The 67,471-nt window shown below is 37.1% G+C and overlaps 4 protein-coding genes and 1 non-coding gene across 5 annotated transcripts; 1 reads left to right on the top strand and 4 right to left on the bottom strand.

Annotated features, from left to right (window-relative positions):
• Positions 1-7,206: 7,206 nt before the first annotated feature.
• Positions 7,207-20,060, bottom strand: LOC141720373 (PHD finger protein EHD3-like). Its single transcript, XM_074522750.1, has 6 exons — positions 19,919-20,060; positions 19,264-19,531; positions 18,814-19,044; positions 18,420-18,707; positions 15,658-15,747; positions 7,207-8,970 (listed from the first exon to the last, which is right to left on the bottom strand). The coding sequence occupies exons 2-6, from the start codon at positions 19,513-19,515 to the stop codon at positions 8,218-8,220; spliced, it is 1,614 nt and encodes a 537-aa protein (XP_074378851.1). The 5' UTR covers positions 19,516-19,531; positions 19,919-20,060; the 3' UTR covers positions 7,207-8,217.
• Positions 20,061-37,951: 17,891 nt separating this feature from the next.
• Positions 37,952-38,058, bottom strand: LOC141723154 (small nucleolar RNA R71). Its single transcript, XR_012576144.1, has one exon. It is a non-coding gene; the product is annotated as a small nucleolar RNA R71 (small nucleolar RNA).
• Positions 38,059-54,313: 16,255 nt separating this feature from the next.
• On the bottom strand, positions 54,314-55,161 carry LOC141716935 (citrate-binding protein-like). Its single transcript, XM_074519087.1, has 2 exons — positions 54,847-55,161; positions 54,314-54,735 (listed from the first exon to the last, which is right to left on the bottom strand). The coding sequence occupies exons 1-2, from the start codon at positions 55,099-55,101 to the stop codon at positions 54,352-54,354; spliced, it is 639 nt and encodes a 212-aa protein (XP_074375188.1). The 5' UTR covers positions 55,102-55,161; the 3' UTR covers positions 54,314-54,351.
• Positions 55,162-57,816: 2,655 nt separating this feature from the next.
• On the bottom strand, positions 57,817-58,613 carry LOC141720372 (uncharacterized). Its single transcript, XM_074522749.1, has one exon. It carries the CDS (start codon positions 58,476-58,478, stop codon positions 57,906-57,908), a length of 573 nt encoding a protein of 190 aa, XP_074378850.1. The 5' UTR covers positions 58,479-58,613; the 3' UTR covers positions 57,817-57,905.
• A 1,717-nt stretch (positions 58,614-60,330) lies between these two features.
• Positions 60,331-61,331, top strand: LOC141719089 (uncharacterized). Its single transcript, XM_074521470.1, has 3 exons — positions 60,331-60,529; positions 60,572-60,701; positions 60,758-61,331. The coding sequence occupies exons 1-3, from the start codon at positions 60,331-60,333 to the stop codon at positions 61,329-61,331; spliced, it is 903 nt and encodes a 300-aa protein (XP_074377571.1).
• The last annotated feature ends 6,140 nt before the right edge of the window (positions 61,332-67,471 follow it).

The raw sequence follows: 67,471 nt of genomic DNA, 5'->3' as shown, positions 1-67,471 counted from the left end.
TGTCGTGACTCTACAAGTAGTCCTGTAGGCCCATAATATTGGAAGTATCTCATCTACCCAATTATTTCTTGACTTCTCGATCCTCTTCTTTAGTCCATCCAGGATTATCCGATTTGCTACCTCCGCTTGCCCATTGGCTTGCGGGTGAGCCACAGAGGTGAATCGTAACTCAATTTCATTTTCTTCACAATACTTCTTGAATTCCTCATTGTTGAATTGTGTTCCATTGTCAGTGACGAGGATACGGGGAATTCCATATCGGCACATAATGTTTTCCCACAGGAATTGTGCAACCTGCTTAGTTGTGATTTTGGCCAAGGGTTTGGCTTCGATCCACTTGGTGAAATAATCAATGGCTACAATCAGTTCCTTTGTGCCGTGGCCATAGGAAAAGGCCCTAGAATATCCATCCCCCACATGGCAAAGGGAATAGGCGAGTTGATAGAGGTCAGCATCTCGGGGGGTTGTCTAACAACTGGTGCATGCTTCTGACAGCGATCACACTTCTTCACATATTCTTTGGCATCAGCCATCATTTCTGGCCAATAGAAGCCTAAACGGGTTATTTTATGAGCCAAGGCCCTGCCCCCCAGGTGTTGTCCACAAATACCTTCATGCACTTCTTCAAGAGCCAAGCGTGCCTCATCGGGCCTGAGACACCTCAGGTAAGGAACCACGAAAGATCTTTTATATAGAATCCCATCTATCAAAGAGTACCTTAGTGCTCGAACAGTTAACTTCCGTGCCTCAATTGCATCGCTTGGCAACCAACCGGTCTGAATGTGAGCCTTGATGGGATCAATCCATGACGTCCCCAAGCCTACGGGAGCCACAAGCTTAACATCTATGCTTCGTGTCTTCAAAACACGGAAGTACACACTTCCTGAACTTTCTTCAATCTCAGATGAAGCAAACTTTGATAGCGCATCTGCTTTAGCATTTTCTTCCCTTGGAATGTGTTCAACATGGCATTCATTAAATTGGGTCATCACAGCCCTTACTAGGCGAACATACTTAGCCATCGTATCATCCCTTGCCTCAAATTCTCCCTTTACCTGGGATATGATCAACTTCGAGTCTCCACGGACCTTTAAGTTTTTGACTCTAAGTGTCCCAGCTAGACCAAGGCCAGCAATCAGGGCTTCATACTCTGCCTCATTGTTTGTTGTTGGGAAGTCTAGCTTCATGGCATACTCAATTAAGAATCCATCAGGGCTTTGCAAAACCAACCCTGCTCCACTGGAATTTGTTTTTGATGCTCCATCAAAATAGAGAACCCAATATTCTTTCTCCTTGTCCCCATTGTCGACTCCCTTGTCTTGAGGTATGGTATCTTCCTGCCCCCCGACTTCTTGGTTGGGTATGGTACATTCCACCAGGAAGTCAGCTAGTGCCTGGGCTTTTATGGCCGTACGTGGCTTATACTTGAGATCGAACTCTCCCAACTCTATTGCCCACTTAATCAGTCTCCCACTTGCCTTGGGACTGTGAATGATATTTCTCAGTGGCTGATTTGTTAGCACTTCAATTTGGTGAGCTTGAAAATAAGGACGCAGCTTTCTTGAAGCCATTACCAAGGCTAAAGCGAATTTCTCAATGGCTGAATAATTCAACTCAGCACCGTGCAAAATTTTGCTGACATAGTATACGGGTTTCTGGACTTTCAGTTCCTCCTTAACCAACACGGCGCTCAAGGCGCTCTCTGAAACAGCCAAGTACAAAAATAAAACTTCATTCAGAACTGGCTTGGCCAACAACGGGGCCTGGCCCATATACTTCTTTAACTCTTCAAATGCCTTCTGATTTTCCTCATTCCATACAAAGTCTTTGATATTCTTCAGTGACTTGAAAAATGACAAGCACTTGTCTCCTGACTTGGAGATGAATCGTCCTAACGCAGCAACCCTTTCTGTGAGCTTCTGAACATCCTTGACAGTTTTGGGGGGTTCCATGTCCAGGATCGCCTTTATTTTATCGGGATTTGCCTCAATTCCCCTCTTCGAGACCATCAATCCCAAGAATTTTCCAGATCCTACGCCGAAAGCACACTTCGTCGGATTCAACATCATCTTGTGGTACCTCAGGACCTCAAAAGCTTCCCTTAAATGGGCTATATGATCAGTCTTTACTAGACTCTTGACTAACATGTCATCAACATAGACTTCCATAGTCTTACCAATAAGATCCTTAAAAATTCTATTCACCAACCTTTGATAGGTGGCTCCTGCATTCTTGAGACCAAACGCCATAACAAGATAACAATAAACACCAAAGTCAGTGATAAATGATACCTTTGGAATGTCATCCTTATGCATTTTGATCTGGTTGTATCCGCTAAACCCATCCATGAAACTCAGCATCTCATGTCCAGCGGTAGCATCAATCAAAGTATCAATTCTAGGCAGCGGAAAACAGTCTTTGGGGCATGCATCATTCAGATCGGTGAAGTCTATACACATCCTCCACTTTCCATTAGCCTTCTTCACCATTACAGGGTTTGCTAACCACTCCGGAAATTGAATCTCCTCAATGAAACCAGCCTCTAAGAGCTTTTCCACTTCCTGCTTTATAGCCTCTTGTCTTTCCGGGGCAAAATTTCTTTTCTTTTGTTTCACTGTCTTCCGGCTTGGATCCACGTTTAACTTGTGAGTAATTAACTCCGGGTCTATGCCTGGCATATCAGCTGCTGACCATGCAAACACATCTCTATTTTCTTGCAAAAATTTTACTAACTTCCCTCTAAGGGGCTCCTCTAATGTGGCTCCAATGAAAGTCATCCTCTCAGGATTCTTGGGATCTAAAGGAACCGAAACCAATTCTTCTGCTGGCCTTCCTCTATTCTCATCATTTTCTCGAACATCCATATCTTCAATAGGAAGAACCTGCCCCCCGACTCCATCTGCCCTCAAAGAGGCCACATAACAGCTTCTAGCCATTTTTTGATCTCCTCTCTCTTCTCCAATCCCGTTTCGGGTGGGAAACTTCATGACTGAATGGTAGGAAGAGGGGACTGCCTTGAAGGCATGTATCCCTGTTCTCCCCATGATAGCATTATAAGTTGAACTAGCCTTTACCACCACAAAATCCAGCATCTGCGTTGCTTGCCTTGGCTCCATACCTATGGTGGTTGGCAATTTAATTATCCCTTCCACAGGACATTCTACTCCAGCAAATCCATATATCGGCATGTCGGTTGGTGTCAACTGGGAGTCGTTATACCCCATCCTTAGAAAGGTGTCATGGAGCAAGATATCCACAGAAGCACCATTATCCACAAGGACCCTCTTAACCGGGCTATTTCCTATTATCGGCGTTATGACCAGCGGGTCGTCATGGGGAAACTTCACACCCTCTAGGTCGGAATCATCAAAAGCCAATGTTACTTCTGTCCTGGCCCTCTTCGGGGCTTCTCCAATAATATGCATAACCTCTCTAGTATATGCCTTTCTGGAATTTTTGGACAATCCAGCAGCAGTTGGACCTCCAAAGATCGTGTTTATCACAGGCCCTCGAGGTCTCGGCCCTCCATAAATGGTGTTTATAACTGGTCCTCTAGGTTGGGGATTCCGCCCCTGATCATCTTGGTCCCTCCTACGATCTTCAAAGTTCTTCCTTCCATTACTATTTCTGTCTCCTCCATCTCCAGTATACTTGTTCAATCTTCCTTTTCGAATCAAAAACTCAATTTCATCTTTCAACTGCCTACACTCATCGGTGTCATGGCCAACATCTTTGTGAAACCTGCAATACTTGCCCTTATCTAGCTTGGCGGGATCAGCCTTCAAGGGCTTAGGCCAGCGAATATCTCTGTCTTTCTCAATCTCCATCAAAATCTGACTTCTGGGAGCATTCAGCTTAGCGTATTCAGTGAACTTTTGCCCAGGTCCTCCCTTCTTGGGGGTTGAATCAGGGTTTTGTTCAGTTCTAGGATATTTATCCTTAGCGATATACTCCAAATCAGTTTTTCGTTTCTTGCCTCCAGTGGGCTCATTACTTACTACGGTCTTCCTCATACTTTCCTCAACCTTGATATACTTCCCTGCCCTCTCTTGGAGCTGCAACATGCTCTCAGGGGGTCGTTTGGCCAAAGACATCTTGAAAAACTCATCCCTAGTTCCTTGTTGCAGTGCTATCATGGCTACCTTATCATCAAGGTCTGGGACTTTTAAAGCCTCCTTTGTAAAACGATTCAGGTAATCTCTTAAGGATTCCTTAGCTCCCTGCACAAGACTCATAAGAGATGCTGAACTTTTCTCATGGACTCTTCCACTGATGAATTGCTTAATAAAAGCCTGACTTAATTCTCTGAATGATCCAATAGAATTTGGGGGTAGGCGACTGTACCATCTTTGAGCCATACCCGACAGGGTTTGAGGAAAGGCCCGACATTTTATAGCATCGTTCACGGGTTGCAGCAGCAGTGCATTAGAGAATGTCCTAACATGATTAGCGGGGTCTCCCGTGCCATCATAGGCTTTGATAGTGGGCATCTTGAATTTCCTTGAGATATGGGCATTCATTATCTCTTCTGTGAAGGGTGGAGTTGGATCATCAGGATCTCCAAGGGGAAGGAGATTGCTTGGATCAGTTCTTGGGACAGCAGCCCTTCTTCTTACCGGACCATCCAGGTCTATGATGGGAGGAGGATTTCTCCCCCTAGGAGGTATGTGGGCTCTGGTGGCTTGGTGAGCCTCCAAGTCCCGCCTCAGCCTTTGGATTTCAGCCTCATGAGCCCTGATCTTTTCCTGCACTTCTTGGGGATTCGCCCCTGGGGTGCTTTGGGGGCGTTGCCTTCCATCGGCCATTGGCTCTTTTCCAGGACGCCTCCTTCTCGGGGCCACTTCATCATCCGAAGATTCGGAGTCTCTCTCAGTGTATGGACCAGAAAATTCCCGATCCTCAGGGATAGGATCCAAACCTCGTATATAGGGGGGCGACCGCCCTCGTGCTTCGCTTCGCCCAGCATATCCGCTTCCTCCAACCTCAGGATGAAGGGGCATCCCATAAGGGGGGTTAGTAGTAACAATAGTTGAATATTCATACCTGACGGGTCGAGAATTCACAGGTATATGTATTTGTTGAACTTGAGGATTCGTACCTTGAATAGTCGGGGGAGTTGTCCCTTGTGGCTGAGGATGAGTTGCCCCTGTCTGGGCTTCCCCCTGAGTAGATGCATAAGTTGAATGGGGAGGAACCTCCACGGTTGATGAAATCACCTGGGTTGCCTCTAATGGTGTTCCTTCCTCTAGAGCTCCAATTGTTCTCCGTGTTCTCGCCATGGTTGTTGTTGTTTTCCCACAGACGGCGCCAAATGTTATGGATAAAAAGCTAAGGTTATTACTTGCTGTATTTATTACTAAGATTCGGGAGCTCAAGGCCTTTAATGGCTGCTCTCGTGTTTCGTGACTCAATCTGCCTTTACGAGATGCCTACGTATCTCTGTGAATTAGAGAATCAAGCCAAAAAACGTAGTTCTGATTGGTGGGGGTGAGACCCCTTATATAGATGTTGGGAGTCCTTGAATTGGACTTGGTATAGGAGACTTGGTGGGCAAGTCTCATAGTTAGAATGGACTTTGGAGTCCTAGATAGTAGGAAATTGATTCCTTATCCTTTTAGGTCCCATTGAGGCTAATCTCCAAGGATTTATATTCTTATCGGGACTCTTTTCAACATCTGTTTTGTCCCTTATTAATTAATTACGAAATTAATTAATAATCAGGGCTTTTGGGCCTTTTTTATTCCATCAGGCCTGATCTGGTCCATCAGGCTTAACCTTTCTGGTCTGAGTATCATATATCTTTTATTGGGTCTAGCAGCCCACAAATTGTACAATTAATGCAGTATTTAATAATACAATCATAATTTATTTATCCCTATCAAGTGTAGGCCTCAATTTAGAGCTGCACTATTTATTAACCTAAATTGGAACAGAGCAATAAATTACTGTTAATTAAATTTTGACGCTGTTAGCAAAAATATGTCCCCATATTTTTGAAAAAGCTGCTCATGAAGTAGTTATCAGTATCACCAATGAACCTTCTCGAAATTATTATTTTTATATATTATATCTCAAAATATGTCTAAATTAAAAAAGATATCAAACAGACATCTAATTTTATTGACAGCATTTTTTCCACTGGCATTTTTTTCTCGCAACACTCCCAAAAGGAGCCTTAGATAGAGATGGCCTAAGCACTCTTAACCGCTGCTAGTGAGCATTTCCGGACAATCAAAATAACCATGTTGTTTTATATTTATTTCAATTGCCATGTTACAAAAATAATTCGACTGTAATCAAGTACATCTAGGGAACTTTATAGAGATTTTGCTAAAGAAAATGCAGCTGTTAAAAAGCAATGATAAAATTCAGATGGAGCAAAGTGATAAGAACTATTATAGTATCTGTGATGATGATTCCTGAATCTAACATTGTAGATGTTTTTGCAAAGTAGAAGTACAACTCATACACACCGCCAGAATCCCCTTTTTCTCTAAACCATCCGATTCATTCTCCGAATCATTTTTTCCATATACAACGAACTAGTGCCTTTCTCTGCTACTACTTTACAACTAGTGCCCCCTTCTTTCCAAACATCATTATCTATATATTTACCTGTAATGCATATAGATTATATCACAGATTCACAGTAACCTACAAGTTCGGTTCGTTTAGATGATCGGACAAGAAACGTTGTTCAAACTCGAGTTCGGTGAACTTATCGGACGAGCTTATCAAACTCCAACACAAACGAGCTGGACGAGTTTAAGGAACAGCTTTTACAGCCCTACATATATAGATTAGATCACAGATTCACACTAACCTACAATTTTCATTAAACTAATTATTGGTTTTTTAAATAAACAACGGAACCATCACAAACATATATATACATATAAGTAAAATTAATTTATCGTAGAAAATGTTAATAAGAGATTTGTGCGGTGCTTAAACTTTTGTCAGTATTGCAAGAGGTCAAGAATTTAACTTCCGGTAAGTATATAATTAATTAGCAAAAAAAATTATCAGTGACAATATATATAGTATATAGTAGGCTACTTGTGGAAGATTCGAGGGCATAGACAGAGATTTAAAAAAAAACAATCAACTTTTGGAGTGTATCTGTTCCAAAGAAACTAATTCCACCAACTCTGAAGCAATGGAGGGAGGAGAAAGTTTACAACTTTATAGACATGGACAGAAAGAAAAGTAAAGGATGCCTCAAAGGCACAAGACAATTATGTAATACAAAGAAATACAAAATCTTTACATTCGTAAGTCTTCCTCGTCTCATCATTTTTATTTTTTTGACTAGAAACCCCAATACTCCAAGTTCGTAATTGATTCATGGGCTTCGGGGACTGTATAAACTGCTAATTGTAGACCCAATCTTATGTACAAGAGGCCGCTTCAGATGTAGCCTCTTCCTCATTCAGAATGCAGGCTTGATCTAATCCAAATCTGCCTCTTCCTCCTCCAGCTTGAGGTCCATAATAAGGGCCTCTACATGAGTAGATTTACCTATTTCTCCCATAACAAATATATGGTTCAAATCTTCACTCTACTTTCCCTCGTACGCTTAAAAATTACATAAATATCAAAAAGGAGATGAAGGAAGACTGTAAACTCTCTAAGATATGACGAAAATATATATAATTCTTGCAAACCACTATTACACTTCAAGACAGATAACACGTTCTTAATTTCTACAGTTTAAAGACTATTGGTACACCAATATCCCCTCTAAATGTTGCATTTCGCAAGGTACAATTTACAACATCAAGCTTGTGATTTGTAATTATCCTAAACAAATGCATCTACATATTACAAACCCCCCCGCAGATTTCACACATCATTTACAGTTCAAAACTTGATGTGTGTTTCCGGTGATACAAAGTCCAAAATGCAGCCAAGTATACAGCGTATTCTCAGTTGCAGCCATTGTATACACCCTATTCATACTCTCCGTTAGGCATTTGATATTAGGATACATCTTCCAAAACTATGCTAAACATGCATCATAAATTACACTTTTCTTAGCAAAGATATTAAGGCCTAGCTCCTTCCTTCCCATTCTATTATCTATTAACTACTTGTATTCCTCCAAATGCATATTCTATTCTTTTAGGTCCAATTTTTTTCTGCAGTTAGTAGCATGTCAGTGCCACCAGTTTATCTAACATATTTTTATCTACGTCTTTCTTGACAGTACAAAGGTTATGTTTCTTCTTGCCTGGCAGATATCTCTCTCGATTTATATTCCACATTCAAGTATGCCCTTTTCACCTTCTGCAAACGCTGGAGTCCATCATCACATTTTGCGCAGAACCATTTTCCTCTGGGGATCGTATCACGAGGTGCTTGCATGCAATATATATGTAAAGCTTCATCACAGCCGTCACATATTACGATCTTGTCATTATCTTGATCAAGTAGGCAGTTTTGGCACAAACAAGTAGGGCAATACCAGCAAGAACCGAATGAGTTACGCTGTTTAACTGTGAGGCACCTCTCATGGTAGTATTTGCTGATGCACAAAGAATGACCACATACTTTATAATTATCATTCTTTACATTGTTCCCACAGATTTTGCAGTTGAGAATCTCAGCTCCATTTTCTATCACATCTTCCTCAGTACCATTTGAGCTCTTCTCAAGCTCCAGTTCTTCATCACCGACTCCAGTACTCAAAGATTTGGGTGCATTCATACTCTCACACAGTACACAATTTTCATGGGGAGAACCAATGCCTTTTTCTGTACAGCTGGTACAGTACCAACTCTTTAGTGGAATCTCTTTTAGAGCAGGTTTAATGCAAAACATATGGTAACTATCCTCACAGTAATCACAGACCAGGCAATTTTGACCCTCTGCTTTCTCTTTACACTGCCTGCAACTTGAAGCTCTCAGCTGAAAAGTGCCTTCTGCTTGCTCAACTCCAGGATGCACACTAGATTCTAGCATAAAACCCTGCACAAGAACGAAATGTAGCAAATTACTTCACTGAACCAATATAACAATTTTAGTAGTTTAAATACAACAAGAAATTTTAAAAAGCCATCGACTAACTAAAGATAGTTTTCATACTGCTTACTCGTAACTATTTAAAAAAAATCTGAGAGAACATCTTGATAAAGAACAAAGCACAGATTACAGTGACGTTCATAGGAGTAAGATTTTAGTTTAAACATATTAAATGTATGTACGGAGTAAACAAAAAGATTCAACTTGCAACGTTTATTTAGATTGTTAATTCCTATACATACTCACAATTAGCATATCTCACACAAATGAAAGCAGATCATGTAAGAAGAAAGCAAAAGAATAAAGAACAATAGAAGAAGAAAAAAAGAAGGTAGGGAGAAGGAAAAATAGAGAAAGCAACATACCAGCTATTGCAACAGCTAGATGATGCATCAACCAATTGATTAGGGCTTTATTAGTATATTCACTCCTTTTTTACTTTGAAATTTTTCCGTTCTTTAGCAAAATAGGTCAAAGTAGGTTCACATAGCCTGCCGCGTCCCTCAACAGGTGAGGCATACGTCCTAGCGCAAAGTGAGGCGAGTTTAGCATGCCTCGCTGCACCTTGTGCCAACATTAGATGGACAAGGGTTTTGATCAATGCCAAATCTATCACATCCTTCTTTTAAAGAATTTTAATCTTATGTACCTTTCATCTATACTCTCCGGACCAAATAACAAATTGAGTATCTTAAATATACAGCGTCTAACCTCTTATCTCACTTTGATCTCCTGATTGCACAAATTATTGCTTTCCGAACAACACGCCATTGTTCAACCAAGAATTTACAAAATTGAAAAACATAACAATGTGTTCCGTATAAAAGATGAAGTTTAGCTTTCCAATTTGAGAACTTTTTCCAATATCTAAACATTAGAGCATTTCAGGTATACAATATCGAAGATTTGATCTTAAATCTCTTAATAAGTGTGTAACATCCACAGAAGTTGGTCTATACCGGGTGAATGATTACTCTATTGTTGTTTTGGCGTCGGGCGCAGGGCACAGGGAAACCAAATTAGCCAAATGGCATTATGATGTACAAAAATCACAAGACATTCAGCTTCCCTCAGGTACATGCTCTTAGGCATTCATCACGAAGGTCCTGGTCATTCATCACAAAGGCCACTAGAAGTCAAATGACTTCACAGGACATCAAAAAAAAAAGAAGAGAAAGAGACTGAACTGAATCCGACCCAAAAGTTTACGAGTTAACGATCAATAAAGCCATTTCGTTTTGCAACATTAACTTATTATGTTTTAAAAACTAATAAATTACTTATGACTTGCTAGCTATAGACATAAGTAATTATATCATAAGTAATTTATTAGTTTTTAAAACATAATAAATTTGAGTCTATGCGCCACTCGTTGACAGATTCTCATGGAAGGGCAGAATCGAGTCTCCACTAGTTTGGGGGCCAATATTGAAGCACTAGCTGAGCGAATGGAAGGGAGAATTAGTAGGAGTCGTGAGTATCATGAGTCTCTGATTAACTCCGTGAGGAACGAGCAAATCAAGTTTCAAACAGAGGTAAAGAGCACAATAACAGAGATGCAGTCTCTTAAGGTTCCAACTCAGGACAAGCTTGATACAAGTGTGAATCATATGGGAATGGGTTCTTAGGGCATACTCACCCCTGTACCAGGTATGGATGAGATGGGTAAAGGAATTGGGGTTAAAAATATGGAAGGGTTTGGGGGACGGAGATTTAGATGGATACGGGTACGGAGGAACCGGGTCGGGAGGAGGACCCGGATATTGGCGTTACCGGAAGTTAGATATGCCGGTGTTTGATGGCAGTGATCCCGATGGATGGATTTTACGCGTTGAACGCTATTTTACATTTTATCATTCAACGGAGGATGAGATGCTCGAAGCGGTAGCGATAGCCATGGAAGGTGATGCTTTAGGGTGGTATCAATGGGAAAATAAACGACATCCTATTCGAAGGTGGTCGGATTTGAAGACGTTTGTGTTAAGGCAGTTCCGATCAGTGAGTGGGGGTCCTTGTATGAACAATGGCTCTCAACAGCCCAAACCACCACTGTGAACGAATATAGATGAAAGTTTATTGAGACCGTAGCACCTTTGGATCCAATTTTGGAGGAGATTCTCATGGGTCAGTTTATTAACGGGCTGAAGGAAGATATTAAGGCTGACGTGAGGATGTTGCATCCAGTAAGCTTAGAGCAAGCTATGGAATTAGACATTCGCATAGAGGATAAAAACTCTATTATAGGCGACAAGAAAACAGGGTTTGGGGCAAGTAAGAGTGGGTCAAGTGCAAGTTATAGCAGAGGCCTAACATCAGTGGCAAGTTATCAATATGGGCCTCCAACTAGTCCGCCCGTGTCTAGAAATTGGAGTACGGGGTCGACTGAATCACAAGCATCTGTTCAATCTCCAAAATCCATATCTGCTAACTCTCACAATGCAGGGGAGATCAGGCGTCTAACTGAGAAAGAATTGCAGGAAAAAAGGGCCAAGGGTCTATGCTATAGGTGTGACGCCAAGTAGGCAGCAGGGCATAGGTGCAGGAAGGAGTTGAGTGTTTTGCTAATTGAAGAAGAAGAAGGCACGGACGGGGAATATAGTGAAGCACCTCCATTACCAACTGAAGAAGTACTTACCGAGGTATCCCTTAATTCTGTTACAAGAATTTCAAATCCGAAAACGATGAAACTTGAAGGTTCGATTGCTGATTATGAAGTAATTGTTATGATAGACCCTGGGGCAACCCAATAATTTTATTTCGTTGGAAATAGTTAAGGTGTTGGGGTTGTCCATTGATGATTCGGGCATTTTTGGAGTATCGTTAGGTAATGGGGAGGCCATTCGGGGAGAAGGATTAGGGAGGAAGTAGAATTGCCTGAGGATTTTTTGCCTTTAAATTTGGGAAGCTCATATATAATATTAGGGATGCAATGGCTGGAGAAGCTAGGGGTAGTGATGACAAATTGAAAAACACAGGTAATGGAATATGAAGTTGCAGCCCAGTGACCTTGAAAGGTGATCCCACTATAGTTCGTTCTAAAATTTCGTTGAAAGCTATGTTACGCTCTTTAAAAAAAGGTGGGGTGGCTATTGGATGGAGTGTAGTAGGTTGGAGGCAACAAGTATAGAGGGCAGTACATTGAAGGAGCCTTCCCAGGAGAAATTCGCAACTACCATCAATAAGTTGCAGCAGGTCTTTGAAGAATCTAAAAGTCTGCCACCCTATCGAAATCATGAACATTCAATTGTGTTGAAAGAAGGAAGCAATCCGGTTGGGGTACGTCCATATCGGTACCCCCAAAGTCAAAAAGACGAAATTGAAAGACTAATAAAAGAAATGCTAGCTGTTGGAATTATCAAGCCCTCTACGAGCCCTTTCTCAAGTCCGGTGTTGTTGGTTAGAAAGAAGGATGGATCATGGCATTTTTGTGTTGAATACTGGGCACTCAACAAAGAAACGGTGCCGGATAAGTATCATATTCCAGTTATTGACGAATTGTTAGATGAATTGAATGGCGCCACAATTTTTTTCAAATTGGATTTAAGGGCAGGTATCCTATTTCAGTTATTGACAAATTGTTAGATGAATTGAATGGCGCCACAATTTTTTTCAAATTGGATTTAAGGGCAGGGTACTACCAAATTCATGTGCGAGATGAAGACACTCACAAGACGGCTTTTTGTACACACGATGGGCAATCTGAGTTTCTTATGATGCCGTTCGGGTTAACGAATGCCCCAACGACTTTTCAATTTTTAATGAACGATGTGTTTTGTCCTTACTTGAGAAAATTCGTATTAGTATTTTTTCGATGATATACTAATTTATAATTCCAATGAGGGGAAGCATAAAGAACATTTGGAGTTGGTGTTAAGCAAGTTAGCCGAACATGAATTATATGCTAATCGAGAGAAGTGTGAGTTTGGGAAAGGAACTATAAGGTACTTGGGACACGTGATATCGCAAAAAGGAGTAGAAGTGGATGTCAAGAAGGTACGGACAGTTCTGGAATGGCCACAGCCCAGAAACCTAAGGGAACTCCGGGGATTCCTTGGCATGACAGGGTATTACCGTAAGTTTGTTGCCCGGTATGCCCAGATTGCGCATCCTCTTACTGAACAGCTAAAAAAAGATAATTACGTATGGACAGAGGCTGCTACTCATGCTTTCCGGCTCCTCAAGACAGCCCTCACAAACTTACCAGTGTTACAGATGCCCGACTTCCAGAAAGTATTTGTTATTGAAGCGGATGCTTCAGGATATGGGGTTGGTGCGGTTTTGATGGGTACCAAAGGACAACAAAAATCGATTTACGAGAAAGAGTTGATTACAATTGTGCTAGCAGTTCAAAAATGGAAGTAATATTTATTGGGACGTCACTTTGTGGTGCGCTCCGATCAACAAAGCCTTCGTTTTCTAACCCAGCAGCGGGAGGTTAACCCCGGGTATCAAAAATGGATTACACAATTGCTGGGTTATGACTTCGAAATCCAATTCAAATCGGGAGCAGCCAATCGAGTAGCTGATGCGTATCACGCAAGAAAGAGGGTGAAGTGGTTCTGTGTGCCTTTATCTCGACTAATGGGGTCGTACGGGACAAACTAGAAAAAGAAATAGCAGTGGGTAAAGATATTCAGATGATCATAAGCCATTTAAATTAGGTGACAAGGAGTATAATCGGTTCAGCATGGTGGAAAACAAGCTGCTGTATAAATGGCGTTATGTGCTACGAAAGGCTTCTCAAAGTATCATGACTCCCTAGTTGGGGGACATGCGGGTGAAGTCAAAACATATCTTCAAATGGCACATGACTGGTGTTGGAATGGCATGAGGAAAGACATTGCCTCGTATGTCCGGCACTGTTCAGTTTGTCAGCAACAGAAAAATTCTCAGTAATCTCTAGCAGGGCTGCTGCAGCCACTGCCAATTCCAAAGTTAGCTTAGGAAGACATCTCAATGGATTTCATTGAGGGCCCGTTATCACTAGGGTTCGACACAATTTTCGTGGTGGTGGATCGTTTAACCAAGTACAGCCATTGTGTGGGGTTACGACACCCATTTAATGCATTTTCAGTGGCAATGGTTTTCATTCGCGAGATAGTGAGGCTACACGGGTTCCCAGCTTCAATTGTCTCGGACCGAGACAGAATTTTCTTGAGTACATTTTGGAAGGAGATATTCAAGTTGCAAGGGACTGAATTGAAGCGAAGCACAACCTACCATCCTCAAACGAATGGGCAGACCGAGGTGGTAAATAAAGGACTGGAGACATACTTACGCTGTTTTGTGGAAGGAAAACCCAAATCATGGGCCAAATGGCTTCCGTGGGCGGAGTTTTCATATAATACGGCTCCTCACTGCTCTACCAAGATTAGTCCTTTCAAGGCATTATATGGAAGGGATCCATCCCACGTGTTGAGAATTAATCGAGGGCAAACCCCAGTGAACAGCAGCGTGGAAGAAATGCTACGAGAAAGGGATGCAACTTTAGATGATCTTCACTTTAATTTGGTAAAAGCACAACAGAGAATGAAGAGAGCAGCTGATGTGCACCGCAGGGAAGATTCTTTCGAAGTCAATGACTTGGTTTTTCTGAAACTACAACCTTACCGGCAGAAATCACTAGCAAGGAGGCCGTATGAAAAGGTGGCAGCACGATTTTATGGCCCTTTTCGAATTATCCAGAAAGTTGGATCCTCGGCTTACAAACTGGACCTACTAGAGTCCAGCAAAATCCACCCGGTTTTTCACATTTCACAGTTGAAACGTTCAGTAGGTGAAGTGTCAGCCTCTCCTGGGTTACAACCACAATTATCTGCAGACCTGGAATTGATAGTTGAACCCGAGGAATTGTTGGAAGTTAGACAAGTTCAAGAAAGCAGAAACAAGAGGCTAGAAGCATTGTTAAAATGGAAGAACTTACCAGCCTAGGCAACGTGGGAAGATGTGGATACAGGTGCAATTCAATTCCCGAATTTTCACCTTGAGGACAAGGTGACTCTTTGGGGGCGAGGTAATGTCATACACGTAAATAATGACAAAGGACTATTAACTTATTCAAGGAGAAAAGTGAAACAAAAGGGAAAAATTGTCCAAGCTGAAAAACAAGAACTACAGGAGGAGTCAAGGGGGTAAAAGAGTAATTGAAACTGAACACGAGAGTATAAGACAACAGACGTGAATAGCAGACGTGAATAGCAGACGTGAATTGGGGAAAGGGTTATCTGATTATTGTATCTTTTCAATTAAGCAGCTAGAAGTGCACTGGATCACTCGAATATCCAGATTATCTTCTAAATTGATAACATAATATTAGCCATAACAAGTTATGTTCCTTATTACTTGAGTATATCCAATTGTGTGTTAAGAATCCATTTCACAAACATGTCCCAGAAACGTTTGTCGCCTACGACAAGCTTTTCAATTGTCTTTGGAAGGATACAGATAGACAGATACGTCTCAGTTATAAAGCATGCACAATTCGAACGAACTAAGAGCTTAGGATAGAGCGAATGAGTAGGTTTAAGCTATCCTACCTTTCTTCCCATTAACGCCTACCAGAAATCCCGACTTGATTAGAAGAAGAGAAAGAATCAGTAAAATAAAATACTATAGTACCAATCAAAAATTTACCTCATCACTCCAAGAAGCACTTGACTTTTCTGAAAGGCTTTTAGCTAGCTCGGCCATCTCAGTGCCAACAATTTGAAGCTTTGACCACACCTGGGATGGTAAAATTCATTAATGATGTACAAGGAAAACCATAACTTTCTTCTAAGAACTCTTGAAATTTTTTAAGCTGGAAAGTAAAAAAAAAATAAAAAATTGCTCATGCCGGACGAATTTGTAGATATTAAGTAAACGATGGTGTGTGAAAGAGACATATATGGATGGGTTGAGCTAATTAAAAGCTTACCCAGATCTACTTGGTTTTCTCATTTATTTAATAAACACAGTATCGTAATATAGATATAAAACAGAGTTCCAATAGAAAATTAACTGATCTGCCATCTAAAAGGAAATTCTAATTTTGCAGCGGAAAAGTTTGCAAATTAGAATGAAGTTTTCGAATAACAATATCCAGGTTACTTCAATCTATAGTCAGTTACAATCTCAAGGAAGACAAAAGTGAGGTATCAGGTCGGAATGCTAGATAAGTAAGATATGGACATATGGAGACTCATCCTTTTTGTTATTTTTCTAAATTTTATGCAAGTAATATGCATGGGGAATATTTAAAATATGGACAATGGACATGTAGCGATTCATCCTTTTCGTACTTTTTCAAAATTTACTGTCGGAGATATTTACACTTCGACACACACACGCACACACACATATACACGAGTCTAACTCTGTAGAGAACCATATATAAACCGGGAACCTATGAACTATTATAACATAATAGCGATTCGAAATTATAATGATATATAAATATTACACTGCCATAGTCCTTAAAGTTTAAATCATAATCAAATTAACATAGATTTTCAGCTTGTTCAGTTACTATATTAACCAACTAGGTGGCTTAACTGGTGTTTGAGTTGTTCGGCTGAAACGATCTTTGAACTGTTGGATGAGATCTAATAAAATAAATATTATTAGTTCTTTCGTATTAACATTAAATTAAAATAGATTTCACTTAAACCAAAGCTACATATAGAATACGGGGACAGATCCAGAAACTATTAATTATAAGTACACTTAAAAAATTTAGCTAAGTGTACATGTTATATATATATACACACACAATTGGGTACAATTAATATACACATTTTCTGTTTTAAATGAAATTTAAAAATTTTGAAAATATATGTAATTTAATAGATAAATTATAAAATTTTCAGAACTATCATTTATTACAAGAGCACATATAAAAATTTCAAAAATAATAATGATAAGGTTAATAATAAAAAAAATACTGTGGGTCCCCATGTCATCACGTGCCCCCACTTAAATCCCCCTTAATAATATAGTATCACTAGTATTTCTGCATTAGGAAAAAAACAAAAAGATACAATTTCATATAAAAAAAATCATGCTGTACCACATTGTACTGAACCTGAACTGACTGAGACCTGTATTGCATCAAGTCAACTGTATAACAGATATTACTAACAAATAACCATAATGAAAAGGATGCTGAACCTACAGAAACAGCACATATAAAAAAGAAATTGTGGAGAAGATCACTAAATTTCAATTATTAGGACCAGGAAGATTAGATTGTTGGAAAACCGTTGCATGAAAAATCTTCCAAAGTTGTTGAATTTATGACCCGGCAACAATTAAATCTCAAAAAAGAATCTGTTTAATTTATAAATATCGTAGAGTGCACGGGCTATAATAAGGCTTCCAATATTGGCAAGGTTAAGTCACAGATTTCAGAGCTTTCAAGATCTTGGGTAAATTTTGGAAATCATAAAGGGGATTAGTAAAAATTTCAGTAAATGAAGCGGTAAAACTGCGAATTCCATGGGTGAATTTCAAATTCTCAGAATATCTAAGGGAGCTGGTTTAAGAGCATAGACTATCTGATGAACTGTAATAGTCCGTTGAAGATTGGTGGGCTTCCTTCTATTCTTCTATTTTAGCCTTATAAAAGTAGTAAAAGGATAGGATAAAGAAGTGGGTGGGTAGTATCTTCTTCTTTTTAGCCTACTTCCGGAAACAATGAATTTATATGAGACTTTCCTGGTGTAACAGACTTGAACACAATGAAATGTCACATGACAGTGACGCAATTGATTACTAATTTCTTACCATCAGAATGGAATAATTGTTCACTTACTGAGTTATTAAATACACCCGTATAATTTCTTGTGTCAAGAGAAGCTATTGACTTTGTTGCTTATCCTCGGAACAAGAAACAAAGGGATACTAAAAAAATTACAAGTCACGATTATGATCAACACGTTTTATTCTCTATCCTTAGGGTTTTCACTCACATGATGGTGTTTAGAAGCTTGATACAGAGAAAGAAAGTCTGAACTACCAGCTAATGTCACAACCTAAAATCTTAAATCTACAATAATTTGATCACAGATCTATTTTTTTTTCTAAAAAAACATATCATGCAAATGCCGAACTCTCCTAAAATTTACCTGAATGAATTCATGTGTGCAACACTCCCAAATTTTTAGTCATAACAGTAGGTAAATGGCTGAATACACTCATGTAGGAATGCACTAGAACAAGCTTTGTAATATAAGAAGACACTATGAACTTTAGTATTAGCATTTTGTCATTTAACTCACACCCCCGCTAAATTTTTAAACCGCCCACTTCCAATCAATGCAGTACAAGATACGGTAAAAATGTATTATCTCCGTCATTATAATCTTATAATATGAGCTGGAACGTATAACTAATAAATACAAAAATTTCCAAGATACCTGTTGAATATCATGATGGAATAGCAAGGGTGAACTTTCATAAGCTCCCTCTTTGACCCTGGACTCTATTGTTTTTATATCAAAGAGACTACTCATTTTTAGTCCTTGAAAGTTTCCGAGAAGTAGGTCATATAATTCTGCAAACTTGTCTGATGTTAAGACACCGAAAAGAGCACGTTTACAGAATTCAGTGTTTGTAGAGGGAGATGAAACATTTCTTGATCCATTCAGAATGACACCCACAGTATCTCTAGATGAACTTATTCCTTCACCAAATTGAAGAGATTCCTGCAGGTTACTTGCTAACATGAGTACTACATCACGCACAACAAAGTTTATTAATACAAATAATATGGAAAGTGGAAGAAACATGCAGTTCTGGTGTAGCACTTACTTTTTTTGTACTTGTGGAATCAACTTCCGAGTGAAATAAAAGAGCATCTTGAATGCAGTCATGCAAACCACCTTCAGTCTTAAGTGACTGATACATTTGTTCCAGAAAAATCTTTCTACAGTCTTTGACCGGGGAATCAATAGAGAGATTTTTAGAATCATGGGAATCCATCCTGGGAAGACTAACTCTGGAAGCATTAGCTAAACAAACATTTGGTGGTTCTTTCAAGTTCTGCATATGTAGAAAGAAAAAATTAGAACAAACCACCTTGAAACCAATTCTATAGTAGTCCATTTCCCTACTTTCACTACTACTGATTCAAATCTAACCTTCTAAATCTTTGTTGACAACAGTGATGCCGGAGAGTTATATTTACATATGCACTTGTAATTTTTAAAGCGAAGGTCAATAGCAACAAAAAAATTAACATGAAGAAGAAAAGGCGCAAACCTTATCAGTAAAGTAAGTGGTTATATTTGTGGAAACCCCAGAATCCTGCAAAACACTCCCCATGGAAAAGCTTCTGCTTATCCGCCGAGTTTTCTTTCTCGAATACTTTCGAACACAGTCCTCAGAAGCAGCAGAGATTTTCTCAAAACCGCCTGTGGCCTTATTTTCCGTATTAGTCACACACACATTATTCATCCCGGCATTATCCAAAACCATAGCCGACCCTGTTTCAATACTTTCTTTCCCAGCCATACTTTCAATCCAAGCCCTATTTTTTAACAGAAAAAATCCACTTCATAACATCCCCAACAAATTCAAAATTTTAAAAAATGTGTGTACGAAGCATAGTAATAATTAAAGAAAAAAATTAATGTTTCTAAAACAACAAATTAACTTATAAATTAAAACCTAATTTCACTAACAACTTCACAACACAGCCATTAAAAAATATAAAAAAAATCATTAAATAAACAAAAGAGCGAGGTGTGTGTGTGGCCAGCATAGAATAAAATCATTGGTTCAATGTAAACGATAATAATTATCACAAGCGCGCGCGCACACTCATATATATATATATATATATAGAGAGAGAGAGAGAGAGAGGGAGGGAGGGAGGGAGGGGGAGAGAGAGAGAGAGAGAGATGAGGGAGCATACCTGAAATACAACGAAGAAGAAGAGGAGGGGAGGGTGAGTAGTGAGTAGAAGTAGGCTACAAGCAGTGTATACTTAACGGCAACTTCTGGTGTGCCCCTCTTCTTCCTTTTTGAAATTCCTGCTAAGTCAACACTAACTCAATAAAAATAATCTCTTCTTATCGGTGGAATTGAGCCGTTAATATTTTATTATTCAACCACTACTAAAAAAAGTTCATTTATATAAGACTTAGTAACTATTGTATGGGTTTGGCCTTGTTTATTAGTCCTCATGAAGGGAACTCGGGAACAAGAAGTGTCTCTCGTCTTGACTTTTGTCATGGTTGAAATGTTATAAACGTCGTTGATTCGTAATTGTGTTATCAGTCTTTTGTAATTTACTTATTCACAACCTGTTATGGAGGATCAATACAGAAGTTTACATGAGATGGACAAGAGTTTCGCCGCTATTCGTCTTGAGGAAGAAGAGGAGGGGGGTTTGAGTTATGCAGGTGTCACGGAGGAGTCATTGTCGGAGATCGATATGCGATGGTGTTTGGTTGGGAAATTCTTGACAGATTCGCCAATAGATTTTCAAGCTATGCAGAATAAGATGGCGTCGCTTTGGAAACCAGGCAGAGGTGTTTATGTGAAGGCTTTGGAGAGTAATAGGTTCATATTCCAGTTTTATCATGAGGTGGACATAAAGAGAGTCATTGATGGTAGTCCTTGGACGTTCGGACGATTCCAACTGGTGTTTAAAAGGCTGTCAGAGGGTGATGATCCACGGTTGGTGATGATAAATAAATTGGATTTATGGGTGCAATTACATGGTATGAGACCGGGGTTTATGTCACAAAGAGTTGTGCAGGATATAGGCAATTACATCGGGGAATATGTTGGCTCTGATGAGAATAACTTCATTGGAGTATGGCGTGACTACTTACGGGTTCGAGTAGCAATTCCTTTGGACAAACCACTGAAGAGAAGGATGAAAATAAAGAAGTCAGAAGAAAATTGGTGTTGGGTGAATTTTCGATACGAAGGAGTTCCGACGTTCTGTTTTATATGTGGATTTATGGGACATAACGAGAAGTTTTGTGAGAAGCTATTTGATGTGCCATTGGAGAAAATTGAAAAGCCATATGGTATATGGATGAAAGCTGAGCCTAGGAGAAAGAACCATACGATTGGTGCAAAATGGTTGAGAAAAGGGAATCAAACTCCGATGAACAATCCAATGCCGGAAATGGAAACTAGGGTGGAGGACGGTGACAGCGTGATTGTAGCTGGTGATAGAACAGATCCCAAAAAAATAGGAGATAGGGTTGTTATTTTTGGCAATAACAGCACACAAGGAGGAGGAGAAATAATAGGAGGGGATTTTGCAGAAATCGGGGCTAACAGAATCACAACAGCTAGACAAATTTCAAATAGCAATCCGGAGGGAAATGCCATAATGGACTGTGGGCTTGTAATAGTCGACCCAAAACGTAGAAGAGTTGAGGATATAGAGAGTATTGGGCCTAGTCAAAAGAATAACCAGGAGGATGTTACTATGTTGGATAAAAATAATTTTGAATTACAGAACCAAAAAAACGGGATAATGGCGGGTGCTGCAGAGCAGGCCCGCCTAGGGTTATGAGTATATTTAGTTGGAACTGTCGAGGTATAGGTCTTCCCTCGAATATTCGGTTCCTAAAAAATGCTATTCAGCAAGAAAGACCTTCCTTTATTTTCTTATGTGAAACAATTGATAATAAAGGTAAGATGGAGAGAGTTCGTAGAAGTCTGGGATTTGATGGTTTGATTGCAGTAGATTCGGTGGGTAAAAGTGGAGGTTTGGCGTTTCTTTGGAGGAATAAGGAGCAGGTGCTTCTTCGTAGTGTGTCACAAAATCATATTGATGTGGAGATTAATATGGCAGGGAAAGAGAAGTGGAGGTTGACTGGGGTGTATGGTGACCCGGATAGAAATCAACGAAAGAAAACATGGGACTTGCTTCGAAATTTAGCAAGGGATTCTAATTTACCCTGGTGTGCTATAGGTGATCTTAATAATGTGATATCTCAAGATGACAAGCAGGGGGGAGCTCCATATCCTCACTGGTTGGTGGAAGGGTTTAGAGAAGCTCTTTATGATACGGGATTAAAGGATTTAGAATTGATAGGTCACCAGTTTACATGGGAGAGGGGAAGAGGAACTGCAGCATGGACGGAAGTGAGGTTGGATCGAGCTTTAACGACAGAGGAATGGTTAAGGTTATTTCCAATGGCGAAATTATACAATTTGGAAGCATCGTCATCAGACCATTGTCCTTTATTATTAGTGCCTGAGGTTAACAATAAGTTCACTGGTCGAAGGAGATTCCGGTTCGAGAATGCGTGGTTGACTGATCCTATGTGTAGACAGTTGGTATGGGATAGTTGGGAATCGAATGTTGGGGGAGATATACAAGATAAAATTAAACTCTGTGGGGAGAATCTAGAGCAGTGGGGGAAGGAGATTACGGGGAGGTTCAATGCTCGTATCAAAAGCTGTAGACTTGAAATGCGAAGGTTGAGGAAATTTCGAGATGCAGGCTCAGTTGAGAAGTACAAGGAAGCGAAGAAAACCTTGATGATCATCCTGGAACAGAAGGAAATATTTTGGAGGCAAAGGTCTAAACAACTTTGGCTGCATTCGGGGGATAAAAATAGTAGGTATTTTCATGCTTCAGCAACAGCCAGAAGGAGATCGAATCAGTTTTTTAAGTTGAAGAATGGGGAAGGGAAATGGGTGGAGTGGGGTGATGGGCTGGAAGAACATTTAATTGAGCACTTTGATCATTTATATCGAGCTGGTACAGTTAATTGGCAGGAGGTAGTGGATTGCGTGGATAAGAAAATTACGGCAGATCAAAATATAGAATTGATGCGTGAGGTGACAGAAAATGAAGTGAAGATAGCCATCTTTCAAATGGACCCGGACAAGTCGCCAGGACCGGATGGGATGACTCCGGCATTTTACCAAAAGCATTGGTCTATAGTTGGGCAGGATGTGTGCAATCTGGTGAAGAAGTTTTTTCAAGAGGGATTTATTCCGGAAGGTCTTAACGATACAAATGTAATCCTTATACCTAAGAAAAATTCCCCAAGTACAGTAAGTGATCTTAGACCCATATCGTTGTGTAATGTAATAGTGAAAATAATTACCAAGGTCATGGCAAATCGAATGAAAAGTATGCTCGATGGTGTAGTTTCAGAATGCCAAAGTGCGTTTCTCCCTGGGCGGTTAATCTCAGATAACATTCTAGTGGGGTTTGAGATGGTTCATTATTTGAAGAGAAAGCGAAGAGGAAAAAATGGAAATATGGCGCTGAAGATTGATATGAGCAAAGCGTATGATCGCATAGAGTGGGATTATTTGCGAGAATTATTGTGTAAAATGGGGTTTCACGAGTGGTGGGTGCAGCTGATCATTAGATGTGTTACTTCCGTTAAATACAATTTTACTCATGGTTCTAGAGATATGGAAGAGGTTATTCCAACTCGTGGTCTTCGTCAAGGAGACCCTCTGTCTCCGTATCTATTCATTTTATGTGCGGAGGGATTGTCAGCGTTGCTTAGAAAGTTTGAAGACAGGAAGATGATTCAGGGCATTAAGGTGTGTCGAAGAGCTCCTAGAATCAATCATTTGCTCTTTGCAGATGATAGTTATCTCTTCTGTCAGGCGGAGGAAACAGCAGCGATGAAGATGGTGGAGCTATTACAGGTATTTGAATTAGCCTCAGGCCAACAAATTAATCATTCAAAGTCAGCCGTGATTTTTAGTACAAATGTGAGTAAAGAAAGTCGAGACTCTATTTGTGATGTATTGCAAATGCCGGAGGCTGGAGAGGAGGTAACTTATTTGGGTCTTCCAAATATGGTCGGGAGGAATAAATCGAAAGTTCTGGGTTTTTTGAAGGAGAGGATGTCTAATAAAGTTCATGCATGGAAAGAGTCCTGGATTTCACAGGCAGGAAGAGAGGTTTTGATTAAACATGTTGCTCAAGCTGTTCCAACTTATGCCATGAGTTCTTTTTTGTTGCCAGTTGAAATTATAAAGGATTTTGAAAGAAGTCTTTCGAAATATTGGTGGGGAATTAAGGAAAATGCAGCTTCTAACATACACTGGATGAGTTGGGAAAGGTTAAGTCGGCATAAAACGAACGGGGGGATGGGGTTTAGAGATTTCAGGGAATTTAATTTAGCTCTGCTTGGTAAACAAGGTTGGAGATTAATTTCAAAGTCAGATAGGCTGGCAAGTAGGGTATTTAAAGCATTGTACTACCCGGACTGTGATTTTCTTGATTCGAAGCTGGGCAGTAATCCTAGCTTCGTTTGGAGGAGTATTTGGGAGGCCAAAATGGTCATCAGAGCAGGTGCACGCTGGAAGGTAGGTAATGGCAATAAAATTAAGGTGCTGGGGCAGCCATGGCTTAATGATGCAAATAATGCATATGTTACAACGGAGGTCCAGGGGTTGGAGGAAGCTACAGTGTCACAACTGTTAAATACGGATGGTAATCAGTGGGACAATGAGATTATAATGGATTTGTTCAACATGCGAGACCAGCAAAGTATCTTTAATACAACAGTTGGTGCAAACGGTGGGGAAGATGAACTGTACTGGGAGGAAGATATGACTGGGGAGTATACTGTAAAGTCTGCGTATCGGATGCTTCAACGACAAAAAGGTCTGTGGTATACATCTGATACTAGTAGCCTATGGGGAACAATATGGCGTATAAAAGCCCCTCCAAAGGTGCTGAATATGGTGTGGCGGGCACTATCAAATAGCCTACCAACACGGTCTATTTTAGCATCGAGACGTGTGCCATTGAGTGTTGAATGTCCTCTGTGCAATGGGGCGGAGGAAACAATTTTTCACGTCTTAGTTAACTGTTCTTTTGCAGACATGTGTTGGAGGACGAGAGACAGATCGTATAACAACACAAATGCTGTTAGTTTTGATGGGTGGCTGCAGAGTATGTTTAACCAAGCAAGTAAGGATGAGTACGGGGAGATAATCACTCTTTGCTGGAGTATATGGCAAGCTCGGAATAAGGTAGTGTGGAACCAAGTTAAAACACCAGTTCACCATGTGGTATTTTCGACGAAACAGTTTCTTACAGAATGGAAGGGAGCTCAAGTAATGTCGACTAAATCTCTATACCGGGATGTTAATATCAGGGATGGAGCAATATCTTGGGCAAGGCCAAAACAGAATGAAGTTAAGATTACCGTCGATGCTGCATTATTTTCTGAGTGTTCGAAATTTGGTGTTGGGATGTTGGCAAGAGATGTTGATGGTGCTGTAATTCAGGGGAAATCAGATCTGTTTGATGGGGCTGTTAGGCCTGAGTTTGCAGAGGCCATGGCAATAAAGGAGGCGCTCAGCTGGGTGAAGGCGATGGGGTGGCAGGAGGTGGTTATCGAGTCGGATTGCTTAGCTGTTGTTCAAGCAGTTCGAAGCAAGGTGCATATGGGTTCTCCGTTTGGGAACATTATTACGGAGTGTCGAAATCTAGTTGAGGAGTTAAACACTGAGTTGTATTTTATTCACCGATCTGCTAATATGGCGGCTCACTGCTTAGCGAGAATGTCATATTCATTCCCAGGTCGAGTTTTCGATAGGAGGTCTGTTCCTATTGAGTTAGAGTCTATCTTGAGTTCTGATTTATTTGATTAATAAAACCTTAACTTTCAGTCAAAAAAAAAAAAGTAACTATTGTATGTCATTGGGCACACCATAGAAAATCCCTATTATTATATACGTGTCTATATTACTTTTTTGTCTTACCTTATCAAAATTTTATAATTATTTCAATAATTAAAATTTTAAATAATTCATGGGCGTATTTAATTGAGATTTTAATGTATTTTAAAGATTTTGGGTATTTAATTTGGATTAAAAAAATTCTTTAAATTCTAGTAATGTTAAATAAGGACAAGAGAAAAAAAATAGAATCTGAAAATATTCAATTTAGATTTTTAAAAATTTGGTGATATTCAATAAGAATTAGAGTAAAAAAATTTAGAATCGGAGAATATTAAATTTATATTTTCAAAATTTCTATTAAAATCTTTAATATACAATTTAAATTTTTAAAATGTTTTCCTTAAAATTCAGTAATATCAAAAAATTCATGAATTTTTTTATATTTAATAAAATGGTAGATTTTGATGCATTATGTTTTATAACTTCTAAAATATTAGCAAAATTGATGAAATTTTGAAAGACATCTCTATTTAAATCAGTAAAATTTTACGAGATTTATCAACAACACGTCTAAAATCCACGTGCGTAAAATTAAAATTAGTAACAATTATTTAAAATTAACGAATTATTAAAAAATCCCTAAAATTCAAATAGGATACACGATCGTATTTGATTTGGGTCATTTGTGACACGCCCAATTTTAAAATCATTATCTTATAACGCGTGTGATATACAGATTTTTCTTAATATTTTTGATATTTTCAAAAAAGGAGCAAGTCATGTTCTTTTATTGAAAAGAGCAAGTTATATCTTCCTTATCTATATAATACACTAACATGAGTATAAAATTATAAGATATTTTATTCAGTTGAAATGACTTATTTGCCCCTATATCTAAAGTTTAGTTAAAAATGTGTTGTTGGTTGAAAAACGAACTCAAGACTATACATTCACGAATAGATGTTTATACCATTATATCATATTATCACATATATTATTAATAAAACACATAATATGTGAGTTCATAAATAGTATTATATTTTATTTTCAACTTCAAACATAATTAGTAGATAATTTTGAATAGTTATGTTAGATATTGAATGCTAAGAATATAACACAGAGGGGTATTGTGTTTCTTGAATAATTTTGTCTTTTAAAACTTGTTTGAATTTTGGTGAATAAAGCAATTAGTAATTTTGTAGAGATATTGAACTAAGCATAAATAACACAAACACACAATATCAAAAACTCACTCAATTGTATTAATTAAGTTTGTCTTGCTACAAATTCTGTGTTCTTGTAAATTAAGAACTCAGCTTTCATCTTGAGAGAATACAGGAAAATCTAGATCTGTGTGTTACTTATGAACTAAGGACTCGTGTATGCTTTATAGACTAGCAGCACGGGTTTACCAAACTTGCACTAAAATGTACTAAACCAATTTCTAAAACAACCTTGTCTATTTCCTTTTATGGTGTTAGCAAATCTGTGCAGAATCTTGCAGGTTTGTGACCACCCTTTGTCCAGTTAATCTTGGCCCTTGATATGGTATTCTTCAAGCTGCTTTGTAGATTTTCCAATTCAGTGAATGAGTTATTTGTTGACTGATAATCTTGAATCTTGAACTTGTCTATATTCTGAATTTGAGGTAGTATATCGAGATCTTCAATTTGTTCTATAGAGAAGTGACATATCGATAAGTGTAATAACTTATCGATATCTCTGAGTTCTCTATAGGTATATTTGACTTGTCGAGGTCTCTAGATCCTTGCATGTGAAATGACTCGTCGATATGTCTAAGATCTCTACATGTAGAAATGATTTGTCGATATCTCTGAGATCTCTATATATACAGTTTGACTTATCGATATCTCTATATGAGAAATTGACTTGTAGACATCTCCAATTCTTCACATCTTCATTTGACTTGTCGATATCTCTGAGATTTCTTGTTGTAAAAGACATGCCTGTACTTTAACAAGACTAATACAATTTGTCAACCCTAAGTAAGTTGTATTGTTATCTTAATTTGTATTTTGTACTTGTAATAATTAAAGTCTGTAAAAATGCAAAGGAGCAGACTGAAGTCTTTTTTCTAAAACAGTATCAAGCCTAAGGATTCTATCTGAAAGAAGATCAAGAAGATCATGCCTCAGAAGAATTTTGAAGAAACTTGGAGTTGAATAAATCTGTTTGGAGAAAAATATTCTAAGTCAAGATCTCTACAAGTCACAAATTTAATGTTATCGAGAAGTTATTCGAGAACTCTAGAGAGTACCAACGGATAAGCAATATCTACTTGATGGATCAGCAATATCTACTCGACGGATGAGCAATATCTACTCGACGGATAAGCAATATCTACTCGATGGATGAGCAATATTTACTCGACGGATGAGCTATATATCTACATCCACCGGGAGTGGAGAAGTCAGAAAAGCTACTTGAGAACTCAAGAAGATATCGACAAGCCAATTTAAAGAACTGAAGATTGGAGATATCGACAAGTCATTCCTTCACTAGAGAACTCAGAGTTATCGATAAGTCAAAGTGAAGATATGAAGACTAGAGATCTCGATAAGCTGAAGACCTCTACAAGTCAAACTCAATATGGAGTGCTAGAGATCTCGATAAGCCTATGTACTTATCGAGATGTCAAGTATTTTATTAATTCAAACTGGAGATCTCGAAGTACAGTCTCAAAGTACAGAATTGCAGATCAGTTCAATATCTAAGATAAACAATCAACAAACAATCCAACAGCTGGATTGACAAGTCTACAAAAAGCAGCTTGAAGAGTGTGTAAGATTAATGGCAAAGATTAACTTACAGAGGAAGATTAAAGTAAACATGGGATACTAAAGATATGCTAAGCCATAAATGAAAGATTTGTTTTTCTATAAATAGAAATGACAAGTGACAGTTTAGAAAAGCTAATAGCATGTTTATTATCCACTGTGTAAACCAGCAGTTAACTGAGTTATAAAGTTAACATTGGTCCTCTAGTTAGATGTAACAATTTAGATCAAATCTCTTGTATCACTCTCAAGAACAAGCTGAGCTCTTTAACATCAAAGAGCTTAGAAATTTTGTAGCAAAACAGTCTGAATTTTTAATATAAAAATTAAGTGAGTTTTGAAGATTTGTGTTCTTTATTTTCTGCAAGTTAAAATTCTGCATGAACACTTTTCTATACAATATTTAATTTACTTTGTTCAACTATTAACTTTCAAGAAAAGCCTAAAATCAGAAAAACACATTCACCCCCCCCCCTCTGTGTGTGATTCATTACCTAACAAGTGGTATCAGAGCAAAATCTGAAAGTAAACAAATTCAGGATCTTGGAAGAATGAATACACAGAAAATCAGTATTATTAAAATTCCTACCTTTGACAAAGCTAACTACACTCTTTGGAAAAAGAAAATGATGTTGTTTATCAGGATGGCCAATCCACTCTAGATTCAGATCCTCAAGAATGGACCTTCATTCCTATGGTAAGAGTTGAGAAATCTACAGATGGAGACATGGTCATACCAACTCATTATGCTCCTAAAGATCCAGCTGAGTATTCAGACCCTGAAAAGGAGAAAGTCTCCCTGGATAGCAGCTTGCAATTGATATTGATAGAGTCACTTGACAATGTGATGTACAATAATATTGTTAACTGTGATACTGCCAAGCAAATATGGGAGAAGATTGAAATACTCTGTGAAAGAACTGAGGAGGTTAGATCTAATCAAAGAAGGATACTGATTTCACAGTATGAGGGTTTCATGGCTAAGTCTAAGAAAAGCATTACTGATGTGTTTGAAAGATTCAATAAGCTGATAAATGACTTGCAGCTTCATGACAAATACTATGAAGCTGAAGAGGTGAATCTAAAGTTCTTGCTTACTCTCCCTGACCATTTAGAACAGAAAATCTCAGCAATCAGGGAAGGGAGAGACTTAAGCAGAATAACTCTGGAAGTTCTATATGGAATTCTCAAAACATATGAACTAGAGATGATTCAAAGGCAATCGTTGAGATCTAGTCAAGGACATGTTATAGATGGCTCAAGTGCTTTAATTATAAATGAAAGCCAATCCTTCAATGATGAACTAAGATCTCAAACTTCAGTTGCCTCAACAAGTGAGCAGAGAACAAATGATTCACAGGAGCAAGTCATACTAGAGTTGGAAAAGGATGAGTTCTACACTCTTGAAGAACTGGATGAGCTAGATCAGTCAATGGCCTATTTAGCTAGAAAATTCTCTAACATTAGAGTAAAGAAGCCAAGGTACTTCAGAAATAAATGACTATCCTTCAACAAAGACAACAGCTGGAAAGAGAAAGGGAAGTATAATTCTGACAGCAATAGTGGTTACAAAACTGGATTTGTTGGCAGATCTAATATAAGGTGCTTTAATTGTGATGAACTAGGCCACTTTGCTACAGTATGCAGGAAACCCAAGAAGGCGAAGAAAGATAAAGCTTATCTTGAACTGGAAGCAAAGTATGAAGCTATTCTGGAAAAACATCAAAACAAAGCTTACATTACGGAGGGAAAGAGTTGGGATGATTCAGATAATGATGAAGATGAGGAAGTTGGAAACTATGCTCTAATGGCTTCGGAGTAAGGTGAATCATCCTCATCAAAAGCACAGACACCAACTCTTACCACTATTGATTTAAACATGAATCAATACAAGGAAACTGTTGAAAAGATGAGCACGGAAATGTTTCACATTCACACAAGTATGGTTGCTGCTAATGAAGAAGTTAGCAGATTAACAAAGATAAATAAGAAGCTCGAGAGTGTGAAGCAAGAAACTGAATTGTTGCTAGTTGACATTGAAGCTTTAAAATAAGAAAATGCTTATCTCAAGAACAAGCTCAATTGTGCAAATGAAATTGAAGTAGTGTTAAGGGAGAAGCTAGAAAAGAATGAAGTAAAGATGAAATCTTTCAGAAATGCATTTGAACTGGTCGAACAGTATCATGAGAAGAATAAGCCATGTGCAAACATTGCTATTGGCCTTTACTATGATGACATGAGTGACAAAAAGAAAACTGTAGGTGACAAAGGGAAAGCCAAGAAGACTGAGAATACTCCAACCTTTTTAAAAGAGATTAATGCAGATATATTCAAAGCATGTGTAGTCAACTTTAGTGAAGAAGAATTGAGTATCAAGAAAGAAATTGCTGATGAAGATAAAGAGAAGAACACTGAAGAATCAGTTCAGTCTTCCAATACTGAAGAGAAACTCATGAACAAACAAAGTCCCAAGACTCCTGTTCAAGAAACCAAAACTGAAGATGCAAGAAAGAGAAAGAAAAATAGAAATGGGAAAATAGGGATAAACAAAAGCAATAATTTTGCTTATGTTGCAAATGCTCCTAGAAAGAAGTGTGAAAAATATGGCTCTTCAAATCGTCTAACTCACCTTTGTAAAAAGGTTGTTAGCAAGCCAGTTGAAGGAACTTGCAAATACAATGAAGCAAATTCTAATGAACCCTATTCATTATGTGACAAGTTTGACTGCATTCATTGCAACATGAAGGTAATGAAGAGTTGCCACAAACTGAGAGTAGACCTTAAAGAATCAAGAAATGAGTCTATATTAGAAGGAAAACATGCACAACAATCACTGAATTCTGTTTCTTCTAAAATTACTCCTTCTACTTCTACTGAACAAGTTACCAATAAGAAACTACCCAACACTGTTTGGGTTTCCAAATACACCTAAGAATCATTGTGTGCAGGGCAAGTGAAGAAAGTCATCTGGATCATAGATAGTGGATGTTCTAGGCATATGACTGGTGGTAGAGCCCTGGTGACCTTTGGAGACAACAGCAAATGATTCAAAATGGGATATGGCAAGATTGTTCTTGAAATGTTGTCTTTAAATGATGTAGCACTAGTAGCTGATCTTAAAGTGAATCCTTTCAGAATTAGCATATTATAGACAATGGTCTCAAGTCATATTCAACAAGAAGAATACACTATTATCAGCAAGAAAACCAGTGAAGTTGCTCTGAAAGGAGCAAAGAAAGAAAGCTTGTTTGTTGAAGATTTTGACTCAACAAATAAGCATGGTATTTGTTGCTTATACACCAAGGTATCGGGAGAAATAAACAAGCTCTGACTTAAAAATCTGTCTCACTTGACTTTTAAGAAAATTAACACCTTTTCAAAAAGAAGTTGGTAAGAGACATGCCTAAGATGGAGCTTGCTCAAGTTAAAGTTTGTGAAGTCTGTCAGACTAAGGAAATGAAGAAACTACTCAACAAGAGAATCATGGAAATAGAAGCTCATCTCATACACCTGAGTTTAGTTGCACAACCTTACGGGGAGAAAGAGGATCTTCAGATACTGGAAGAAAGCTCAACTTGGGATTATGGTATCTCAAGGGAATCAGTTTTGGAGATGTTGGACTCACAGATACAGATTTTGCTGGATGGAGGGTTCACAAAAAGAGTTCTAGTGGAAGATGTCAATTTTGTCTTTCGAAGACCTGTATCCTGATATAACATCAATCTCATTTTTGTACCAGCAGAAAAACAATTGGCTGATATTTTTACTAAACCTTTGGATGAAGCAACTTTCACTAGATTTGTAAGTGAAATTGGATTGCTTAATTCTTCATCCTAAGGCAATAACTCAGCTAATGTTTTGCAGCAGATTAATCTCCAGTAAATCAAAATTAATTTGGAAATTAACTGAAATATGAATTATAAATATTTCAGAAATCTCTGTATATTTGTTTTTCAAATTCAATTAACTTGGAATTTTTCAAATTCTAAGTAAACTGATCAGTTGTTAATTTACATTCTTAATATGTAAAATTAACACAAGGCAGAATTACAAATAACCAAAAGTATTTAGAGAACTGAGTTCTTGATAAGTATAAATTGACTTCTCGACAAGTCATTTTAGGACTTCTCGAGTGAATCCTCGATAAGTCAATTTACTGACTTCTCGAGTGACTTCTCGATAGGTTTAAAATGACTTATCGATAAGTCCTTTTAGAATTCTCTAATAGTGTTCATTCACAGAGTTCTCTACAAGTACAATTCTTGACTTATTAATAACTCAGAACTGAGATAATTTAAATTAATAAATTATTTTCGTAAAATATCTTTGGAAAATTTATTCTAATTTTATTTTGAATTTATTCAAATAAAAGTTAGAATTAATTCAGTCCACTTTTTGGACAAACTGGATATTTATTTGACATTTCGATGAGTCATTTTTTTAGTTCTCTATAAGAGTAATTTAAATTGACTTCTCAATATGTACTTCACTTCTCAAAATGACTTCTCGATAGACAAACTCCAAATGTCTATTTTTGAGTTCTCGACAAGTCATCTACTTTTACTATAAATACCCAGACTTCTCAATACATATTCTTAATTACAACTTTCGAGATCTAAAGTGACCTAGCTTTTAATCCGAAACCGTTTTCTCTCTCGTTTTTCATTCCTTCTCAGAAATTGTTCTTACCCATTCATTCTCATCTATCAACAATGGCCCAAAATGTTGATAGGACATTTATCCCAGAGAAAGGAACCAACTATCTTGCTTTTACTGATGCAAACCAAGCTCCTGATAGTTTCAAGGGGCTTGTGAAGCTGCTGGCTGAATCCTATCTTGCAGGTGCATTGACTGCAAATCCAGTACTGTATCTAGACGTGTTGCATGAATTCTGGACTACGGCTGTAGTGAGGACTGATGTTAACAATAACTCTCTTTTTTGGTGGTGACATGTACAGTTGGAGGCCAACAAATAGAATTCAATGACCAAGATGTGAATAGAGCCTTGGGGCTACCAACTGAGAATCTGGTGAAGATACCAACTCCTGATGAGCTTATTGAGTTCATGGACTTCATCAATTATGGTGGGAGAATCAACCTGTCAAGCTTAAATATAACCAATCTAAGGAAGGAGTGGTCATTCATCTTTGACTCTGTAGTAAGGGCCTTTACTTGCAGAAAAACAGGATATGACAATATCTCAAATGTTGTGCAAAAGCTGGTGTATTCAATTGCCCACAACAGACACCTGAATGTTGGTCTGCTGATCCTGGAAAAACTTGCAACCATGCTGGTTATGCCTCTGACAGCTAGAGGTAAGGAAATTTTCTTTCCTAAATTTATTATGTCCACTTTAAATAATAAAGTAGCTGACATACACCTGTTGAATGGTATAGATAGTACTAAGATAGGCAATTGTAAGCAAGTATCCAAAATAATATTTGGCTCACTTACTACAAAGAATAAGGTCAATGTAAGTCTGAATATCACTCCATTTATATTGGAGAGATTTAGGACTTATTCTTATCATATGCCTGACATGAGATCTAATGCACAATCTAGTACAGCTAAGATTCCTGAACCTGTGGAAGTACAAACACGGGATCACCAACAGGGATCTTCCCAAACTGCAACCATTCTTTCACAACCTTTAGAAGCTAGGAAACCAACTACCTCATCTTCTCAAAAGGGAGAGGTCAGTAAAAAGAAGAGAAAGGGGATAAACCTATATATGATAACTGAGAGTGGTGAGGAGAGAGCTAAAAGAGAACCACCTCTGGTCAAAAGATCCAAAAGAAATAAACAAACTGAGTTGGCCACTCTATTCTCCTCTACATCCTCCCAACAGGATACAATTGTAAAAATAACCAAGAGTGAGTCTACACAGCCTGCACAAGAAGCAATTCAAGTGTATGGTAGGAGAAATAAGGAAGGCACACACTGTGAGAGCACATCCCTTGAAACTCCCTCATTTATTCAGGGGGAGCTGCCAACACTCACAACAATCTCTTCTATCTAATATTTCTTCTATTCCAATTCCACTTGAATCCATTTCTCAAGTGCACCAAAAATCAAGTGACCTAGCTCAAGAAGCTTTGCTCACCACCCAGACACCTCCTTTAGATGGCGAGAGGCTACATGATGAGATAGACCTTGATGACACCATCACAAACATGGGGGATTCATCAGTATTTACTAAAGACCCCATGGATACCACTAATGTACCTTCATGTGTAAAACAGTCTTCACAGACTGGAAGGTTTGAGGGTAGTACTCCTGAGGGGGAGCTATCTAAATACTCTCTAATTCAATTGGAGGTTCCTCATGTAGGAACAAATCCCCTCACAACCCTAGCAGAAATTGCCTCTGCGGTTGAAGCTAGGAGTACAATTGCCCATGATCCTGTCATAGGTGAGGCAAGAATAGCACATTCAAGTGCCAGTGTGTTGCAAGACACACAAGACTTTGAGACTGGTGTACATGACAGTAACCCAATCAAATCCCCTCCAATTCAATTGGAGGTTCCCACTATGAGTGGAGGACAACACATTGTCAAAACCACAGAGCAATCTGTGAGTCAAACTGTGATCTCAGTCACAGGAGTTTCTGATGAACCATCCACCTCTCAACCTCAACAACCTCACATACTCTTTCAGTGGCTAGAAGAATCTGCCTCTCAACTAACTTCTGTAGATGATATACTAGTAGAGCAGATCTCTAAACTGACCAACATCTCACAGCATCTTCCAACTTCAGACATGAGCAACCAAGACTATCAAGCTATCATGCTTGCTTATAATGAAGAGGTTGAGGATCAAAAAGAGAAAATTGTCAATGATTCTGAGCCAGATGGGAATATGGATGCATGGTTGTCTGATGACTTTGCCTTAGAGATGAATCAAATTCTGTCCAGATTTCGAGAAGAATATGTTACTATTCTGAGCAGCAATGCAAGAGACTTGAATCCAGAAGCTGTCTATGATGCCATTACAGATGTATACAAAGCTTAGCTCAAAGAATTTCATCTGTTTGGTAAGGTTCTTCAAATTAAAACTTACTGGCCATGAAGACAGAATCAAAAAACTGGTGAATGAGAAAATGGACAAGATCATACCATCTCAAGAGCAGATCTCCTCTAAATTCAAACATTTTTCTGAGCAAATGACCAGGATGGATCTTGCCTCCATTGAGAAGGAACTCAAAAATCTCAAACAATCGTTCACCAATCTCCATGAAATGATCCAGAAACAAATTACTCATTCAAATGAGACCAAGGTTCAACTGGATCAACTTCACCAGAGCAGATTTAAGCCCTCAGCTTTGCTAATGGAAGGGATCAAAGAGGCTATAGAAGAACACTTTAGCACATTTAGCAGCTCTTATCAGCCTGGATCCACTATAACAGATCTGCAAATTCAGTCTCTATAGGGTCAAGTCACAGCATTGCGAGACTCCAACTCCTCTCTCACTGCACAAGTTGAGGCTTTGACATCTCTTATCAAAAGCCAACAAACAGATATCCAAACTCTGGTGGATTCTGATAAGTGGATTTTATATCCACTTGGAATGCTTTATTACAAGCTTAAATTGGTGTTTTGGACTCAAGTTGTTAGTATTTTGATGTGTTTTTGTGTTATTACATTTCAGGTATCAGTTATATGAAGAAATGAGCTTTTAAAGGAAATATGATAAAACGTGATCAGAATTGGAAACCAAGTTCATTGTCAAGTTATAAATAATCTCAATAGCTTCGCATGGGCAGTTGAATCGCCTAATTCTGATGAGTAGAACTCAAGTTATGGCCAAAACAAGATTCATCAGAAATTTTTCCAGACAGGAGCTGAGCGCCCGCCCAGGAGAGCTGAGTGGCTGCCCAAGGCGCAGCTGGTCGCTGATTTCGCTGAAAAACCTTTTTTGAGTGGAATTTGACGATTTTAAGGGTCCATGTCCACCCGGGCGTATATATACTTAAAAAAGGGTTTTCATCATCCGGGAAGATTGAGATACCAAGGAGAAGACCTAGAAGCACAGAACAACTCTGAAAAAGAAGATCTTGTTTTCAACTTGTGATTCTTTGAATTAGTTGTAACTTTGGATGCTCGTTTTCATTCTTGTTGAACCTAGATCTCGTTTATTCGTACTTTAGTTATTATTCAGTTTATTAAGACCTTATTTTATACCATGCTTTCATTGGAACCCATGGTGACGATGAGTTCAATTATGAACTAATCATTGTAATGGGATTCTAGCTGATTTACTAATGGATTTTAAAAGTTAATTTGTTTTAATATCTTGGTGTGTGGTGATTGATTGATATCCTAGTATTGGTTGTGCTTATTCGTCTTATGTGCGTAGCTAACATATAAGATAGCGTGTTAATCTCTATTGAAGCGACAGTGAATATAGAGGTTTAGAACTTGCCATGCTAGCATAGGTTCATGTATGTGTATGCATGATTCGTAGGTAACTTTAATCGTTTTACTTGCCCTATGTAATCATTATGGATAACTTGTGCTTAAACCGTTATGTTGTCAAATTCTATAGACATATAGGTTCTCAATATAATTGGTGCCTATTCAGCTTCTATCTCTTTTGTGGATGTCTGGTAGAATGGTACTCGTGCAACGAAAGTTGGCGTTTATCAGTTTCGTGTTATCTGATTAGTGTCATCACCATCACATGCTAAAGTTAAGAACAATAAGGCTATTGAATGAAGTAGTAATAAACTTAGGATCCCATGTTTGTCATATATAGTAATTCAACCTCAATTCTCTTAGTTAATGTTATTTAGTATAATCTCTTAGTTTAATAAAAACCTAATTTTTTATTCATCTTAGCATTGAGCGATAACCATACATTGTTGCATAGGTGCATAAATTGAACTTAACCTAAACCAGTCTCTATGGGAACGAATCTGATTTATATCTTATACTACTTGTGAACGCGTATACTTGCGTGAATTTTAGCGCGTATTTTCGCCCTAACAAGTTTTTGGCGCCGCTGCCGGGGACTCGGTGTTAATTTTTAGTTTATGTGCTTGTCATCAGTGGTCGTTAAAGTTCACTGACTCGGATTCTTTTACTTTCAAGGTTTATTTATTTGTGTTTCAGGTACTCATTACAATGGGAGATCCAGCAGCATGAACGAAAGCCTTGATGGATTTTTCTCAACCCAAGATCAATGACATTCAATCTAGCATTGTCAGACCAACTATCACAGCTAATACCTTTGAGATCAAGCCTGGCATAATTCAATGGGTGCAGAATTCAATCCAGTTTGGGGGTTCTCCCACTGAAGATCCCAATATGCACATTAGGGATTTCATTGAGATCTGCGACACCTTCAAGTTCAACGGTGTTTCTGAAGATGCTGTGAAGCTGAGACTGTTCCCATTCTCTCTGAGGGACAAGGCTAAGAGCTGGTTACACTCTCTACCAACTGGTTCGATTACTACTTGGGAAGATCTTGCTCAGAAGTTTCTTACTAAATTCTTCCCTATGGCGAAGACAGCTGCAATGAGGAATGCTCTTACTCAATTTACGCAACAATCAGGAGAATCTTTATATGAAGCTTGGGAGCGCTACAAGGAGATGCTTAGAAAGTGTCCTCATCATGGAATGCCTGATTGGATGATCATCAATTATTTTTACAATGGGTTAGGAGCACAGTCCAGACCCATGCTCGATGCAACAGCAGGCGGAGCATTATGGGCAAAGAGCTATGAGGAAGCTTATGATCTAATTGAACTGATGGCTGCTAATGAATATCAGTATCCAACCCAGAGATATCCACATGGCAAGGTAGCAGGAGTTCTTGAAGTGGATACAACTACGGCTATCACTACTCAACTAAAGGCGTTGTCTATGAAGATCGATTTTCTGGCTAACTATGGTGTTAAGCAGATAATTAGTGTTTGTGAGTTGTGTGCAGGTCCGCATGCGACAGAACAATGCGCTATATCTAGTGACTCAGCTCAGTTCGTGAGCAACTTTTAGAGATCGCAGCAGCCAGTTCCTGCCACTTATTATCCTGACAATTGGAATCATCCTAACTTCAGCTGGAGCAACAATCAGAATGCGATGCAACAGCCGTTCCAGCAGTTTGGAATAAAACAATTCAACCCTCCTGGTTTTCAGCAACAATTTGCACCAAGACAACAACTCCAACTTCAACAACAAACTCATGATGCAGGTCTATCTTCGAATATACAATCTGAATTGGAGGAGTTAAGGCTTATGTGCAAAAACCAGGCTCTTATATGCCAAAACCAGGCTGTTTCTATCAAGACTCTGGAGAATCAAATAGGGAAAATTGTTAATGCCTTATTGAATCGACCGCTAGGAACGCTTCCTAGTGATACAGAAACAAATCCAGGAAAGAGGGAAGTTGAAGAATAGGTGAACGCCATCACCTTAAGGTCTGGAAAGGTCACAAGCCCCCAAGTTCAGCAAGACGAAGAGCCTGAAAAATCTCAAGTTTCAAAAAATACAGTTGTGGCTGAAGAAGAAGTGCAGAAGGAAGCAGAGGTGGAACCAAGGAAGACTACTGTGGAACACACTCCTCCTGAGGGTAATACAGGGGAGAAACAGATCTATCTTCCACCTCATTTTCCTAAGAGGTTGCAGAAGAAAAAGCCGGATAAGCAATTTGCTAAATTTCCGGAGGTGTTCAAGAAACTTCATATCAACATACCTTTCGCTGAAGCTCTTGAACAGATGCCTAGCTATGTGAGGTTTATGAAAGGTATTCTCTCTCAGAAAGTGAAGCTCGATGACTTAGAGACCGTTGCTCTAACGGAGGAATGCAGTGTTGTGCTGCAACAGAAGTTGCCTCCGATGCTTAAAGATCCTGGAAGCTTCACTATTCCTTGCACCATCGGAAACTTGTCGTTCGACAAGTGTTTATGTGATTTAGGAGCTATCATCAATCTGATGCCCTTATCTATCTTCAAGAAGCTTGGTCTGTCTGATCCAAAACCAACATACATGTCATTGCAACTAGCTGACCGTTTCATCGCTTATCCACGAGGTATAGTGGAGGATGTCTTGGTCAAGGTGGATAAACTCATCTTTTCTGCTGACTTTGTAATTCTTGATTTCAAGGAAGATAAGAAGATTCCCATTATTTTGGGAAGACCATTCTTGGCTACAGGCCGAACTATGATCAATGTGCAAAAAGGAGAGCTTTCGATGAAGGTTCACGATCAAAATGTCACTTTTAATGTGTTCAAGGAAATAAAGTTACCCACAGCTAAAGAGGAGTGCTTTAAAGTAGAGCAAATTCAGGTTTTGAATGCACCTCCGTGGAAGAGGAAGTTGGATTTGCCATTCGATTCTCTTGGGTTAGCAGAGCTGAAAATTTCTCAGGAGCGTTTTGAACCATTTATTCAAGAAGCTCCCACACTTGAGCTCAACCGAATGCCAAATCACTTGAGTTACTCATTCTTAGGTGCACCACATGATAAGGGCTTGGGATATATTTTTGATGATGTAGAGAGTGGCTGGACGGATATTCCTGTGCCTACAGAGGGTTCTTCTCATGTGCAACAGGTAATTGATAGGACTGGTGTTGGTGATGCACAGTATAGAAGATTGACTAGGCGTATGGAGGCTATGCACGACATTCACCATTATTTTGCTGAAGATTTGACACACGCTTTCGGTACTATTTTCCGAGACACTAGTGGCGAGGTTGATTGGCCACCTGATCCCCCACCCGACGAGGGTGACTCTCCCGCTAACTAGGTATGCCTGAAATCCTTATTATTACCTTCAATGAGGACATTGAAAATTTTAAGTTTGGGGGTGATAATGTAAGGATTCGTAGTGTGTGTCCATATAGACTCATATAGATTCATATTGCATGTTTAGTTGTAGTTCATTCATATTTTGCATGATTATTCACACAAGACATTTGTTATTTTTATGTGATATCATATAGTTGCATTTGCATGCATATTTAGCATGATCCCTTAAGATGAACTATGATATTTGATAAGTTGATGTTGATTTGAGTGTGGTGATGACGAATAGAGGGATGTTTAAGTCCTAATGAATTGATTTGCATGCCAGAAACAAATATTTTCACAAGTCTTATAGGGTTGTTTTTTATCTAGATCATGATCATACTTGTTTGTTGTTGAGATTTAATCACTTGGTTATATTTAGAATTTGTGATATTCTCGTAATGACGTAAAAAAACTGATTTTTTTTATCTGGAGAAAAACTTGGATTTCATTGCTAGTTGTTGTAAGGATAGGCGTCAAATGGCTAGTAGCCGGCTCATATTTTTATGAGTAGTCTAAGGTTGAATGAGATGGAGCAAAACGCACGCATTGAGAAATTGCTGAAAAGAAAAAAAAGAAAATAAGAGAAAAAAAAAGAAAAAAAAAGAAAGAAAAAAAAGTATGTGTTTATGCATAATTGATCAAGAGTGAGCTCTTTAATACTCGAGTTATTAAGTTCTAGGGGACTTTGTGCCTAGTGACCTAAGGCTTTTATAGTCTGTGATCCGCTAACCTAACGCTCGCTACATGGGTATTATTGCATAAGTCTTTTGGGACCTCATTCATTGCACGGTCAAATAAGCATCTTTGTTATGTGTTCAATAATAGTGTGAATCCTTGTATAACTCTAGTAGAAAGGAGGTGTTGTGAGTCATAATGCGTTTATTGTCTATTCTTTTTATAAACTTTTGATTGTTTCGATGATAGATAAGTTATGGTTATTGATCTAGTATCGAGAGATATCTGTTAAGCATTCCACACACGCACGTTTCTGGTTTGTGAGTTGGTTTGTGGGATTTATTTTAGCTTTATTTCAAGTTATTGCATTCTTAGAGGCATTGGCTTATTCATTTGGTTATGGTTATTCTGAGGGGCTCGATTGCATTATCATTTAGTTGCATTCACGTAGTTGCATTCATGCATTAGGTTTGTTTTGTAGTTTTGAGTCTGTTTATGCTTGAGGACAAGCATCGATTCAAGTTTGGGGGTGTGATAAGTGGATTTTATATCCGCTTGGAATGCTTTATTACAAGCTTAAATTGTTGTTTTGGACTCAAGTTATTGGTATTTTGATGTGTTTTTGTGTTATTGCATTTCAGATATCAGTTCTATAAAGAAATGAGCTTTTAAAGAAAATATGATAAAAAGTGATCATAATTGGAAGCCAAGGCCATTTTCAAGTTGTAGAGAATCTCAATAGCTTCGCGTGGGCAGTTGAATCGCCTAATTCTGACGAGTAGAACTCAAGTTATGGCCAAAACAAGATTCATCAGAAAATTTTCCAGACAGGAGCTGAGCGTCCGCCCAGGAGAGCTGAGCGGCCGCCCAAGGCGCGGCTGGTCGCTGATTTCGCTGAAAAAGCCTTTTTTGAGTGGAATTTTACGATTTTAAGGGTCCAGGTCCACTAGGGGCGTATATATACTTAAAAAGGGGTTTTCATCATCCGGGAAGATTGGGATACCAAGGAGAAGACCTAGAAGCACTGAACAACTCCGAAAAAGATCTTGTTTTCAACTTGTGATTCTTTGAATTAGTTGTAACTTTGGATGCTTGTTTTCATTCTTGTTGAACCTAGATCTCGTTCATTCGTACTTTAATTATTATTCAGTTTATTAAGACCTTGTTTTATACCATGCTTTCATTGGAACCCATGGTGATGATGAGTTCGATTATGAACTAATCATTGTCATGGGATTCTAGCTGATTTATTAATGGATTTTAATAGTTAATTTATTTCGATATCTTGGTATGTGGTGATTGATTGATATCCTAGTATTGGTTGTGCTTATTCGTCTTATGTGCGTAGCTAACATATAAGATAGCGTGTTAATCTCTATTGAAGCGACAGTGAATATAGAGGTTTAAAACTTGCCATACTAGCATAGGTTCATGTATGTGTATGCATGATTCGTAGGTAAATCTAATCGTTTTACTTTCCCTATGTAATCATTATGGATAACTTGTGCTTAAACCGTTATGTTTTCAAATTATATAGACATATAGGGTCTCAATATAATTGGTGCCTATTCAGCTTCTATCTCTTTTGTGGATGTCTGGTAGAATGGTATTCGTGCAACGAAAGTTGGCGTTTATCAGTTTCGTGTTATCTGATTAGTGTCATCACCATCACATGCTAAGGTTAAGAACAATAAGGCTATTGAATGAAGTAGTAATGAAGTTAGGATCCCATGTTTGTCATATATAGTAATTCAACCTCAATTCTCTTAGTTAATGTTATTTAGTATAATCTGTTAGTTTAATAAAAACCCAATTTGTTATTCGTCTTAGCATTGAGCGATAACCATACATTGTTGCATAGGTGCATAAATTGAACTTAACCTAAACCAGTCTCTGTGGGAACGAATCTGATTTATATCTTATACTACTTGCGAACGCGTATACTTGCGTGAATTTTAGCGCGTGTTTTCGCCCTAACAGATTCCCATAAGCATCTTCAAATGCAGAATTCTATAGCTTTATGAGCCATCATGGGTAAACTCAATATACCACTACCTTCTTTGCCTGAACAAGTAAGGCCTGAAATTCCTACTCCCCTTCTCATGCCTGCCAACAAGACTAAGGGGGAGACAGAGGCCAAGTTGGCACAATCAAGGTCATCTCAACATCAAGTTCAGGGTGCTGGTAAGCAAGCTAAAGAAGTTGATCTTGACAAGGAGAGACTTATTAGGTCTGCAGAAGGACCTAGTTTGAGCAGAGAGTTTGAAGAACTACTCAATGCCTTAAAAGCTTCTCTCAACAACAATCACTTCACATATAAAAAGGCCCTGGATAAGACAATCAATTTCATAAGAGTGATCAAGGTCAACAAGGACAACTTTCTGAAAGATAAGATAGTGGTTAATGCAAATGACTCAGGGACAGACAGATGTATGCAGGTGTCTCTCAATTGCCTTGTCTCAAGGAGGGCATCTGAGTTAGATATCTTTATCATCAAAGTTAGAGCTATAACTCGTGAAGATACCAAGCTACTAACTGCACTGAAAGATGCTCATGTAGCTGCCTTTCCTGAAGCATATCTACAGCCAAGCAAGGGTAACATACATCTGTCTAACTACCAAACAATTCAGATTTTTCAAAATCCCTAAACAATGTGTCAGGAGCAATGAGAAGCTTATCATGATCCTACGAACTAGATTAAAAGCTAAGAAAAACCAGAACCATGATGATTTGGAAATGATAAAGCTACTAAGGAGATATCTGGACAATGTAGAAGTCAACTTGCCTAAAACTCAGTTTAACAATGATGACATGGATGATGATGAGCCCAAGAAGAGTGATCAGAATCCTTCTGGCTCAAATCCGAGTCAGTCTAATAAGCCATCTGGTAGCAAGGGTGGAGAGAAGAAGAAGGAGGATGACAAGAATGATGAAGAGAACAAGAGAAGAGGGGAGAGGAAAAGCAGAAAACCTCATGATGATTCAGGAACTCAAACAACCCTAAAAATCCAAATACAACCATCTCAAACCTTAGCTCAACCCACAACATCAACTATCTCTAACATCAAATCTTCCCAAAAATCTAAGCCAAAATTTCTTTACAGACAAACTGCCAACTCCTTCCTAAAAATTCCAATCACCTCAAGCCTCAAAAATCTCAAGAAAATGACAACCCTACCTTTAGGCAAACCTTCACTAAAATTCAAGTTCAAATATGTTGGGAGAAAGCCTAAGAAAGTCAAGCCTGTAAAGGAAGTGGAAGTCACTGAAAGGGCCATCTGTAATTGCTTTAAGGAATCTGACTTTCTACCTCTAAATTGGTGCACCTCATATGAAGACCATTTCCAACATCCAGCTGGGGAAATTATTAAAATCTGGGTTGTATCCCTGAGAGAAGTTAGAGTCTATTTTAAGGATGGTACATTCACTCTTCAAGACAAAAAGTTAATGGATTTTTTGACTCTTGCAGAAATTAAGAGAGTGTTAAGTTTGTTAAAAGGCAAGGACACTGTTATAAGGACATGGAGATCATCTCTGGCTGAATGGTTGATTGAAAGGGAGGAAACAAAGAAAAGAGATAAGGCTGAAGCTGAAGAAAGAAGAAGGAGACATGATAAAGAAATAGATATGTCTATAAAAAGATCAGAAGAGTTGAAAGCAAAAGAAATGAGCAGAATTTCTAAAGATGGTAGATTTCTAAACATCAAAGTTGGTGGATTCTCAAGATTCAGCCTAAAGAATCCGGACCAGGGTTACCCTAAGGCAGCAAGGCAAAAACTTGTGGAAGCTCTAAGTGGAAGACTCATCATAGAAGAACTTGAAATTCTTGATCACTTGAAGGATAAACTTAGAGAAGAAGCATATATAAAAACTGTATTTACCTGATTCTTATAATCATGAAACCTGGTGAATCTTATGTTGCACAAGCTGTAATTCTATCAAGCTTTATGTTTTAATTTATCTTCCATCAGTTTTAAACTTGGGGTTAGTCTTGTTCACAGGCATGAATTTGTGTGAAGCAATCTTCTCACAAATTGGGGGAGATTGTTGTAAAAGACATGCATGTACTTTAACACGACTAAGACAATTTGTCAACCCTAAGTAAGTTGTATTGTTATCTTAATTTATATTTTATAGTTGTAACAATTAAAGTCTATAAAAATGCAAAGGAGCAGACTATAGTCTTTTTCCTAAAACAGTATCAAGCCTAAGGATTCTATCTGAAAGAAGATCAAGAAGATCATGCCTCAGAAGAATTTTGAAGAAGCTTGGAGTTGAATAAATCTATTTGGAGAAAAATATTTTAAGTCAAGATCTCTACAAGTCACAGATTTAATGTTATAGAGAAGTTATTTGAGAACTCCAGAGAGTACCAATAGATAAGCAATATCTACTCGATGGATGCGCAATATCTACTCGACGGATGAGCAATATCTACTCGACAGATAAGAAATATCTACTCGATGGATGAGAAATATTTACTCGACGGATGAGCTATATATCTACATCCACCGGGAGTGGAGAAGTCAGGAAAGCTACTCGAGAACTCAAGAAGATATCGACAAGCCAATTTAAAGAACTGAAGATTGGAGATATCGACAAGTCATTCCTTCACTAGAGAACTCAGAGTTATCGATAAGTCAAAGTGAAGATATGAAGACTAGAGATCTCGACAAGTTGAAGACCTCTATAAGTCAAACTCAATATGGAGTGCTAGAGATCTCGATAAGCATATGTACTTATCGAGATGTCAAGTGTTCTATTAATTCAAACTGGAGATCTCGAAGTACAGTCTCAAAGTACAGAATTGCAGATCAGTTCAATATCCAAGATAAACAATCAACAAACAATCTAACTACTGGATTGACAAGTCTACAAAAAGCAGCTTGAAGAGTGTGCAAGATCAATGGTAAATATTAACTGACAGAGGAAGATTAAACTAAATACGAGATGCTAAAGATATGCTAAGCCAGAAATGGAAGATTTGCTTTTCTATAAATAGAAATGACAAGTGACATTTTAGAAAAGCTAATAGCATGTTTATTATCCACTGTGTAAACTAGCAGTTAACTGAGTTATAAAGTTAACACTGGTCCTCTAGTTAGATGTAACAATTTAGATGAAATCTCTTGTATCACTTTCAAGAAGAAGCTGAGCTCTTTAACATCAAAGAGCTTAAAAATTTTGTAGCAAAAAAGTCTTAATTTTTAATATAAAAATTAAGTAAGTTTTGAAGATTTGTGTTCTTTATTTTCTGCAAGTTTAAATTCTGCATGAACACTTTTTTATACAAGATTTAATTTACTTTGTTCAACCATTAACTTTCAAGAAAAGCCTAAAATCAGAAAAACACATTCACCCCCCCTCTGTGTGTGATTCATTACCTAACCTCTCTACATGCAGAAATGACTTGTCAATATCTCCAGTTCTTTACATCTTCATTTGTCTTGTCGATATCTCTGAGACTTCTCTATAAGCCATTTTGTACTTCTCTACAAGTCATTTTGGACTTCTCGAATGACTTCTCGATAAAATTTGATCTGTGACTTGTCGATATCTTAACTTAGAACAATTTTCATAGTATAATTTTATTCAATTCCAAACTTCTACACTTTTCTCTGAGGCATGATCATGACTTGATCTTCCGAAATTTATTTCTTAGCTTAAAACTATTCACAGAAAAATTCCCAGTCTAATCTACTAACTATTTTTACAGACTCAAATACAATACAAAATACATATATAGATTATCATATAACTTAATTTTTAAGGTTGTCGATATGACTTAGTCTTGTTATTAAACAAGCATGTCTTGAATAAGCATGTCTTGCACAACAATCTCCCCTAATTTGTGAGAAGATTTCTTATCACAATTTTATGCGTGATAACAAGACTAACCCCAAGCTAAAATCAAATACATAAAAATTGACAGATTGACAAATACAAGTTTTATACATTGAGTAATTACATCAGTTCAGAAATTACAGACATCAAGTAAATTTCTCATAACCAGTTTATTTCCTAATGAGGTCCTTAAGATCTACTAGCACTTGAAGTTTTTTAATTATTTATGTCCCTCTTAAGGCTTCCACCAGTTTGAGCCATTCTTCTAATGTGTAATTGTTGAGGTAATTAACTCTAAATCTTGAGAATATGCCAACTGCAATATTTAGAAAATGTCCATCTTTTGAGATTCTACTCGCCCCCTTGCCTTGAGTTCATTATACCTTTATTCAAACATTTTAATTTCCTTGGCATACTGCATTTCCCTTTCCTCCCTCTCAGCCTTTATTCTTACATGTCTTTCATTCCTTTCTCTCAGTCTCTCAGACATTACAACCTTCTTTATTCTTGTACTAGAATCCCTTGCATTCATCAAACTAATCACCCTCATCAATTCTACAGTAGAAATATTTTCAATAACATCTTTATTCAGTAAGATAAACGAGCCATAATTGCATCCATTGATTTTAATGATACGCGATAATTGGCCACTTGTGCTTGCATGTTTCACATTTTGCATTGAGATAATCAGGTATCAATGGTATCTTTACAACCCTTATTCTATTACAGCCTACAATATGTGATATAGTTACAGTACTAGTAGCATTTGCCTAAACTTGCACAATTTTTTTTTTTGAAATTAGAACGATTCTTAAGCATAAATCATGTATTTTCTATTTTCTAGAAAGAACTTGTAAAGTTTACAAGGCTAGGCATATGTATTAAGGTATTGCCTGCTTGTTGTCACCTTCATCACAATATGCGATTGCCACACCGCCTATTTTCTGAGCATTCTTGTACGAGGATCGTTGTGCCACGACCACATACGCGAAAAAGTTCAAGATAGTGATAACTGCCAACAGCCAGAATAAATAGTCAACTGTTGTTCACGTCCTTTCCAAACCAGCTCTTTCCACGTTTTTCTGTCAATTGATCGATAATTATGATCAAGAAGCTACTAAGGAAATATGCAACTCCAAGAACACAACAAGGAGACCTATTGGGTCCTCTCCTCTTTGCCCTTACATCCATCCATTGATTTTAAAGATGTGACAATTGCCATATCTCAATTTAGGCTGGGTACTTAGATGACGGCACCGTGATTGGGAATTCAATTGAGGTCTCTAAGGCTTTGTCTATCATTCAACCAGAAGGACCTCAATTTGAATTGGAGTTGAATATCAGGAAGACAAATATTTTCTGGCATGTTATTGGCCCGCGTATTTCTCAAGATGGGCTATTTCTTCTAATATTGGTCGACCTCAAGATGGTATTAGACTCCTTAGAGGAGCTATAAGCATGGATGATGTGTTTATTAAAAAACTTTCTAATAAAAGAGTGTCCAGGTCCGTAGAAATTATGGGTGCACTAGAGCAAGTTAATGACCCCCAATGTGAGTTGGTGCTTCTTAGAGCCTGTATGGGGTAAAGTAAACTTTATTATTCTGTACGCACTTACCCGCTACAATTTTTTGTAGAGGCTTCTGCTAGGTTTGATGTTTTTTTGAGGAAAGTTTTGGATAATATTGTGATATCTGAAGGACCAGATTTTGGTGTTCTTTAGTGAAGGTTGGCTACCTTACCGATTCGTATAGGCGGGTTAGGTGTGTGTGCTGCATGTGATACTAGTCTATTTGCATTTGTTTTCTCTCGTATACAGTCTGTTGATTTGCATAATAATATATTGCGGAAATGTAATGAAATCCCTATTGAGGAACGGTTTGTTTCTGCAAAAGACTCTCTGCAGCTTATACTCACAGATGTAGATTTGACAAATTTAAGTACTAAAGGGTCTGTGCCCCTAAAATCAATACACTATTTGGCAGATTGTTACTTTAGTGTTATTTGTAAGAATCTATATATTGTGTTTGATTTTCAGACCGATAAGTAGCAATATTTAAGTGCTTAGGGGCTAAACATGCGCATGACTTTCTACTAACAACTCCTATAGAAGATTTTGGACAATATATGACGCCAGTTGAGTATCAGATGATCTTGCGCTAAAGACTTATGATCCCCTTATTTTTAGAAGGTGCACGTTGTCCTATATGCTTATCTCGCATTGATATAATTGAAGAACATGTTGTTCACTGTAAAGAATAACCAAGTTTAAAGTATTGTCATCATATGGTCAGAGATGTGTTGTATGATATTCTTTGGAGAACAGAGATTCTAGCTAAGAAAGAGCCACCAGTGAACTTCTTTACCCCTTCAGGGGAATTTAGATTGACTTTTAGACCGGGTGATATTTTGGTATATAGTTGAAATGCAGAAAAATATACTTGTATTGATCTTACAGGAGTTCCCCCGCTCATCGGTTTTGGTAATGGGGTATTTATAATTGGCCAGACGGTAACTAAGGCAGCTGAAGCAAATGTTAACAAGCATGATCGTGTGTGTAATGATAATCAACACAGTTTTATACCATTTGCTTTTGATACATTTGGATTCTTGGCTGGTGCAGTTGAATTTTTAACCATTTTTAATGAGAATTGTTATTTTCAGCGGCAATATGTAAAAATCGGTAATTTTTTAACCTTCACCAACTATTGCGTCACCGGTTAAGTTCTTCTTTTCATGATACATTCTATACAGTGGAAGGTGGTTCTTCTTTTCCTGCTGAGTTCTTTTTTCTTGCAGCATCTACTCAGTAAATTATTACTTCAACCCCGATGATTAAGCCATTAAAACCCCCTTATAAAAATTATGTATAGGATATATAATATGAACGAACAGTTAAAGAAAAGTTCCATTCCGGCTTGACTCAAACTGCTTGCGAAAAAATGGATGTTGGCAGTAATTGTTGAGCTAAGCTTATTAAATAAAATTAACTTCGACTCAATTCAGATAAAGTTTGATTGGATTATGTGACACATAGGTTGACACTCTTTTGCAAATGGGTGCAACTTTTCATTGGAACCGACTGTGATTAAAATATTATTCAAGTCATGGTTTTAAAAATTGTTGAATAAATATAAAAAGAAAATTCTAGAGTTCTCAAAACGGTTTTTAAAATGGTTTTAATACTTTATAACTTTTATGATAATGAGATTTGATTTACACATACTCATATGCGCCCTCATAAATTAAAACTAGCGTAAAAACTCGTGCGAGACACGGGCCTCTATATATATATTTATATATTATCTCGAATAAACTTGCATCTATATAGAAATAATTTTTGAATACAATAAATAATTATTTTACAGGATTTTCTTACCACTTTTTGTTTTCATACATACTATTGCAGGGGTATTAGATAACTTAAGTGTTGAGGGCTTAATTTTTATCGTAGAGTTCGATTTTAACTTACCTCGATAAAAAAATTTGAAACTATATCGTTATAACTAAAATATTTGAAATTTATTTGCAGGGATGTACATCGGGTTATTTCAGGGTTGGGAAGTACTATCCCCGCCCTATCCTTGAACACACCTTGAATCCTAAACGAGAATTCTTTTTATTACCCATTCCCGCCGGAACGGGGATTACCACGGGGATACAGGGATATTAAAAATAATAATTTTGTATTTTTAGTATATTTTTAAAATAAAAAACAGTCTACTAATTCGTAATATATAAAAACATTGATAATATCTTATAATCTTAATATCAAATCATATTGAAATTGATTTATAATGCAAATGAATGACAAATTAAAAATATGTATTAAATTATAATGTAAAAAAAATGATCAATAAAAGTACTGATTATTTTAAAATTATTATATTTTTAAATACTATTTTTATAAAAAAATATTTAATATATATATATATATAAATAGTCTACTAATTCGTAATATATAAAAACATTGATAATATCTTATAATCTTAATATCAAATCATATTGAAATTGATTTATAATGTAAATGAATTACAAATTAAAAATATGTATTAAATTATAATGTAAAAAAATTGATCAATAAAAGTACTGATTATTTTAAAATTATAATATTTTTTAAATACTATTTTATAAAAATTATTTAATAATATATATATATATATATATATATATATATATATATATATATATAAAGGTGAGTGAAACTAATATGAGGTGGTGCCATTTTTTAAATTTATAATAAAACTACAAAAACTAAATAAAAAGGAGGTACGTAAATAATATAAATAAACATTTTATTTACTCAAAAATTAAATTAATAAAAAAAGAATTTGATAAAAAAGAGAGGATGTTGCTTATCAAATAAAAAATTTAAATAAACTCAAGAAGTTATGTAGCACAATGGTAGTGATATGGTAGTGATATGAAGTTTTTGAGTAGAAAGTTTGGGGTTCGATACTTATTTTTAACAAAAATTGCGTGAGAAATGACATTTTTTAAATTTTCAAATATAAAATGCAAAATTGTAATTTTACTGCCATTAAAATGTCTCAATTTGCTCATAGTCCTTTTTTAATATATCGGAGGAGATACAATTATACTGAAACTAAAAAACGGAGTTACATAAATAATATAAAGCAACATTTTATTTACTCAAAAGTTAAAATAATAGAAAAAAATTATGTTAGAAAGAGATGATGTGGTTTATCTAATAAGATTTGTAATTAGGACTCAATGTGATATGTAGCACAGTGACAGTGTCATGTAATTTGACAATAAATGGCAAGGGGTTAATCTTGGTATAAACACAATTTCTTCTTAGTTTTAGCTTAAACTATATAAGAGTGCCATTTGTGTAATTTTTGAAAATAAAAGGATAAACTCGTAACTTCACAGTCATTAAAATGACTCAATTTGCCCTTGATTGCCCTTTAACATATAGAAGGAGATGTGACAAATGTCAAGTCACATAATCTGGGATAAGCGAATTTTAAAAATTTAGCATTATATATTCAAAAAAAGAATGGTTAGAGTACCAAAAATATGGAGCACGTAATTAGTCCGGTAAGATATATTGAATTGTTCAGAAGAGTTATTGTTACATTAGATGCATTACAATGAGAATCACATTTGCAGATATACCAATCTATAGCAGATGAATCTTTTTCTAGGACAATAACGAACATTGCATTTCCAATCCAATCCGTGTAGTTTTTTAATGCCTAAATTTTAAGCAACAATATATCTATGAACAAAAGGTTAACACATTTTTTCCTGGAAACTGAATCGAATTATTCTCTACAAGTATGAGTGATCAGTTAGTAGCCGCCGACAAACTTTACTGAAGTACATAAATAAACAACTTAACGTCCCACTATACAGTTAAAAGCTAAATTATTGACTTGTGTTAAGTTACCAGTTCTCTGGAACCTAGCTACACATTCCTATTGGCCGAAGGCAGCATTTGCTTGGATTCTGCTGAAGAAAAAGATGCAGTGGCTATGGAGTTTGTGCCTTTAGAGGGAGCTGATGATGGAGTTGGAAACTTCTTAGGCATCATTTGCTCCCAAGATGCTTTCGGAAACCTTGAAGCTTCGGAGGAAACAATGAAAAAGGCCAAAAGGCACAATATCAACAACTTGTGCTTCCAAGAACTCATCATGATGAATGAATATGAGCAAAATATAGAGAGAATGTATATACAGATATTGAAGCCTATTCTTTTTCGGTTAGACGTGTGAGTTTGGAAGCTTTACATAGTTTGTGGCAAGCAGACATTTTGAGGATTTGTATGAGAACTGCCAACTTGATTGTTTGAGGAAGGATGCGACAGTGGCAGACAATGAGTATAAAAAAATTGTGAACTGTTAGCTGCTTCTGTTTGTTGTTCACATAATATAAAGTAGAAAGTATGTAGGGGACAAGTTAACTGAGGAATTGTGTCACCTGGACTAGAAACTGGAGAAAAGAAATCTAATCTGCCAGATCAAATGAGCAGTTAGAAATTAGTAGGTAAAGCACTTGACAATACGAATGTGAAATTATTAAAAGTTTCCTGTCTTCATGTACAGTGGCGGAACTATAATCTTAAAAGACCGGGGATGGAACACCACATGGCATGATGTACACTATTTAGTACACCAAACATTTTCCTTTTAATAATGTACATGGATCTGAACTGGATAATGAACTGTCATTTGACATTCACAATTTATAAATTGTAAGTACAACATTACCAATACCAGTAAACATGTGCAAATTTCTAAGGATAAATCCTCAATCAGGTCTTATAAAATGCCTAGGTGCGGAGTTTCAATTTTTCAGACAGTGAAATAAAGCAAGAATCATATGAGAGTCTCTACATTCATCAATTCATGTACATGCATGTAAATTTTTTTAAAGAAGATTCTTTAAATGGTTTCTACACATTCATGTACATGTAATTTTGTATAAATCAGGAATCATATGACAGTTTCTATGCATTCATGTATATGTAATATTCTATACACAGAAATGACTTCAATCATGCAAACACGAGCGGAATGGTCTTTTCAAATATTATGGAGTAGTTCGGTTGCTAAGAAGGCAGACAAGCCAGCTTAAAGTAAACAATACTTGAAGAAGCATCTTGCACACTTTAGTTTGTACACCTTTTAAGCCAAAAATTATTGTCTCTTACCATCTGTAATGCCAGTGAGATGTTCTATGTATCATGGAAATGCAAAAGTTTATGACCTTACACAGTGAGTTTTAGAGTTAATTAATTATTACTTGTTTTAACCACGAAACTTAACAGTTCATCACATAGTATCTTTTATGGATGTTATGGATGATTCTTTATTATAAAAAAAAAAGAAGCAGAAGTGATATTAGAAGTCTCATAAACAATGTGCCATCTATTTGGAATCAGTGGCTCATGTCTGTCAACTATTGAGGATCCAAGTTCTATGAAAGTGGTTTAAAATATAGCATGAACCCACGGTGATCCAACAAGGTATCAAGTATCAACAGTAACTCCTGGAAATTCAATTCTAGCCTAGAATGTGATCCATGTAGAGCCAGACAGTAAACATCAATTTTCTATGGTTACACAGCTGGGGAAAAATCTAACCTGTGATTTGGAGTGTATTGTATGATGTCTTTACAAAGTATGAATCCGTCAACAAGATAGCGGCTAGTCGATAATTTTTTTTAATTGCAAATGTAGTCTACTTGTAGTTGCAGGCAAGCCGTAGTTGATATGAAGTTGTAGCTGAAGACATTGAAATGAAATGGACTGATAAACAAATAGGCGAAGAAAGACACCGAGAGAGATGACTGAAAGAGCAGGGATAATCATGAGACCCAGACAACGATAATGATGCTTTTGTTCTGACAATCCTAATTATGCAATCTTTGGTTAAATTAACTAAATCATTGTCTTCAAGATCGAGGACTGAACCGTTTTTAATAGACCACAGAAAACCATAAATTGCAAGTAAAGATTTCTAGAACAGAAAAATTACCAACAAATGAAAATTAACAATGTTTACTTCATTTCATTCATATATATTACATGTATAAAAATATATAGATGCAGGTATTTAAATCCGTTATAATGAGTCCTTCAGTTTTTCTTGAAAATTTTGATGTTCTTCCAACGAGACTCTAGATAATGAGAATCATCATCTTGTGCATACACTCCACATTTGAAGAAATGTGAATCTCCTCCTCGACCTGTTGTTTCAAACTTGAGATGCCCATTGATATAAACCTGCACTTTGTTTGCATCAACGTCGTAAATTGCATTTAGTCGGAACCATCTGTTGTATATGTTATGGACAAGGGTGGGATTCCGGTAATACGAAAGTGAGCCTTTGTATGTTCTAAGCATCAGTGTTGTTGCATGAGGACTCCCTCCAAAGATTTGCATTATACATGCACCACTTGTTACTTTTGGCACATATCCGTATCCTTCGAATTGCCAAACTCCCGAAGAAAAATCATAACCCTGAAATTTTTTTTTAACATATAAACAAATTTGCCCCTAATTAAGTAGTAATAAAGGTCTGCTTGTCTTCCTAAGTTGTAGCTGAAAACAAAATTAGTCAAAGTTTATCACCTGGATGCGGATTTCAGTACGTGGATTAGTATGGCTGTCTGGAGAATGAGGTTTATCAGTTTTGTACACCCACATCTTGTGAACTCCATTAACATAGCTGTATCGTTGATCTACCCGAACATTGTAAGGCCTCTGGATGTCAAAATTCGACTCGTCTAGTGGCAGAGAGGTAAATCCAGCAGTTGGATCAACAGCCACTATGTGCTGTACATAGAGCAAAACAAGGCAAAAGGAAACAAGTAGTTGAAAATTCATCTCTGGTATTAGTAATTTAGAGCTCACCAGATGATACTCTAACTACTTGAGATGGGTACATTAAATAGAACCAAGTAAGAGAAAAGCGTCATATTATTAGTCATACTTCAACACAACACAAACACGAGCATATGTATTTATTTGTCTTGTGGGTAGCAAATAGATGCATATGCAGTAGCAGAGCAGTTCTGTTGTTTCCATAAAAGATTAAACCTTTTCGTAAAGACAATAGATTGATCATATAATAAATAACACGTTTTTCTTCTAAAAAAATTGCACAAACATCTTGCGGATGAGTTCAAAGATTAAGGTAAATATTGGCTGACTAACTCTTTGTCCTTTAATTTTCTTAATATTTCCTTTCATTCAGTTTCAACTTGTATGTACCAAGACACTAAAGAAAATAAAATTACAGGTGATGCTTTGCATTTGTTAAGTCACCAGTCATGACGTGCAAGTCATAACTTTTCGATAATTAAAGAAAAACAAGTTACAATCAGATTACGGAAATATGATCATGGGGGGCACAAACTCAAAATAAAAATTGAAAGTAGGCATGTCTGTATTTCTTAAAAGTTTTTGTGTAACTCTATATATATTAAGTTATATGTTGTTATTGTTTAGAAACTAGTTTCATACACTGGTGAGATAAAAAAAACAAACACGTTCCTACTCTAACAGGTTTGGAATTTACTGGTCCAAGTTTGTTTTTCATTCAAACTCTTTGAAATCCAGGCTCCAAATATATTTAGTTGTAAAAAGTTTTTACATAGTTGTTGTAAATAGATTTAGGCGATGTTAAGGTGTCAGGGTTGTGTATAGCCAAAAATATATAAAACCATCTACCAGGTAAACGAGATAGAGCCAAAAATTGTATTTTATTCGCATATTGGTTAGGAGTTGAAATAATTTGGAAAATGTTGGGTAAATGATGATATCATGCTTATCAACTTGTTCATTTAGCACCTTCTTAATTATTTTATCCGCAAGCAGTTTGGTAATTGTGTGAAAGTGTGCTTGGAGTAGTTTGCTTGTTTATGATCACAAGTTCACCTGGCAAGGAGTCGATCAATATTATTAAGAGTACTACTAATGAATTAGATATATAATGTGCAAATTGACTTATTTTGGAAGCGGGAACACATTAAGGGTTCAATTCAAAATGTACGAGGGTAAGCCAGAATACACCACCTCAGCCGTGGCTGAGATTACGATAATAAATCAAATATTCGTTCATGGTCGATGCCTAGGGAATAAACTGAATTGAGTCGGTTAATTTTGTACTCTGTGTTCCGTCCAGTTGCTGTTTTTGTTCATCACTATCGATACACTCTCAGACAAGGATTATTCTCTTGGTTTTTTTTTTTTTTTGGCAGTGTTATGCCGCTCAACTATTCAGAATCAGAATCCAATTTTCATGATAGTGGATGGAATCAACTAAATCTAGGGTAATCCAACCGCCTATTAACAACTCTTGGACACAAACTTACTTTCAAATGTTGTCTATTCCAACCTTGTCCTGAATATATGCAATGCTAATAATAACTTACTACTGTAGTACCTTATCGCTTGTTACTATTTCTTTATCCAAGACAAGTAAATGAGTTTAGTTCCATACACTTTTGGAATAGTTCTATGACAACCAAAATAAAAAAGCACCAAGTAATTAGCTAAAAAACCCACCAAGTAAATGAAAACCTACACAACTAGATTCATTTCTTTCATATAAAATCATGGATAATTGCATTCAGTCGAAACCATCTGCTGTATATGTTGTGGACGAGGGCCGGATTCCGGTAATATGGAAGTGAGCCTTTGTATGTTCTAAGCATTAGTGTTGTTGCACTGGGGCTCCCACATTTGCATGATGCATGCACCAGTTGTTCCTTTTGGCACATATCCGTATCCGTGAAGTAGTGTTATCTATAAAGCAAATAGGCCATGAATAATATCCAGTAGTTTGGTGTTCAAAACATAAAGGAATTTAGTAATAAGGCCTCTGTTTGTTTAAGCAATCTACAGTTAGATGTAATTGAAGATGAATTTGAGCTTATCACCTGGATTCGGATTTATGTGCGCGGATGAGTCTGGGTATCAGGGGAATGGGGTTTATCAGTTTTGTAGACCCGCATCTTATCAACTCCATAAAGCTAGCTGTATCGTGGATCTACAGGAACATTGTAAGGCCTTTGGATTTCAAGATTCGACTCGTGTAGTGGCAGAGAGGTGAATACAGCAGTTGGAATATGTGTTGTACAAAGAGCAAGACAATTCAAATGGAAACAGCTACTTAAAAATTCATCTCCACCAGAATATCAGAGCTCGCCAGATAATATACAACTTACTTAAAATGGCTCATTATATGGTGCTAACTAAGTAGCAGAAAAGTGTCACATTGTATAATACTGCAGAGTTATTGATAAGTAGAGCAGTTTAGTAACAAATTTTATGTTACGCATCCAAACATTGTATATTACTTGGTCAAGGACTTGAAGTTAACAAATATTTTGAACTTTTTATTTTTATCCTTTTTGATTTTGTAAACTATGAAATTGGTAACTAGTAGGGTATCTAGCAAGATTTTACAAAACGGGTTTTCTAATGTGTGAAGCACCAACTCCCATGAGTTTGGTGCATTTTGATTTGTAGCACTGGTGTGTATGAAATAAAGGAATCACAAACAAATTCTGTTCCGGTAAAAATAACAACAGTAGAAGAGGTAAAAAGATACTACTTAAGCAATACTAGCAAATAAAGTAGGTGGTAAAACAGAAGAGAAGAAAATCTGAAATTGATTTAGACAATCAAAAACAAAGAATTACAACAGAAGAAGAAACCATGAATCCATAAATGAAGATGAGAAACCCAAAATACAAAGCCCAATTCCTCTTAAACTTGCCAAAATAAGTGTCAGGAGGCTCCTGATAATGTATCTGGAACTCATCCCCAACAACATCCTCATTTCCATCACCTCGCATCTTAAGTTGCCTTAACCTCTCGGTGGCAAGTCCTAAAGTCAACTTATGACACCTCCGCTGATACTTGAACCCATTAATACACCTCAGTGTCTGCGCAACTGCAACATAAAAAATAAGATGAGACAAGGAGATTAAGCCAATGGGGATCCACACGTGGCGACAATGCAGGCGTGTGGATTGTACAAGTGCAGCAAAGATTAAGGAGAGGAAGAGGAAGAAGAGGTGGAAGTGTTGGTGGAGTTGTTTCTTCTGGAGATCTACAGAGTGTTTTTTCTCCAAGGTTTTCTCAAAGTGGAGCTGGATGATGGTGTTGATGGCTTGGACAAGTGAGTCTTTGGAGATGGGGTGGGGGTGGTGGTGGGTGTGTGAGGGTGTTGTCATTGTTTCATAGTCTCCCATTGCCTCTTCTTCTTCTTCTTGTCTTTTCAGATGAGTGGTGGTAGTAGAGCAGGAGTAAGTTTGGTCTGGTGGAGATGGGGAGTGGGTTTTAGATGCCCTTAATGTGTGGCTGCACCTATATCGAGGCACATGTCACTTACTGTCTGTTTTCTGTCGTATTTGTTGGATATAATGTATCCCACGCACAATTCTTTGGGGTCAATTATGTGAGATTTTTAGATTTTACTACATATAAATTCAGTAATCACTCTAATTTCGATCAGACTTGATTACAAAAACTTACATAGGATAGTTAATTTTAAACTATAGGTATAACATATGTTCACCTGCCAATGATTTCTAGACTGTTATCAAGTGATCAAGGTATGTGTACAAGTACAAGGAGTCGAAGACCAGTTAATTAAAGGGTCCAACTGTGTATATGCACGAGTTTAACTATTAAAAAGGATCAGATAATAATTAAATTCAGCAAATCTGTAAAAGATAAAAAAAATATTTATCATGGCAGTTTTATGTCATCATTGGGATCATCATATTATCATGGCATCATCGAGTAGTATCATTGATGCTATGAACATCATAACGTTGGAAGATGAGGAGGAGGAGATTTTAGCAATTGAGGAAGAAGAAATACAAGCCAATACCAATCTGAATCCAGGCTACAGTGCTAAGTTGTGTATCGTGGGTCGCTTTATCGCAGAAGTTCAGGTTGATTTTCCTGCAATGCAACAAACGTTGGCTGCTTTGTGGAAGCCAGGGCGAGGTATATACATAAAAGAATTGGAGGTGAACCTATTCCTGTTCCAGTTTTATCATAAATTGGATGTGAAAAGAGTGATGGAAGGTTGTCCCTGGTCTTTCTAATTATGAGCAGGCTAAAAGAAGGCGAGAATCCCAGGTGTGTAAGCTTAAATACGATGGACATTTGGGTTCAAATACACGATTTGAAGGTAGGATTTATGTCTATGAGAATTATTAAGGAGGTGGCAAATTACATTGGAGTTTTTGTGAAATCTTGTCCTACTAACTTTGTTGGTGTTTGGCGGGAGTATATGCGGGCAAGGGTTATCATTGATCTATCTAGGCCACTGAAACGAAAAATGAAGATTAGAAAGGCAGGTAATGAGGATTTCTGGATAAATTTTAAGTATAAAAACGTTCCAACGTTTTGTTTCATATGTGGCATCATTGGACACTCAGAAAAGTTTTGTGAAAGACTATTCGAAACTTCAGAGCAGGATATTGTCAAGCCATATGGGCCTTGGATGAGGGCACCTTTCATGAGGCAGGTTAAACCAGTGGGAGCCAAATGGCCGAGGAACGGCGTGAACGAGAATCAACATTTTCCGGTACCGGAAAATAGACAAGGCAATAACAATGCAGGTGATAGCAATCTAGATCCGCGTTCTACTCCACAAAATATGCTGATTGATAAAAATTATGAAAATCAGGATAGGCGGGATATTCAAATAATAACTAATGGCGTGTATCAAGGAAAAGATTATCAGCGGGAATCAAGTAAGTCAGTTATAACAACAGTCAAACATGATACTATTGTTATAGAGTCCAAAAAGCGGAGAATTGAAAATGGACCAGAATCTATTGGGCCTAATAGTAACATTAATTCGGGCTTTAGTACAGAAGTCCAAAGAGCTCCAGATGAGGAGGAAATGCTGGAGAAAATAGAGTCACCACATGTTTACGATACAACGATGTTTCAAAAAAACGGACCAGAGTGAAATTCCTTAAGGAGACAGTTCTCCAAAAGCATCCCAACTTTGTTTTTTTAAGTGAAATTTTTTGCAAGCATGATACTGTCGAGAAATTTATGCAATCAGTTGGTTTCGAAGGTATGTGCGTGGTTGACAGTAATGGATATAGTGGAGGTATAACGCTTATCTGGAGAAACAAAGAAGAGGTCGACTTAAAATCATACAGTAAGAATCATGTTGATACTGTAATTTCTTACAAGGAGGGTCAAAAGTATTGTTTAACAGGTGTCTATGGGGAACCAAATAGAGCGAAAACAAAAGATACATGGGACATGCTTCGTATGCTGGCTAGAGATAACACATTGCCTTGATGTTTAATAGGTGACATGAACAATGTCACAAAGCAGATTGATAAACGAGGAGGAAGATTGTATCCTCACTGGCTTCTCAAAGGTTTCCAAGACTGTTTGGATGATTGTGAGCTTATAGACATGAACTTGATTGGATATCCGTATATCTGGGAACGAGGATATGGGCTGCTAACTACATTGAAGTTCGATTGGACAGAGCATTGGTCACATCAAGTTTTCTGCAAATTTTTAAAGATGCTTGTCTGTTCAACCTTGAAGTGAGAATCAATACTGCAAAGCGTTTCAGATTTGAGAACGCTTGGCTCCGTGAACCAATGTGTAAGCAAATTATGGATGCAGCGTGGAATGGTAACGGTGAGTCTTCCTTTTATGATAAACTATTTCATTGTGCAGAAACATTACATATCCGGGGACAGGAAATCACGGGCAAGTTTAAGGCTCGCATTGCAGATTGTAAGAAGATTATAAAGACCATAAGAAGGAGAAGGGATCTAGAGTCATGCAAAAGAGTGATGGAAGAAAAAAAGAAGTTGGCAGAAATTTATACTCAACAGGAAATCTTTTGGCGTCAAAGGTCAAAGCAGTTATGGCTTCGCGAAGGGGATCAAAATTCAAAATATTTTCATGCTGCAACCAAGTCTAGAAGGAAAACAAACCAGATTTCGGTACTTTGCAATAATCAGAACCAACAAATAGGGTGGAATGATGGTTTGGAGGATTTGATGACTCGCTACTTTGATAATCTATTCACAGCAAGCAGTACAAATTAGGAAGCAGTGACAACTTGTATGCCAAGGAAAATTACACATAATCAAAATGATATGCTGTTGGCTCTAGTTGAGGATAAAGAAATCAAGCAAGCTCTTTTTAATATGCATCCCGATAGGTCTCCTGACCGGACGGTATGAGTCCAGGTTACTACCAGAAATTTTGGGGAATTACAGGTGGTGACATTGTTAAATTGGTTAGAGAAATCTTTGAGTCTGGAAATCTTGATAATCAGCTGACTCATACAAATATAGCCCTCATTCCAAAGGAAAAACATCCTGTGCATATGACTGATTTGCGCCCAATCTCTCTATGCAACGTGGTGTATAAAATAATCTCTAAGGTGCTTGCAAATAGATTTAAGCAAGTCTTGGATGGGTTCATTTCGGATACACAAAGTGTGTTTATTCCAGGACGACTTATTACGGACAATATTATGGTGGCCTACGAAGTAATGCATTATTTAAAGAGGAAAACAAGAGGTAAGGAGGGGTGGATGGCGATGAAAATAGACATGAGTAAAGCATACGACTGGGTTGAGTGGAAATTTCTTGAAGAAGTTCTTAAAAAGTTGGGCTTTGACGCGAAGGCTGTTGGTTTAATCATGACCTGTGTCTCTACAGTTAGTTATCAAATTGTTCATGCGGGCAAAACTTTTAGAGATATAAATCCTACCAGAGGCATTAGATAGCTTACTTATATCTCACATAAATGGAAGGGTTTACGGCTCTCATTAATGATTTTTAAAGGCGAAAATTGGTGAAAGGGATTAATTTGGCAAGAAACGCTCCAACCATCTCTCATATGTTCTTTGCAGACGATGCATATATTTTCTGCAAAGCGAGTAAGGAAAATGCAGAACAAATGATTCAGATTCTCAAGTTGTTTGAGCAAGCATCAGGGCAGATGATCAACAAAGATAAATCCTCAGTATGTTTCAGTCGAAATATTCCAATCAGTGTGAGGAATGAAATGTGTGCAGTTCTGGGTTTTGTAGCAACTGATGATCATATGACCTACTTGGGCCTTCCAAGTACGGTAGGTCGTAAGAAAACAACTATCTTTGGGTATATAAAGGAAAAATTGCAGGCTCGCATTAAAGGTTGGGATAAAAGGTGGCTCTCTAAAGGTGGTAAGGAAATAATCCTCAAAATAATAGCTCAAACTTTACCAAGCTATTCTATGAATGTTTTCCTTTTACCAGTGGAAACGTGTAGAGAGTTAGAAAAAATTATGTGCAAGTATTGATGGAATACAGGAAACAATAGGGACAAATCCATTCACTGGGCAAGCTGGAAGAATATGAGTAGAACGAAATCAACAGGGGGGCTGGGTTTTCGAAATCTAAGAGAATTTAATATGTCGCTCATTGGAAAGCAGGGGTGGAGGCTACTGATTCATCTAGAGAAACTAGTAAGCAGAGTATACAAAGCAAGATACTTTCCCAATGATACATTTTTAGATGCGAAAATAGGTGGGAGCCCCAGCTATATTTGGAGAAGCATTATGGAGACAAAAAATATGTTGAAGCAAGGAACTTCTTGTCGAATAAGAGATGGCTCTCAAGTTAGTATTGTGGGTGACCCCTACCTCCCATCAGCTAGTGATCCTTTTGTGCACTCTAACAATGAAGCAATTCAAGGACAAAAGGTGTCCTCTCTGATGTGCACTGGCAGTTTGTAATGGGATTTGGAGGTTATTTCAGACATTCTTATTCAAAGAGACATAAATTTGGTCATGTTCATATCTTTTTCTGAGCATACTAAAGATACATGGTATTGGCGGAAAGAAAAACTCGGTCATTATTCAGTGAAGAGTGCTTATCTGATGATGCAAGAAGATAAGGTGGATAATCAGATGAGTAACAATTCAGGTTTCTGGATACAATTATGGAACCTGAAGATACCGTTAAAAATCAAACATTTTCTTTGGCGTGTAGCAAGTGGATGTTTACCAACTAGAGATGTTCTAAGAACCAAAAGGGTGGATGTTAACGCTTTGTGTCCAGTTTGTAATGATCAACCAGAATTAACTCTACATGCCTTGGTTCAATGCCCCTTCACTAAGTTATGTTTGAATAACGAGTTTCCCTCAGTAAGTACAGGCATGGTTAACTTTTTTGCAGAGTGGCTTCAGTCTATATTTGACCAGCAGGATTGCAGTTCAGTTCTTATTATTGTTATGATATGCTGGATGATGTGGAAGAGTAGGAATGATCTTGTATGGAGTCAACGTAGTATGGAGATGCTTGAAGTAGTGCAGTCAGCAAAAGCTAATCTGATTCAATGGCAGAGCGTTCAAGACAAGACCTTTGATCGCTTTATGGGTTTTATGACACATGAAGACGGACATGAATGCTGGAGTTTACCAACGTATAACAGAATCAAGATCAATGTTGATGCATCCATCTTTGAGTCCTCTAGCTGTTACATTTATGCTATGGTGATTCGTAATCATAAGGGAGAGTTGATGGAAGCTGCTTCTAGTTGCAAACAAGCTACTGTTACCCCGGAGTTAGCAGAAGAAATTAGTATAAGAGAAGCATTATTGTGGGTGAAGGTTCAGAGGAAAGAAAATGTAGATATTGAATCCGACTGTCTGCAGGTGATTCAAGCCATTCGAAGCTCCTTCTCTAATCTGTCCTATTTGGGTAAAGTGGTGCAAGAATGCAAGCAACTTCTGAATCTCAAAGAACACAATGTTGTTCTCAGATTTGTTAAACGATCTGCCAATAGGGTATCTCATTATCTTTCTAGATATTCCTGTTTAGTAGCTGATCGTAGATGGACGGAAGGGAATGCCCATCCGGAATTTATTTCAGTTTTGTTAAACGATTTAAGAAATTAATGAAATCGTTTTCTTTGGTGGCAAAAAAAAAATTAAAAATGTGTAAACAGGGGGAAGGTAGGGAATGAGTTGGCTTTTTTACTACTGGAGCTTGTCCCGGGTCAAACCTCGGAACTCTGACTCATCTCCTAACCAATTCCCCATCATTATTACTCATCAACTTCAACGTTACAAAAATCCATCCCTCGGTCCATTGTCTACATAATAGACCAACCTTTCCATTACATCTTCGTATCATCTACTGTCACGTATATTTTAAATAATATACATAATATATAATTATCGTAAAAAGTAAATATTTTATTTAATTTCAAACAAAATTAATGAAACATTTTTGTAGAGTTAATTTTGAATAATTGTATTTAAAATATAATATTACGCATTGTACATAAACATATCATTAGCTTACTTATTAATTAATTTTTAGTTTAAAATTAAATCTCGTACCTTTCTAATATAAAATGAAATTTAAATCTACATAATAATCTTTTTAATGATATGTTGAAAATAGATTTCTTTATAAAGTAATTATCTATAAGTGTATTACATATTTAACCCGATTAGAATTATAAAAAGTTGATGTATTTCGGTTTATTCCGAATTCAAAATCAGAACTTGACCTATTTTTTAAAAAATACTCGAAATTTGACTACATAATCCAGCTGAAAATATATCATCAATGTCTAGGTTTAGTAAATTTAAATTACAATCTCGACGAGAAAATTTTACTAATAAGTCCAATATTTGTAAGATCTTACAATAATTAAAAATAATGTGTTTGAGTTATTTACAAGATCAAGTCAAAGTCAATTGATAATATGAATCAAACGTACAAATTTTACCGGTAGTATGATATTGTTTTTGGAACTTGACCCAATTTTAAAAATATTTGAAACTTGACATAAACTGTAACAAGATTTGTTAAAATTACGACAATATGCTAAATTGATTTATTTTTCACATTTCACTTTTGAACTAGCCTTATAATCTTATTCGATGATGGTTGCTTTGTAAATAGTTAATGCCAAATTACTACTTCGCTTCATTCCTTTTAAAAAAATAAATTAACATACAAATTTATTGAGGAATAAAAACTAGAGTGCGTTAGTGATTAATTCTAGGGTTTGTGAGCTTCGAGTTTAATGGCTGCTCTCGCGTTCGGGACTATCGGTCCTTGCAAAATACCTATGTAACGACTGAGAAATTACACTTGTATTATATCGTAATAAAGATAAATTATGTGAATTATTATGTCATTTATGTGTACTTAACTATAAAACCCTAACTGCTATATGTTACGTGTATTCCGTATCGTCAGGATATTTTCTGGGTATTTATCGGATATTTTATTTCGTATTTAAAGCCCTCGTATCAAAAGTTATACAATCCGAACTATGTTTTAATAGCTGATATTTCAAATAAAATAATTGGCCTTATTTTTCTTAGAACGGCTTGTACCATTGATATATGACCAATTTATAGATATTTTATACCATAATATACTTCTTTTAACCTTATTTTGTGATGCTTTAGTCCTAAATAATAAGTACTAGTTGTTATTTAACTTGGATGGATGCTAAGTCTTAATTTTCTATGTTTATAGGAAATTATGGAAGAACAAGGTACAAAAGAGAAAAGTATATGATAAAAGAAGAATTTAGAGGAGTTCAGGACTTGAGCTGGGAGGCTCAGGGCCTGAAAAAATCAGTGGGGAAAAAAAGCATATACCTTGGGACCTGAACTTGGAGGCTCAGGGCCTGAGCTGAGCAGTGGCAAAAATTTGATAAAGCTCAGGACCTGAGGTTAAGGTTCAGGGCCTGAACCTGACAAAAATTGTAATCAAATAGCTTTCCCGACTTGTTTTGAATTCTCTTTTAGTTACCTTGTATGACCTTTAAAAGCCCATCCAAGTATATATAAACATATGTTTTAAGGTTTTAATAAGAATAGAATAGAGAAATCCATTATTCTTAATAGAGAAGGGAGAGAGGAAACTAGAGAGCGAGTATTGGATCGGGAGATTAATATGCAAATTATGAAACATGTAATCCTTGTTTTTTAATAGTCTATAATTGTACTTTGTAGGACCATGGGAGTGGATTTCAAGGGATAATTGTTGGCATTATAATCTACCTTGGGAGAGGATTTTATAAACATTAGAAGGATTGTTTTTAACAAAACAAGAGACACAAACTTGAAATTCATGATAGCCATTGAAGAACCCTTATTCTTGGATTGTTTCTCTCATATATCTTATATAACATTTATTTGTTTATTAGATTAAATTAGTGGATAGTTGAAACACCCATAAAATTATTCTCCACACTTCTGAATTGTATGAGATAGAAGACTTTAAATTTGTGTTGATATTAGTCCTTCCCTGAGAACGAATTTCTAAAAATACACATCAACAAATTGGCTCCGCTGCCGGGGAAGGCAGCAATATTGAATTTTGAATTGTTTCTTGTAGTTTGGATTTTATTTTTTTATATAGTTTTTTTCCTTCTTTTTGTTTTTCTTTGGTGTGTCTACAGGTTTCTTTGAGGTAGACAACGTAAAGCTTTGAGTTTGGGAGACGACATGGATAACAATTTTGGCTGGGATAACGCTCAAGATATCATCAGCAATCAAGAAAAATATCAAATTTTTAATTCTTCTCAGGATTTTAATGTGTATCAGGTAAACTCGTTCGATTGTTGTAACTCATAATATGCTCCATACCCTCCTAACACAGGTTTTTCATATTCTTTTGATAATCAATACCATGATGATTCATATGTATGCAATGGTGTTGATGAGAGTTTGAATCATTCGAATCCTTCTTTACTTTCTTTGGGACTTCTTAAACACTTTGATGACCCAAATTTTGAGATTGCTAATAAAAGTGATATTCCATGTAAAGTAGAATCAATAGGTTGGTACGAGGAGAATGCTAAAAGGAATAGTTTTATTATGGAAGTTCAACTTGTAATGCATGATGGTTGTCTTCAAGTTCCTCCTTGTGTCAATTTTCCAACGATTCATGATTCTTGTTTAGCAATTGATGACAATTTTATGTTTGATGAGACTACTTGTTTAGTTGATTATAGTCCGATATGTGATAAAGATAATTTGGATGTAATTGAATTCTGCCCAATTTAGATAATGTTGTTGAGCTTAATAAATTGGTAGATGAGGTAAAAGTTGACGAGTATCCAATTAAAATTGAGGAGGAATTTAAGATTGATGAAATTGAAAATCTTTTTTTGGAATATAGGGATCCGGTTTGGGAGGAGTTTTTGAGTCGTATTTATGA

This window comes from Apium graveolens, chromosome 4 (assembly GCF_009905375.1).
Source record: "Apium graveolens cultivar Ventura chromosome 4, ASM990537v1, whole genome shotgun sequence".
Lineage (NCBI taxonomy): Eukaryota > Viridiplantae > Streptophyta > Magnoliopsida > Apiales > Apiaceae > Apium > Apium graveolens.
Note: the sequence above shows the minus strand (reverse complement) of the source record. Positions and strands in the feature narration are given on the sequence as shown.

Coding starts and splice junctions, on each gene's coding strand:
- LOC141720372 (XM_074522749.1), bottom strand. CDS start 58,478: ATGGGAGACTATGAAACAATGACAACACCCTCACACACCCACCACCAC.
- LOC141716935 (XM_074519087.1), bottom strand. CDS start 55,101: ATGAATTTTCAACTACTTGTTTCCTTTTGCCTTGTTTTGCTCTATGTA. Junction 54,736..54,846: donor GTACTGAAATCCGCATCCAG/GTGATAAACTTT, acceptor AAAAAATTTCAG/GGTTATGATTTTTCTTCGGG.
- LOC141719089 (XM_074521470.1), top strand. CDS start 60,331: ATGTGCGTGGTTGACAGTAATGGATATAGTGGAGGTATAACGCTTATC. Junction 60,530..60,571: donor AGATACATGGGACATGCTTC/GTATGCTGGCTA, acceptor GATGTTTAATAG/GTGACATGAACAATGTCACA. Junction 60,702..60,757: donor ATGAACTTGATTGGATATCC/GTATATCTGGGA, acceptor TCGATTGGACAG/AGCATTGGTCACATCAAGTT.
- LOC141720373 (XM_074522750.1), bottom strand. CDS start 19,515: ATGGCTGGGAAAGAAAGTATTGAAACAGGGTCGGCTATGGTTTTGGAT. Junction 19,045..19,263: donor CCACTTACTTTACTGATAAG/GTTTGCGCCTTT, acceptor CTACATATGCAG/AACTTGAAAGAACCACCAAA. Junction 18,708..18,813: donor ATTCCACAAGTACAAAAAAA/GTAAGTGCTACA, acceptor AGTAACCTGCAG/GAATCTCTTCAATTTGGTGA.